At 44.3% G+C, this 72,089-nt stretch overlaps 3 protein-coding genes and 2 long non-coding RNA genes across 5 annotated transcripts; all 5 read left to right on the top strand.

Moving 5' to 3' along the window:
• The first annotated feature begins 15,696 nt into the window (after window positions 1-15,696).
• LOC141002469 (uncharacterized) lies at window positions 15,697-16,737 on the top strand. Its single transcript, XR_012179630.1, has 2 exons — window positions 15,697-16,137; window positions 16,371-16,737. It is a non-coding gene; the product is annotated as an uncharacterized lncRNA (long non-coding RNA).
• Window positions 16,738-23,753: 7,016 nt separating this feature from the next.
• On the top strand, window positions 23,754-25,231 carry LOC141002468 (uncharacterized). Its single transcript, XR_012179629.1, has 2 exons — window positions 23,754-24,204; window positions 24,438-25,231. It is a non-coding gene; the product is annotated as an uncharacterized lncRNA (long non-coding RNA).
• Window positions 25,232-28,023: 2,792 nt separating this feature from the next.
• On the top strand, window positions 28,024-29,187 carry LOC141002466 (trace amine-associated receptor 13c-like). The gene is made up of 2 exons (XM_073473806.1): window positions 28,024-28,196; window positions 28,377-29,187. The coding sequence occupies exons 1-2, from the start codon at window positions 28,024-28,026 to the stop codon at window positions 29,185-29,187; spliced, it is 984 nt and encodes a 327-aa protein (XP_073329907.1).
• A 12,285-nt stretch (window positions 29,188-41,472) lies between these two features.
• LOC141002464 (trace amine-associated receptor 13c-like) lies at window positions 41,473-42,641 on the top strand. The gene is made up of 2 exons (XM_073473804.1): window positions 41,473-41,645; window positions 41,831-42,641. Exons 1-2 carry the CDS (start codon window positions 41,473-41,475, stop codon window positions 42,639-42,641), a joined length of 984 nt encoding a protein of 327 aa, XP_073329905.1.
• Window positions 42,642-60,414: 17,773 nt separating this feature from the next.
• Window positions 60,415-61,555, top strand: LOC141002465 (trace amine-associated receptor 1-like). Its single transcript, XM_073473805.1, has 2 exons — window positions 60,415-60,587; window positions 60,745-61,555. Exons 1-2 carry the CDS (start codon window positions 60,415-60,417, stop codon window positions 61,553-61,555), a joined length of 984 nt encoding a protein of 327 aa, XP_073329906.1.
• The last annotated feature ends 10,534 nt before the right edge of the window (window positions 61,556-72,089 follow it).

Below are 72,089 nucleotides of genomic sequence, written 5' to 3'. Positions count from 1 at the left end.
CTGCTGGGTGGCTTAACCTATGAAAATATAACCTAGCTACAGCTTTAGATTATCCATATAAAATATAAATAAAGTAAGTACAGCAACCAGTAAGGCTAACGCGAACTAAACTAACTAAAGCTTTAACCCTCTAGGCGCCAAAGTCGCATTATTGCGACAGGCAACATTGCTCATTAAAACAGCCTGTATCTTTAAATCTACTGCCTTGTGCTGTTACTGCTTGCTACCACTAGATAGCCAATAGATTCAGCTTCAATCCTGACGTCATTTGGGGGTGTGTTTCTATGCAAAATACCTGAGAAAAAAAAGTTTGAAACCCGACACCGGCTGTCGGAGCGGCAGCGGCTAAGCAGGCAGAGTGGGAGAGGAGAGAGCCGCGGAGCGGTGGCGGAAGTGTGCTGGACAGATCGAGAGACAGATAGCGATTTTTGTAATAAAAAACAAAATGCCCAAAAGACTTTACAGTGCGGATGAGGTGCTTGCACAGATCTTTGCTGATCGCGATTCAGAAGGGGACGATTTGCCCTCTGATGACGATCGCTCGTCAGAGACGAGTGACTGACGATGCTGCAGCTGCGCACACTGTCACACAAGCAGCACACGCTGATCACGGCGAGAGTTTTCTTTTCTTTTTACAAGTTAGATTAGGACATTTACTCCTATCAGATTCCTGTTCACTTACTCTGAGGATGAGAGGATGAAAAAAAAAAAATCTACTGTGTAAATATGTTCAGAATTCCGTTTTACTGAATTTTACCTGGTGACATACAAATTATATTAGTAAATTTACTCCAATCAAACTCCTGTTCCTTTATTTTGAGGATGAGATGACAATATAAATATTTTTTTTCTGTGTAAATATGTTCAAAAATCAGTTTTACTGAAAGTTACTTTCAGTCACCTGGTGACGTCACAATATGCAAATTAGATGATTAAATTTACTCCCATCACAAACTTTAGGTCATTATGAATATTTTTCTCATTTACACTATGAATTTATCTCTCATCGCTTCCAAGCTACAGCCTTTTGAAATCTTACAATCCAAACGGAATATTTTCCTAAATAAACTCTGGCGCCTAGAGGGTTAAAATAAATATAGTGGTATAAAAGTGTAATATTTGCCACTGAGATGTAATGGGGTAGAAGAGTATGGTTTAGGTTTAAAGCGTATCTATGTTGTATATGTTTTGTGTGAGAGAAGCGCCATCTCATGGTGACACCCTGCAATTGAAGGTATGAACGTGTCTACAGTGGAATCTAGGCAGACCCCCAGGAGGAGGGGGTGTGCCTAAAGGCCAATTGCCTTTAGGCTGGCAGCTGGCTGTCAGCCAAAAGGCAGTCAGATGGGAGAGGAAAATCCAGGCGGCTGTAACTGTAGATATAAAAGATAAATCTGAACAATGGAAAGGCTGCAATACTGGTGAGTAAACCAAATCTACAGACAGAGCCGGCCCTTGGCATAGGCTGTATAGGCGAATGCTAAGGGCGCCGTCATCCACGGGGGCCACTGCAAAGGGGGCAGAAAAAAAACAAAACAATTTTTTACCAGTGCTATTACTACCATTATTTCGAAATATTATATAAGCCCACAGCAACATAACTTCATAGCAAAGCCTATTAAATAATGGACGAACTAGTGGGTCTCCATGTTCGGTGTGATGACATTCTATGTCCGTGACAACCTCTGTAGTCTCATTTAGACACATGTTAGCAACTGCCATTTTTAAGACACGTAAGTCGCTTCATCCTTATCTTCTTCATCTTCATCTTCATCCGCTTTGTCCGGGGTCGGGTCGCGGTGGCAGCGGGCTCAGTAGGGAGCTCCAGACCTCCTTCTCCCCAGCGACACTTTCCAGCTCCTCCGGGAGGATCCCGAGGTGTTCCCAGGCCAGATGAGATATGTAGTCTCTCCAGCGGGTTCTGAGTCTGCCCCGGGGTCTCCTCCCAGTTGAACGTGCCCGGAACACCTCCATGGGGAGGCACCCAGGAGGCATCCTGATCAGATGCCCGAACCACCTCAACTGGCTCCTCTCGACGCGAAGGAGCAGCGGCTCTACTCCGAGCTCCCTCCGGATGTCTGAGCTCCTCACCCTATCCCTAAGGCTGAGCCCAGCCACCCTACGGAGGAAACTCATTTCAGCCGCTTGTGTCCGCGATCTTGTTCTTTCGGTCACTACCCACAGCTCGCCATAGGTGAGGGTTGGAACATAGATGGACCGGTAAATCGAGAGCTTCGCTTTGCGGCTCAGCTCCCTCTTCACCACGACGGCCCGGTACAACGCCCGCAAAACTGCAGACGCTGCACCAAGCCGTCTGTCCACCTCATGCTCCATTCTCCCATCACTTGTGAACAAGACCCCGAGATACTTAAACTCCTTCGCTTGGGTCAGGAGCTCACTCCCCAACCGGAGGGGGCAATCCACCGTTTTCCGGCAGAGAACCATGGCCTCAGACTTAGAGGTGCTGACCCTCATCCCAACCGCTTCACACTCAGCTGCGAACCACCCCAATGCCTGCTGGAGGTCACGGGCTGAGGAAGCCAACAGAACCACGTCATCCGCAAAAAGCAAAGACGCAATTCTGAGGTTCCCATACCGGACACTCTCCTCGCCACGGCTGCGCCTTGAGATCCTGTCCATGAATATCACAAACAGGATCAGAGACAAGGGGCAGCCCTGGTGGAGTCCAACACCCACTGGAAACGTATTCAACTTTGTGCCGAGTATACGGACACAACTCTCACTTTGGTCATACAAGGGCCGGATAGCTCGTACCAACGGCCCCGGTACCCTATACTCCATCAGTACCCCCCACAGTACTCCCCGGGGGACCCAGTCATAGGCCTTCTCCAAGTCTACAAAACACATGAAGACTGGATGGGCAAACTCCCATGACCCCCCCCAGCAAGCCTGCAAGGGTAAAGAGCTGATCCACTGTTCCGCGGCCAGGGCGGAATCCGCATTGTTCCTCCTGAATCAGAGGTTCGACTATCGGACGGACCCTCCTTTCTAGCACCCTGGAATAAACTTTCCAAGGGAGGCTGAGCAGTGTGATACCCCGATAATTGGAACACACCCTCTGGTCCCCCTTTTTGAAAATGGGGACCACCACCCCGGTCTGCCACTCCAGAGGTACCGTCCCTGACCTCCACGTTACACTGAAAAGACGTGTCAGCCATGACAGCCCAACAATGTCCTGTGGTCTTCTGGAGGTGGGAGTTGAAGACTTGATGGACCGGGGCCTCCACCAGACGTTCCCAGTTCACCCTCACTACTCGTTTGCGTTTCCCAGGTCTGTCCGGCAGCCTCCCACGCCACCTGATCCAACTTACCACCAGGTGGTGATCAGTTGACAACTCCGCTCCTCTCTTTACCCGAGTGTCCAAGACATACGGCCGCAGGTCCGATAATACGACCACAAAGTCTATCATCGACCTTTGGTCTAAGGTGGCCTGGTACCAGGTACACTTACGAGCCACCCTATGCTCGAACATGGTGTTCGTTATGGCCAGTCCATGACTAGCACAAAAGTCCAATAACAAAACCCCCTTCGGGTACAGATCGGGCAGGCCGTTCCTCCCAATCACCCCCCTCCAAGTTTCCCCATCGTCACCCACGTGAGCGTTAAAGTCCCCCAGAAGAACTATGGAGTCCCCAGGTGACCCCATCTCTCTCCCCTGGGGGTGGTGAGTCCACAGGGGCGAGGCCCCATGTTGTTCTTTCGGGCTGAGCCCTGCCTGGCCCCATGGGCCAAGGCCCAGCCACCAGACGCTCGCTGGCGAGCTCCACCCCCGGGTCTGGCTCCAGGGGAGGGCCCCGGTGCCCCATACCGGGCGAGGTACTCCTTGCCTGTGACTGCTGATTCATAGGGTCGTTTAGACACGTAAGTGCATTTAGTTAAATCTGCATTTAACGAAGAACCTGTTCAAAAAACCCATTGACTTCAAGCTGCCCCATAGACTTCGAGCTGCAGGGAATATGTACTATAAGTTATGAATGCAGGGAGAAGAAGGGAAAAAGAGTGAACCAGAGTATCTGGCGAATACTGACTTCGTTGACAGTCGTGTACCTTTGTTCGCTAGGTTATGGCTAATGTACAATAAAGTGTTGTAGCTGTTACAGTAAAACTCATGAGTAACATGAGGTGAAATTTGCTTTGTGTGTGGGTAAACAGACCATAAGACTAGACTCCCTGAAAGTGAATAAAATAAGTCATGTCCTGTTCATGAGATTTCTGCCAGCTGGGAAAACCTGGCTGCAAAAAGATTAGGACAAGGATGTACTCCCACAAAGAGCAACATTTATGGCTTGAGCTCAGCCAACTTTGACCTGTGACATCTGGCAGATGGCCAAAGGTGGAGATGATCATAAACCAAAGTCACCAACATTGAGGAGGATGAACAAAGAAGGCATAATACTTCAATCTATATGGAGAGGAACAAAGCAGCAGAGGTGAGGAGGAAGGAGGGCTGGGCTGGAAGGATAGTGATAAATTAGTTGTATTATGGAAAGCTTTGGTCAAAAAGCTGCCAGAGCTCAGCAGGTTCTCCTCTCTCTGGTGATGGAGACCTTGGAGGGAACTGACCTCTGCTTTCCACAACTCCTCAACAGCTCCTGCAGGAGGCCAATACGTCCTCACTTTGAGACCATGCTGATTTACATTCTGCTGTCCTTCATCTGTCTGCTCACTGCGGCTCTTAATCTGCTGGTCATCATCTCTATCTCCCACTTAAGTAGTCATTCATTAATTTATGAAACAAATAAATAGTAATAAAACGTATTGCCTGATATTAAACAGAGAAATAGTAATCTGATTGTATTTCAGTCATGTGCTCTATCTGCTGTTATCTCAATGGTAATTGATGCTATAAATATTGATAAATATATTGCTGGTCTACCTCTCCAGGCAGCTCCACACTCCCACCAACCTCCTCCTCCTCTCTCTGGCTGTCACAGATTTCTCCGTAGGCCTCTTCATGTTCTTTCAAATAATGCTCATAGGTGGCTGCTGGTTCCTTGGTGACCTCATGTGTACTCTGTACCAGTATATAGCATTTTATATTGCCACTGCCTCAGTAGGAACCATGGTGCTCATATCTGTTGACCACTATGTGGCTATTTGTCACCCTCTGCATTACTCCAGTGAAATCACACAAAAAAGAGTTTAGGTGTGTGTTTGTCTGTGTTGGATAAGTTCTGAAAAAAAAAAAAGTCTGACCCTGAAGGATATAATGAAAGAACCAGGCAGGTCATATAACAGGCTCCAGTCACCCACAGACATCAGCAGACACTTGGAACTGTGTCACTTATGATGGTGTACCAGGCCTGTAATGCAGCCATTTTGTATGTAAACACCTTTAAAATCCATTTGAGTTAGAAATAACAATAAACTAGATATACTATACTAGAAAAAATACTAGAAAAAATTGTTCTTTATTAGACAGTAAACAAACGAATAAAGACATAATAAGCCATAATTTGGATTAAATCAGACAAAACCTAGAAAAAATAACATACATGTTTATATCCTCATTATAAACCATACACCTAAATACCTAAATCAGACTGTAATTAGAAAATGCATGCAAATTATACATTAGGAACCAAATGGAGACCCTTATACACTATAACATACAATTTTGCAAGATCATGCAATGAGTAATAAAATGCAATTCCATATCAGATCCAATATATATTAATTAGACACTATTTTATCCATATTACTAAATAATACTGTTGACACCCCACCTAATGCTACCAACATGGAGTTGGTGGGTTCAGTGGTTTAATTAGACAACACAGGCGGCACATTACAAGAAAACTGTACTGCAAAATAAAGCAGAGAACATCTAATGTCCTACCTGTTAGACCGTTATTAGACTATCTTAGAGGTTAATTTGAGACCAATTATAATAAGACCACCTGTTTGGCTGGTCCAGTAGAATTCTATACTTCTGACTTGCAGTGCTTGCAGAGGTGCACTGAGAGGCTGGGCAGAGCTTCCCACTCACCAGCGCTGCTGACACATGCTCACCTGCAGCAGGTGTTGGCAATCAGTGCCTGCTGATAAAGCCCAGCTCTCCATGCTACCTGCTGCCAGATGATTTACATGGCTCCTGTTAGATCGTCGTTTTGTATGACTCCTAGTTTTTCTCGTTTCTCTCGGAGATCTAACATTTTTTGTCTTCTCTCTACACCCAGTGTTCACCTGCGCACTGACTACCAGTGTTTCCAGCTCCAGCCGTTCCAGCTCTCCGCACCTCTGCAGCCTTACCCTGTGCTCATCGGAGTCTCAACTCGCCGCGCTACCAACATTGCCATCGTGAGCTATCGCACCTCCACCTTCACATGCTCAAACGGGGACTCCGCCTGGGACTCTCTTCACCTATAACTGCAAAACCATTGTGAAGTTAATAAATTACCTTATATCCTACTTCCTGCCTCATTGTCCGCTTTTGGGTCTACACTCCACCAACCGGGTGTAACAGAATCATCTGGCCAAAATATGGACCCAGCGGATCCAGCATCCATCCACCAGGCCCTGAACGCACAAGGTGTCCTCGTGGGAAGACACGAGCAGATGCTTCAGGGGATTATGGAATCAATCCAGACCTTAAACTCCCACGTCTCCCAGATTGGTCACCAAGTCAATCTGCTTGCATCCCAACCACCTGCCTCTCTCTCAACTACACCTGCTACTGTGATTAACCCTGCTGTTACGAGCTCTGCCCGATCTTCTTCTCCCCCGGCCAAAGAGCCTTTTGTTCCCCCACCTGAACATTACTCTGGAGACCTAGGCTCATGTGGTAGCTGTTTGTTACAGTGCTCCCATGTATTTAATTTACAATCCACCAGTTATTCCTCAGATAAGGCTAAGATAGCTTACACAATGAACCTGTTGATAGGAATGGCAGCACAGTGGGGAACAGCATTGTGACTGAGATGAGGAGGGTTTTTGATCACCCAGGCTAGGGTTCACAGTCAGCGGCAGATTATTCCATTGATTTCCGCATATTGGCAGCTGAGAGTGGCTGGACCGAGCCTGTGCTCGTAAGTTTGTTTAAAAGAGGACTTTCAGAGAATTTACAGGATGAGCTAGTATCTAGAGAAGAACCAGCATCCCTAGAGCAGCTCATATCACTAGTTATTCGCTTAGATAATCGGTTGAGGGAGAGACAGCGGGAGAGAGCGTCCACCAGCTGCAGACCAGCTAGCTCCACCTACAGTCAGTTCTCTCACTCTCTGCCAATACCTCAAAGCTCCCCATGTTCCACCTGGATTCCCAGGGCTCCTCCTGTTGTCTCGGAGGAACCTATGCAGGTGGGGAGGACCCGCTTGACCCCCGAGGAACGACAACACCGGGTCAACAAGCAACTCAGCATCTACTGTGGACAACCCGTTCACTACCTCGCCTCCTGCTCCGCGCTGCCAAAAGGTCCGGCCCGCCAGTGAACAAGGGCACATTGGTGAGACTACCTCCATTCCAAGCCCTACAGCTCATATCAACCTCCAGCATCTCTCCAGTGGTCACATGAGTCGCTACCCATTCATGTTTTTATGGATTATGGTGCAGATGACAGTTTCACTGACTCCTCCCTGGTTGAACAGTCGCTAATCTCCATTGAAAACCTCAACGCCCCCAAGACTGTGAATGCACTAGATGGGCGGCTCCTGGCAACCATCACTCATCGCACTACACCCATCATGTTAATCATTTCTAGTAACCATCGTGAGTGTCTTCAGCTCTACATCATCCCATCTCCCTCCTCTCCAGTCGTTCTGGGCCTCCCATGGTTACGCCTACACAACCCCCACATAGACTGGTGTTCCGCCTCCATTTCCAGCTGGAGCATTTTTAGCCCCTCCCACTGTGTCCACTCTGCTGCCACAACTGTTAAGGTATCTGCCTCCATCACTCCAACATCACCGGATTTGTCTCTTGTGGCTCCAGTTTACCGTGATCTAGCCACAGTGTTCAACAAGGAACAAGCTTTGTCCCTGCCACCTCACCGCCCATATGACTGCACCATTGACCTGCTCCCTGGTGCGCCTCTCCCTTCCAGCCGCTTATACAACCTGTCACGCCCCGAGAGAGTCGATGCAGGAGTATATAAACAGTTCTTAGGCTTCTGGCTTAATCCGGCCCTCCTCGTCCCCCCTTGGGGCTGGCTTCTTCTTTGTGGGGAAGAAGGATGGGAGTCTTCACTCCTGTATCGATGACAAAGGACTAAATGACATCACACACAATCGATCCTTTGAGCCTCTGTGTCACGCCTGGATTTTCACCAAACTGGACCTTTGGAACGCCGACTACCTGGTCTGCATTTGGGAGGGGGATGAGTGGAAGACGGCATTCAACACCCCCCTCGGACACTTTGAATACCAGGTGATGCCTTTCGGTCTCTCTAATACCCCAGCTGTTTTCCAAGCTCTCATCAATGACATTCTCTGTGACATGTTAAACCATTTTGTATTCGCCTACATGGACAATATCCAGATTTTCTCCAGAACACTGGAGGAACACAGAGCAGGTGAGGCTGGTGCTCCGACGACTCCTGGACAATAAGCTTTATGTGAAGCCTGAGAAGTGCCCATTCCACTCGGCTGAAGTTGGCTTTTTGGGCTTTGTTATAGCTCAGGGGAGGCTTCAGCCAGACCCTGCCAAGATCCAGGCCATGGAGGAGTGGCCCACACCTTCCACACGGAAACAGCTACAATGTTTCCTGGGGTTTGCCAACTTTAACCGGCGATTCATCCGTGACTACAGCCGAGTCGCAGCTCCTCTCACTCAGCTCACCTCCCCTGCTTCCCCTTTCATCTGGTCTCCCCGTGCCAACACAGCCTTCAAGAAGCTGAAGGCACTGTTCACTCATGTCCCGTAGTCTTGGCATTACAGGAGTGGCGACACTGGCTAGAGGGGACCCTGGAGCCTTTTCTCATTTGAACAGATCATAAGAACCTCGCCTACCTGCGTTCTGCCAAAAGACTCAATTCCCGCCAGGCCCGCTGGTTGCTATTCCTAAGCCGTTTTCATTACACCCTCTCCTTCCATCCTGGCTCCAGAAATAGAAAACCTGACACCCTTTCTTGCCTGTTCTCAGCTGACGCACCTCCTGCTGACCCAGAACCCATCGTGCCGTCTGAGCCACCACCTGGGAGATCGAAACCACAGTCCAAGAGGCCCAACAAAATCCCCTCGACCCTGGTACTGGCCCACCAAATTGCCTGTTCGTGCCAGAGGAGGTCCGGTCCCAGGTGTTACAGTGGGGTCATGCTTCCAGGTTCACCTGCCATCCCGGAGCTCAACGGATGCTGCAGTTCCTTCGCCAGCACTTCTGGTGGCCTGCTCAAGCTAAAGACGTGGGTGAGTTTGTGGCTGCCTGTGTGGTGTGTGCTCGGAGTAAGTCATGTCATGCTCCTGCCACCGCTCCGCGGCTCTCTCCTCTCCCACTCTGCCGCTTAGCCGCTGCCGCTCTGACAGCTGGTGTCGGGTTTCAAACTTTTTTTTCTCAAGTATTTTGCATAGAAACACAAGAAAGTTACGTAATCCAATATAGCTGACACCTGGTGACGTCACAATATGAAAATTAGATGAGTAAATTTACTCCCATCACAAACTTTAGGTCATTATGAATATTTTTCTCATTTACACTATGGATTTATCTCTCACCACTTCCAAGCTACAGCCTTTTGAAATCTTAAAATCCAAACAGAATATTTTCCTAAATAAACTCTGGCGCCTAGAGGGTTAAAAAAACAAACAGGTTTTATGTATCCAATTGATTATAACAGCATATTATATTATCATCTATTCAATGCAATCCTATGATTACTGTATTACTCAATTATCTTAATTAATTTATGCAGTAAATTGTTGCACAAATAATAATGAAAATACACCACTACAAATGTAACTTCTGTATTCAAAGTCTGTTTGTAAGTATTATCAGAAAACTGTAACGTTACCAAAACTTTAAAAAGTAAAAGCACAACAGTTTTTTAATATACAGTATATAGCCTATTTCTTAATATTACTGCATGTGGCATTTTACACCTAGAATGTTTAAAATGGAGCTGTTTTAACTACTATAATCATTATTTCACTTTATTTTATTTCATTTAATTTTTTGCATTGTACTGAGCAACACAAACTGGGTATAGATAAAAATGTAGCAACACCTGAATAACATTTGCTAACATCAGCCAGCAAGTAACACTCTTTCTCCCTCTCTCATGTCATGTTCCATACTTACTTGCCTTGTATCTGTCAGTGGAACTTCCACCAGCTCATCTCTCTGTCCCTCATCATCACATGTGGCCCTACCATGCTGAGGCTGTCTGGCTGTCTGGCTCCCACGAGTCCCGGCCTCAACACTCTCTTCTTCACTCACTTCTTGGATGCTGCTAATATTAATAATAATAATAATAATAATACATTTTATTTGTACAGCGCTTTTAAAAACTCTCAAAGACACTTTACAAGAATAGAATACATACAAGAATACATAGAATCAAGTGCATGGTGCATAAACTCAAGTGCATAGTGCGATAGAGGAGAAATATGTAGTAAAAAGAACAGTGTATGAGGATATGGATCTGTGTAGGTTTTTGGGAGAACAGGTTGAGTACAGCAAACTGCTACAGGTGCAGATGAAAAGCGAGTTTGAAGAGGTGGGTTTTGAGTAATGACTTGAAGGTGGATGAGTCTGGGCAGTCACGGATGTGTTTGGGGAGGGAGTTCCAGAGGGAGGGGGCAGCAATGGAGAAGGCTCTATCCCCCCAGGTACGGTGCTTGGTCCTGAGGGGGGGTGAGAGAAGGTTAGCGTCTGAGGATCTGAGGTTTCGAGAAGGAGTGTGGTGGTGGAGCATGTCCGTGAGGTAGGGAGGGGCCTGGTTGTGGAGGGCTTTATGGGTGAGTAGGAGGAGCTTGAAGTTGATTCGGTGAGGGACAGGGAGCCAGTGAAGGTTTTGGAGTACGGGGGTGATATGTTTGCGGGAGCGGGTGTGGGTGAGGAGGCGGGCAGCAGAGTTTTGGATGTATTGAAGTTTATTGAGGACTTTGGAAGATGAGCCATAGAGGATGCTGTTGCAGTAGTCCAGTCTTGAAGTGATAAATGCGTGGATGAGAGTCTCAGCTGCAGAGAAGGAGAGTAGTGGGCGGAGGCGGGCAATGTTTTTTAGATGGAAGAAAGCAGTTTGGGTGAGGCGGCTGATGTGCTGTTCGAATAAAAGAGTACTGTCCATGATGATGCCAAGGTTACGGATGGAGGGAGAGGGAGACAGGTTGATGTTGTCAAAGCTGAGGGTGAAGTTCTGGGTCGATGTGGTGAGATGTTTTGGGCCAATGAGTATGATTTCAGATTTGTCACTGTTGAGTTTGAGAAAGTTTTTTTGCAGCCAAGATTGTAGTTCTGACAGGCAGTTTGTGAGGGTAGAGTGGGTGGCAGGGGTGATGGATTTTGTGGAGATGTGGAGTTGGATGTCGTCGGCATAGCAGTGAAAACGGAGACCATGCCGACGGATGATGGAGCCAAGGGGTAGTAGATAGATGATGAAGAGGAGTGGACCAAGCACTGAGCCCTGGGGGACGCCTTGAAGCAGGGGGGCAGTGGAGGAGGAGCAGTTGTTGACATGGATGAACTGTTGTCTGTCTGAGAGGTAGGATTTGAGCCAGGAGAGAGCGGAGCCAGTGATGTTGAGAAATGTTTGTAGGCGGGACAGGAGGATGGAGTGGTTGATGGTGTCGAAGGCTGCAGTGAGGTCAAGGAGGATGAGTATACTGAGGTGGCCGGAGTCTGAAGAGAGGAGGAGGTCATTGGTAATTTTCAGGAGAGCGGTTTCGGTGCTGTGTTTGGGGCGAAATCCAGATTGAAAAGGTTCGTATAGTTCATGAGAGTGGAGGTGGGTTCGGATTTGTGAGGCGACAACACGTTCCAGAATCTTTGACAGGAAAGGGAGGTTTGAGATGGGACGGAAGTTTGAGATGATGTCAGGATCCAGGCCTGGTTTTTTGAGGATGGGGGTGACAGCGGCCAGTTTGAGGGATTCGGGGACAGAGCCAGAGGAGAGGGAGGAGTTAATAATGATGGCGATTAATGGGGAGATTGTAGGGAGGCAGGATTTCACGATGGAGGATGGGATAGGGTCCAGAACAGAAGTCGAGTTTTTTATCTTGGTGATAATGGGGAGGAGTTCCAGGGGAGAGACAGGGGTAAACTGTGACAGAGGTTGAGTAGTGGTGGTGGTGGTGGGGGGGGTGAGAGGTGGAGAGGCTGAAATGGGGGGGGAAGTGCTTAGTTGGTTGTAGATAGTGTCAATCTTAGACTGAAAGGATGCCAGGAAGGAGTTGCATTTGTTGACTGTGAAGGAGGTGAGGGTGTTGTCGCAGGGTTTGAGGAGTTTGTTGATGGTGGAGAAGAGAGTCTTGGGGTTGTTGGAGCCAGAGTGAATAAGCTGAGAGTAGTAGGTGGACCGTGCAGCAGTGAGGGCGTTTTTGTAGTCTGAGAGGTGGTCTGTGTAAATGTTGAGATGGACTGTGAGACCGGTTTTCTTGTAGAGTCTTTCAAGCTGGCGCTTACGGATTTTCATTTGACGGAGTTGGGGAGTGTACCAGGGAGCTGAGTGGGTGAAAGAGACTGATTTGGTTTTGAGGGGGGCCAGGTTATTGAGGCAGAGGGACAGTGTGTCATTGTAATGGTTGACCAGGTCAGTGGGGTTAAAAGTTAAAGGGGGGGTGGACAGTGTGTTGGCCAGCAAGTCAGAAAAAGCTGAGGGGGAGATGGATTTAATGTTCCTGAAGGTAATGTTGCGTTTGAGTTTTGGGGGACGCAGGGGGGTGATGAAATCCATGATGATGGCCAGGTGATCAGAGATCTGTAGGTTGAGGCTGGAGAGTTTATGAAGGGTGAGACCGGCAGAGCAGACTAGGTCCAGGATGTGGCCGCGACAGTGGGTGGGGAAGTTGACATGCTGAGTGAATTGAAGGCAATGAAGCAGTTCCAGGAGGTCTGTTGCACTTTTGGAGTTAGGGTCATCGATATGGATATTGAAATCACCCAGCAGCAGAATTGAGGGGGATATGGCGGATAGCTGGGTGAGGAATTCGGCGAGGTCTGAGAGGAAGGAGTGGTTTGGTTTGGGGGGACGGTAGATGATGGTGATGACCAGGGGGGTGGGACCAGGCAGTTTGAGGGCAATATGTTCGAAAGACTGAGCAGGAGGGATGGAGATAGTGGATGCAAGGAAATTTTTCTTGAAGATGGCAGCAACGCCACCACCCCGTCCGTCAGGGCGTGGTTTGTCAATGTAGGTGTAGCCAGTGGGTGTGGTCTGATTTAGGGAGAGGTAATCGAGAGGTTTGTGCCAGGTTTCGGTTAGACAGAGGAGGTCGAGTTTATTTTCAGTGATTAGTTCATGTAGGATGGCACTTTTGTTGGTCAGAGAGCGGGTGTTGAGTAGGACCAGTTTGAGGTGTTTTTGGATCTGAGTCGAGGAGGGGGTGGCAGGAGTGCAGTGTATGGGGAGCAAGTTGTTTTTCTTCATAGTCCTGGATGTACAGCATGGGCGGGGTGGTCTCTGTGTTATGATGGATTGTATGGGGAATGTTTCAGGTGGGAGGGATAATGACTGGTTGGGTCGTACGGGGGCGCTAGTGAGCTGGACAGTGGTCTGTGCCTCTGCTGGCGAGGGATGAGGAAGAGTGTCGGTGAAGGGGGTGTGTGGTGTAAATAGTCAGTCTCGTGGAGCAAAATGTACAGTGTGTTGTATGTTGGCTGCAAGCATGCGACTGCCAGTGGTGTTTGGGTGAAGGCCGTCGGGCTTGTAGAAGGAGGGGCGGTTCCAAAACAGATTAAAATTGTCCGCGAAGTTGAAACCTCGAGCGTAGCAGGCATGCTTGAGCCAGGAGTCCAGCTGGAGCAATCTGGAGAAGCGCGTGTCCCCGCGACCAAGTGTGGGAATGGGACCGGAGATGAATACGGACTTTCCACACGTGCCCAAGAAGTCCAGGAGGGAGGTAAAATCCCTTTTGGTGAGCTCGGAGGCGCCCCGGGCCAAGTCGTTGGTCCCTACGTGCACCACTATGCGCGTTATGGAGGATGGGAGTGACTGAAGCAGCCCAGGAAGTTTTTCCAGAATTTTTGGGGCTGTGGCGCCGGGGAAACAGCAGGTGGTGGCATTGAAGAATCGGATATTCCTAGTGATGGAGTCACCGATGATCAGGGTGGTAGGTGGGAAAAGTGGGCGAGGATGAGGTCTGGCCGGGCGGGATGGTGACGAGCCACCGCCCGGGCCGTGTGTCGTCCGCAGGGTCGGTGGAAAGGCCCAGCCGGACAGGTGTTGCGGTGGGTCGTCCGTTTCGGCCACAGGAGGAGGAGAGTCTGCCTGCAGCGTGTGATGGCGGAGGCCACCGGAGCGTCGGAGAACGGCTTCCTTCAGGAACTTGCGGCGAGAGGCAGGGTCAGTCGTTCGGGAAGAGAGCCGGTGGCCCGGGGCCGAAGCACGGCGGCACCGGGCGGCACCGGGCGCCGGCGGAGAGGAAGGCTCTACGTCATCAACGGGCGCCGGGGAGCACGCGGCGGGGCCTCCCGGCACCGGGCGAAGATCTGGGTTGTCGGCCAGGGCCTCGAAGCGGTTGGAGAGGCTCAGGCGGGGAGAAGCAGTCGCATCCTGGATTCTCTTTCTGTCACGGATAACAATTTCGGCCCGGGATGACTGAAGGCTGGGTGTTGAGGAGGTGAAAGGCCGCGGACAGGTGGAGGTATCCCATGGGACAGTATCCTGGAGGGCTGCTTTGAGCGAGGCAATGTGCATTGATTGTTCGTGTGCAAGGTCCAAACAGGAGGTCAGCATGGTCTGTTTGTCCTGCAGTTCCTCGGAGAGTCGACGGATGTCCTCCTTAAGGTCGGTGATTTGTTTGTTAGCCATGTTAGCCAAGTTAGCCATGGCTGTTGCTTTTTGCGTGTGCACACACGATCCTTGTGTGCACTGCATGTTAACAGTGTCTTTAGTAGAGCAGAAATATGATTGTCTTTAGTAGAGCAGGAGTATGATTGTCTTTAGTAGAGCAGGAACATGAACTTGTGCCGTAGTGCTGCTGCTGCTGCTGGCTGTGCTGCTGAACATTTCAGTTACTTTGCAACATTTAGCGGCTTCACTCTCTAAATGTCGCATTTTTTTTCTCTCGCCTTCTCAGCCCCACCCTTTTCTTTGAGTTTTTTACCAATGTTATCCATATTTTTTCCATATAAGTGCTTCACTACTACTACCAAAGATACTCAATTATCGTCTTTGCTGTTACTACTTCTTCTTCTTCTTCTCCTTCTTCTTCTTTGCAATAAGCTGGTGGGCACGGGCGGCTGCCAGCTGGCATCCAACTTAAAGACACATTGTTGCCACCTACCGGACTGGAGTGTGAAACAGTAGATTAGCAGGAGAAAAAAAAAAACTGGTGATGACTGCGTGGTGGCCGCCGGCCATCCTGGAGTACTGGCCGTTCTGTGATTCTCCAGAGCACACAGATGGCCAGTCCGCCCCTGGCACCACCTCCAGTCTAACCTCCTGTTACCATCTGTAGCCCTGTACAAAAATCATATAAGTTACAGAGCATAAAAAATAATTAACAGTATAATAATATGCTTTATTAAAAAAGTTCATAAATAAATAGAGTTCATAATAGTAAAAAAAACTGTTCAAATGTGTGCTGGTTAAAAGCATAAATATAATATGTACAGTTTAATAAATAAGACTATTTACAGTTTAAAGATAAATTCATATAACGGTCTTTAAGTTCATTAAATCTGTAAAATAACTGTGGTTCGAGATAAAAAGAGAGAGGAAGAAGCCGTGTTTATATGTGTAACCTAACCTGTTATTTGTCACCTATCAATCATTTCATTCCTGTTTTATCTTTGGTGGTTAAAACTCACGAGCCAATCAGAGTAAAGTCACCGTGTAAGGGGCGGGACTAGTGCCGCAGGTTAGTGTGGGAAGTAGTGAGCACGCATGAGGAAAGAACCAGAAGCTATCGACCAGAGAGCTAAAGAGAGGAGGCATCGTGTTGTGTGGGAAGCATTAAGTTTTATCGTGGAGGTCGACTACTCGTGGTCCTGATATAAACTTCTGTGTGACCTGCAAGAGGTGAATATAATGTGTATGCCTGTATTTGTGCTATATCTAACTGTTATAGTGAACTGAGACTGAATGTGTAACGAGGTTAGCGACGTGCTAGCTAGCGGTAGCATTTGGTGCTAATGTGCCTGCATATCGTAGCTTTTGCATTGGGATATTTCTGAAGCTAAAGCAAAGCTAATGCTAATTCGCCATGAGATAGTTTTTGATGTTGTGGCTCAATTCGGATAATATGCTTTAAGGAGACGGACGTTTGGAGAGAGAGACGGGTTTTCCAGCCGATGGCCCTGCTGTGTGTGTTCTTCTGCCCTGTTCTGCGTTCGGCTGTGTCGTGCCGAGTCCTGCTGCTGTGTGTTTCCTTCGCTACGCCATTGCCCGCGAGTGTGTGTTTGGATCATCATTGCCACCGCCATTGCCATTATCATCGTGAGACTTTCATTCCCCATTCCCCTTCTACCCCTACTAACTAACCCTGGATTCGTGAGTACTAACATACACATGCACGTGCTTTTTATTTTGTGCTCAGCTTTGAGTGAAGCGGCCATTACAGTTTTTAGGCCCCACCGCACACAAGCTTCAATAAACAGGCCTGCAACGGGTTAAATCTCATTTAAGTGTTTCATATGAATGTGTGTGGGCCCACAGGTACATGTCTGAGTTTTGTGTTTTCGTGAATTAAAGAGTACTGTTTGAAGGTAACTTAAAGATTCTGAAAAAGGGATTAGGCTAATATTTATTGTCAAGTATAAAAACAAAAGGTTTTCTTTTGAAAAGTAAAGAGTTTTGTTTGTAACAAAAGTATTTAAAAAGGTACTTAAGGTATTTTATTTTGAAGGTATCTAACAAAAGGGTTTATTTTAAGTTAAAGGAAAGTGTGAAACCAAAAGAAAGAAACTGAAGTCTATTTGAAAAAATCTCTTTATTCATACTGTGAATTGTGCTTTTATTTATTTTTCTTAGAATAGCCTACATTTGAATCTTATTTTATCTATCCCTGTCAATAAATACCTGTGAAAGGAATATTTTTGCATTTAAAGTACAGTTGTGGTGGTCATTATTATTAAAGTAGAAAACATTATTAAAGGTACACATTCTAGAAGTAACATTAAAAAAAGTTGTATTTTCCTACAACGAGCCCAGGCCCAGTCTCATAGTATTAACCACTCTAGCTTTATTTTTAACTACATGGGACCTGGGTTACATAAAATGGAGGCACCGCTGGGATTATTTAACATAAACTGAGATTTATTAAAGTAAAATAAATTAGACAAGCAAAAGTAACTTGACCCCACAACTTTAGAGCATTAGTGTAAAAGTAACGTGCTAACAGTAACTAAAGTAAAGTACAACAATGGCAGTCCAAACAAGCAGTCCATCACAACGTGAGCTAATTAACTGGTGCATAGGAGAATCAGTAGACTTAAAGCATGCCCTCCTGTTATATGGAGTGCCTGAAAGTGTTTCAAGAGGAGACATTGAAGACACAGCAGAGACCATCAAAGCCTTGGGAAAAGTTACAGTTAGAGGCAAAATGTTTCACCCTCAACAACAATCGCTGATGGTGTTATGTGAGTGTCGTGAAGAGATCGACCCCTCTAAAATCCCACCTGAGATAATGCCTGTAAGTGAAGGAAGTGGTTGGAAAACTGTCTACTACACAGAGCCTCAGTCTGATAACTTTGAAGAGAAGTTGCTTACCTTTTTGCAGAGTGAAGGGAGAACCTTAGAGGACATCCAAGGTCTATGTCCCCCTCCTACTGAGACCAAAGAGAGTAACAGCAACCCTGAAGACATCATCCGTGCAGTCGGTGATGTTATGAGCAGAACAAACAAGCAACCTGACAGTCAACCATACAGACGTCTGCGGACATTCTCCGGGATCAGTCCCACCCCCGCTGGAGAAGAGACCTTAGACAACTGGTTGGAGCAAGCAACACTCTTAGTGGAGGAAGGTGAGTGTTCAGACAAAGAGAAACGACGTCGGATACTGGAAAGTCTCAAAGGGCCCGCCTTTGAAATCATTCAAGCTGTCCGCCTGACTCAACCTGATGCTAGCCCACGTGAGTACGTACAGGCTATAGAGAGCATTTTTGGTACAGTAGAGTCCCCAGAAGAACTATATCTGTCGTTTAGAGCCCTCCACCAACAGCCTGGTGAGCGTCTGTCTGAGTTCCTACGAAGAGTAGAGAGATCCCTTGTCAAAGTAGTACAGGGAGGTGGTTTACCTGTTAGCGCTGCCAACAGCGCTCGTTTAGAGCAGCTTCTTAGAGGGTCCACCTCTGAACTCATGTTGCTTCAGTTGAAAATTAGGGAGCGAAGTAGTAATCCCCCTACATTCTTGAACCTGTTAAGAGAAGTAATGGAAGAGGAAGGTCGCCAGTCAGCTAGACAAAGCCAAGTGTCACACCTGCGTCCTCAGCGTGTACGCACCGTCCAAGCTGAAAAAGAGAAAGAACCTGAATCAGTCTCTAGGAGTGAACTGCAAGCTCAGATTCAAGAATTGAGAGCGCAGTTAGAGCAGAGAAGCAACCTACAACCTCAGTCACCATCTGATGAGCCCTTTAAAAGTCCTAAAGAGAAACAAAAACCGAAAAATGAGTCACAGAGTGAACTGCAATCACTGAGAAAACAAGTGGAAGCCCTGGAAAGTAAAATGAGTGTAATGACAGTAAAATACATATCAGACCCCCCACGAGAACACACACCCCAGCCCCACCGATACAAAGCAGCTCCAGGTCACAAGCCCGCTCAGTCCAGAGTCTTCTCTCCCCGACAAGACGATGGTGAGTTTTTCTGTTATCGGTGTGGGGAAAATGGCCACATAGCCCCCAGATGTACTGCCCCTGAGAATCTTCAAAAAGTCATCAGAAAGCTCATACGCTTGGTGCGAGTTTCCCCTCCCCCCAGCAAAGAGAGCCCAAAACCTACAGCTGAAGAGCAGTGTGTAGCTAGAACCAATAAGGTTGAAGTCCCAGAGAACAACACTGACTTACCTGAAGGTCTTGTAGGTCCATCATTTATTCACACCATCAAAGTTAATGATGTGGTCTGCGATGCTCTCATCGACAGTGGGTCTAATGTGACTATCATCTTCGAAAGCTGGTACAACAAACACTTACCTGATGTCCTGATAAAACCCCTCTCTGGCCTTGGACTCTGGGGCCTCGCTGACGCCGAGTATCCTTACAAAGGATACGTTGTGGTTGAGATGGAGTTTGCCGAGGAGATCACTGGTGTGTCAGGACGTGTAGAAGTGCTCGCCTTAATTTGTCCTGAGCCAAGAAACCAACAACAAACCCCTGTGCTGGTTGGAACCAACACATCTCTGTTCCGCCGCCTATGGGAACTGGTGAAGACAAAAAGTGACAAGAACACTGTGCACTCAATGAGAATTCAGTCTGTTTACGCCCCTGTTAAAGCACAAGAGCAGTTAACAAAGAATGAAGTTTTGGGACAGATAAAGTGGAAAGGACCTGGTTCACTCTCCATTGCTCCAGGTGCAAAGTACTATGCAACTTGCAAAGTGGAAAGACAGAGTGCCCCGTCCAAAGACCTTGTACTGATTGATGCACCCACTGCCCAGTTACTCCCCGCCGGTCTGCTGGTACAGCCTGGTGTGCTCTCAGACGCCGACATAGACAACAACAGTTTTACTGTTCTCATTCAGAATGAGTCCAAAAAGACAACCTCCATCCCAGTTGGGACCGTTGTTGCTGAGATGTATGCTGTGGACAGAGTTACCCCAGTCCAGCCTTCCGACCTCACAGCTGAAACCATAGACCCAAGTCTCTTCAATTTCGGAGACTCCCCCATCCCCGAAGAGTGGAAGAGTCGGCTTCAGCAGAAGTTGGCTGAGAGGCGGAATGTTTTCTCACTTCAGGAGTGGGATGTTGGTCGCGCCAAGGGTGTTGAACACCACATACGCCTGCATGACAACAGACCCTTCAGGGAAAGGTCAAGGAGACTAGCCCCTGCAGACATTGACGATGTGCGACGGCACATACAACAACTACTGGCCGCTGGCATTATCACTGAGTCCCGTAGCCCCTACGCCTCACCGATCGTCGTAGTCCGCAAAAAGAACGGGAGTATCAGAATCTGTATCGACTACAGAACTCTTAACACCCGCACCACACCAGACCAGTACACAATGCCACGCATCGACGACGCCTTGGATTCTCTATCAGGCAGCCAATGGTTCTCAGTCCTAGATTTGCGCAGTGGCTACTACCAGATAGAGATGGCTCCGGAGGACAAAGAGAAGACGGCGTTCATTTGCCCTCTCGGTTTCTATCAATTTGAGCGCATGCCACAAGGAATCACAGGAGCGCCGGCAACGTTTCAGCGCTTAATGGAAAAAGCTGTTGGCGATATGCATCTCCTGGAAGCTCTCGTGTACTTGGATGATATCATCATTTTCGGCAAGACACTTGAAGAGCATGAGCAACGCCTTTTCAAAGTACTGGATCGACTGGAGGAGGTCGGATTGAAGGTTTCTATTGATAAATGTCAATTCTGCCAGCCCGAGGTTAAGTATGTGGGTCACATTGTTTCCGCTAATGGAATAGCTACTGATCCAGACAAAGTGGAAGTAGTCAAGCATTGGAAAGAGCCCACTCACCTGAAACCGCTTAGGTCCTTCCTCGGATTCTGCAGTTATTATAGAAGATTTATTGCAAATTACTCTGCCATTGTCCGTCCTCTCTCCGAGCTCACCAAGGGTTACGCCCCCACTTGGAAAGACCCCAAGTTCAAAAAAAGTGTCGACCCAAGCAAAGTCTATTTCAAGCCATCAGAGCCTTTCGGAGAACGGTGGACTCAGGCCTGCCAGGACGCTTTTGAGCGTATCCGTGACTGTTTGATCAATGCCCCAGTGTTAGCATTCGCTGACCCCACGAAGACGTACATCTTACACGTAGACGCCAGTATGAACGGCCTAGGCGCTGTCTTGAACCAGGAATATCCTGAGGGCCTCAGACCAGTAGCCTTCGCCAGTCGGAAGCTTAAAGACTCAGAACACAATTATCCAGTTCATCAATTGGAATTTCTGGCATTAAAATGGGCTGTCGTGGACAAGTTTCACGATTACTTGTATGGAGCTAAGTTTACTGTAAGAACTGACAACAACCCATTAACATATGTGTTGACCTCTGCCAAACTCAGTGCAGTCGGACATCGTTGGCTCGCCGCCCTTGCCACCTACGATTTCACCATCCAATATCGTCCTGGGAGGCACAACATCGATGCTGACTTGTTGTCTCGACAGTACACTCCAGAGGAAGCTAAAGAGTGGACTAGTGTCCCACCTGCTGGCATCAAAGCCCTCTGCAAAAGAGCCTGCATCAGTGACGAGGCTGAGGAGCCCGACAGATTGGTGGATCAGTTGGGAGCTCCTGCTGCCGCTGTACCAGAAGCCTACGTGTTTCCAGTGAACCTTAGCATGAACGTGCTGGACCAGCTAAGTCCAAAAGATATCCAGACATCACAAGACCTGGACCCAACAATTGGACCAGTAAAGAAAGCACTGGAGAAAAATAAAGGACTGACTCGTTCAAAAAATGACTCACCTGAGACTGTGTTGCTCCTACGTGAAAGTCGCAAGTTGGAGTTAAAGGATGGATTACTCTACAGAGTAAAAGAAAAAATGTGTGGAAAACAGATCAAACAACTGGTCTTACCAGCAAGATACCGCCCAATGGTGCTGAGATCTCTACACGATGAGTGCGGACACATGGGAATGGAACGCACCACCGAACTGATTAAAGACAGATTTTATTGGCCGCGGATGACAGCTGAGGTCGAACAGTACATTCGAACCTGTGGTAGATGTATCTCCAGGAAGACACTCCCTCAGCATGCTTCGCCCTTGAACCAAATAACAAGTAATGGCCCTTTAGATTTAGTGTGTATTGACTTTTTGCAGATAGAGCCTGACTCTAAAGGTGTCGCTAATGTGTTAGTAGTGACAGACCATTATACACGTTATGCACAAGCATTTGCTACAAAAGATCAAAAGGCCATCACCGTTGCAAGAGTGTTGTGGGAGAAGTATTTTGTGCACTACGGCCTACCTGCACGGATACACTCGGATCAAGGCCGAGATTTCGAAAGTCGCCTGATCAAAGAACTTTTGTCCATGCTTGGGGTCCGGAAGTCAAGAACATCCCCCTACCACCCTCAAGGGGACGCACAACCAGAAAGGTTCAATCGAACACTCTTAGCAATGCTTGGTACCCTGGACAGTGTAAAGAAACAATCTTGGAGTCAACATATCACCTACCTGGTACATGCATACAATTGCACAAAAAACGATTCCACGGGATACTCACCGTATCAACTCATGTTTGGAAGAGACGCAAGGTTACCCATTGACATCTGTTTTGGAATCTCGCCAAATGGTGAAAGTGAAACCTCCTACCAACAGTACGTTACCAGGATGAGGAAAGAGTTGCAAAAAGCTTACCAGTTGGCATCTGACGCTGCTACAAAGAGTCATCTGAAAAACAAAGCACGTTATGACCACCGTGTGAGAGACTTACCTTTGGAGACAGGAGACAGAATTCTCATTCAAAATGTGGGTCTCAAAGGCAAGCATAAGCTCCAAGATCGATGGAAATCGACACCATATGTTGTTGTGGAAAAGTTGCCTAATCTGCCAGTTTACAAGGTCAAACCAGAGCATGGTACAGGTGTTGTGAAAACTCTCCATCGAGATCACCTGTTGCCCATCGGTTACATGGTCAGGATGTCAAACCCATCAGACGACACAAACTCTGTTCGGAGACCTGTAACACGAGCTCAACTTACCCGGAAACGTCAACCAACCAAGTCTGAAGAAAGTGACATGGAGTCATCAGACTCAGAGTTTGAAACTGTCCACAATCCTCCAGATTTTGATGTGGATGAAGTCAGGAGACAATTGGACATGGTAAATCAAAGATCTGTGGAGAATGAAGAGAGTCAGAGTTCGGAGGAAAGTGAAAGCTCTGAAGAGGATGAAAAATCTGAAGAGGAAATCTGTGAAGCTACAGAGAATCAACAACTTACAGAAACAGAGTATGATGAACCGCCTGAAGGTGCTGCACCTTCTCTGTCAGATGCTGATGTCCAAGAGACAAATACTGAATCTGCGGGAGAAGATTTGCAAGATTCAGAAGAGGGAGAAAGCTCACCTCCGTCAAACAGAACCAGACATGACAAAGCTGCTAAAAGCGCAAGAAGTGAAAGTGAAAGGTCTTCTACAGTCCGGAAATCACTGAGAAAACAAAAGCCATCCATGAGATTCACTTATGAGAAACCTGGTCATCCATCTTGTGAACCAGTTACCATTATGCACCATGGCATGGTCATCCAACTCAAGTTGAACACACCAGACAAAGACAAAGAACCAAGGAAAAAGTCCAAAACATCCAAAAGGTACATGGAGGAGGAGAAAAGGAATCACCCTTCCAAGTTGAAGAGAGACAAAAGGTGTGATGAGGACATCTACACATTCAGAAGAGGGAGGGTGTAGCCCTGTACAAAAATCATATAAATTACAGAGCATAAAAAATAATTAACAGTATAATAATATGCTTTATTAAAAAAGTTCATAAATAAATAGAGTTCATAATAGTAAAAAAAACTGTTCAAATGTGTGCTGGTTAAAAGCATAAATATAATATGTACAGTTTAATAAATAAGACTATTTACAGTTTAAAGATAAATTCATATAACGGTCTTTAAGTTCATTAAATCTGTAAAATAACTGTGGTTCGAGATAAAAAGAGAGAGGAAGAAGCCGTGTTTATATGTGTAACCTAACCTGTTATTTGTCACCTATCAATCATTTCATTCCTGTTTTATCTTTGGTGGTTAAAACTCACGAGCCAATCAGAGTAAAGTCACCGTGTAAGGGGCGGGACTAGTGCCGCAGGTTAGTGTGGGAAGTAGTGAGCACGCATGAGGAAAGAACCAGAAGCTATCGACCAGAGAGCTAAAGAGAGGAGGCATCGTGTTGTGTGGGAAGCATTAAGTTTTATCGTGGAGGTCGACTACTCGTGGTCCTGATATAAACTTCTGTGTGACCTGCAAGAGGTGAATATAATGTGTATGCCTGTATTTGTGCTATATCTAACTGTTATAGTGAACTGAGACTGAATGTGTAACGAGGTTAGCGACGTGCTAGCTAGCGGTAGCATTTGGTGCTAATGTGCCTGCATATCGTAGCTTTTGCATTGGGATATTTCTGAAGCTAAAGCAAAGCTAATGCTAATTCGCCATGAGATAGTTTTTGATGTTGTGGCTCAATTCGGATAATATGCTTTAAGGAGACGGACGTTTGGAGAGAGAGACGGGTTTTCCAGCCGATGGCCCTGCTGTGTGTGTTCTTCTGCCCTGTTCTGCGTTCGGCTGTGTCGTGCCGAGTCCTGCTGCTGTGTGTTTCCTTCGCTACGCCATTGCCCGCGAGTGTGTGTTTGGATCATCATTGCCACCGCCATTGCCATTATCATCGTGAGACTTTCATTCCCCATTCCCCTTCTACCCCTACTAACTAACCCTGGATTCGTGAGTACTAACATACACATGCACGTGCTTTTTATTTTGTGCTCAGCTTTGAGTGAAGCGGCCATTACAGTTTTTAGGCCCCACCGCACACAAGCTTCAATAAACAGGCCTGCAACGGGTTAAATCTCATTTAAGTGTTTCATATGAATGTGTGTGGGCCCACAGGTACATGTCTGAGTTTTGTGTTTTCGTGAATTAAAGAGTACTGTTTGAAGGTAACTTAAAGATTCTGAAAAAGGGATTAGGCTAATATTTATTGTCAAGTATAAAAACAAAAGGTTTTCTTTTGAAAAGTAAAGGGTTTTGTTTGTAACAAAAGTATTTAAAAAGGTACTTAAGGTATTTTATTTTGAAGGTATCTAACAAAAGGGTTTATTTTAAGTTAAAGGAAAGTGTGAAACCAAAAGAAAGAAACTGAAGTCTATTTGAAAAAATCTCTTTATTCATACTGTGAATTGTGCTTTTATTTATTTTTCTTAGAATAGCCTACATTTGAATCTTATTTTATCTATCCCTGTCAATAAATACCTGTGAAAGGAATATTTTTGCATTTAAAGTACAGTTGTGGTGGTCATTATTATTAAAGTAGAAAACATTATTAAAGGTACACATTCTAGAAGTAACATTAAAAAAAGTTGTATTTTCCTACAACGAGCCCAGGCCCAGTCTCATAGTATTAACCACTCTAGCTTTATTTTTAACTACATGGGACCTGGGTTACACATCTATAGTCAATCCTGAGCCAATCAGGATCTGGAGACCGCCATTTGCTGCATCACTGCCCAAAATCCCATTTCCTGGTACTCCCTTCCCTGACCAGCTCAGCTACCGGAATGACTCCATTCATGGCCACCTACGGCTATCAACCTCCTCTTCTCTCCACCCAGGAGGGCGAGGTCGCTATCCCTTCGGTCCACGCGCATATCACACGGTGCAAGGAGATTTGGAGATTGGCCTGAGATTCCATCACCCAATCTACCCAGCAAAGTCGGCGGTTGGCGGATCTTCACCGTATCCCCGCTCCCCAATAGCAGCCTCCATTTGAGGTGGAGAAATTAATCAACCCCCTTGCCGTCCGTCTCAAGCTGCACGCCTCCTTACTTGTGCATCCCCCGTTCCACGTCTCACAGCTCAAGCCTGTCTCCTCCAGTGATCGTGTTTCTCTCTCAGAGATCTAACAATTTTTTCTCTACACCCAGTGTTCACCTGCACGCCAACTACCAGTGTTTCCAGCTCCAGCCGTTTTAGCTCTCCGCACCTCTGCAGCCAGCAGCCTTACCCTGTGTTCACCGGAGTCTCAACTCGCCGCTCTAGCACCAGTGCCACCGTGAGCTATCGCACCTCCATCTTCACACGCCCAGATGGGGACTCCACCTGGGACTCTCTTCACCTTAACCTGCAAAACCATTGTGAAGTCAATAAAGTACTTTATATCCTACTTCCTGCCTCATTGTCCGCTTTTGGGTCTACACTCCACCAACCGAGTCTAACAGTTTTTTCATTTTCTAATAAAGAACATACTATTTCTATACTATTAAGTTTTGTCTGATTTAATACAAATTATGGATTATTCCGTTTTATTAGTTTACTCAGTTTATAACTGTCTTTGTTTACTGTCTAATAAAAAACATTATTTTGAGTACAGCTTATTATGTCTTTTAAGTGTACTGATTATATTAAGTGAAGACAATTAGCCTACATTTTAATAAATGGGGGGCTGTGAGGGACCTGGATAATGGATAGGGGGGCACTGACAAAGAAAAAAGGTTAAGAACCACTGGCTCAGAGTAAAGTATGACAGATAGCTGAAATAAAGTCACAGAAACATATTTTCATAACTCACATGGTAGTCTGACTTCCTTGTTCACTTTTTATTCTAAGCAAGCCTCTTTTTGGTCTGATCTCAGTATGCATACATAACTGTCATACAGCTTGGAGTATCCGCAAACTGCCACTGTGATCTTCTCCTTGCTGTGTGTGAAAGTCAGGATTTCAGCGACATTCACACCATTATGTCAGTTCAACATTCAACAACTTGCACAATTACACAAATTTAGTCTATTTGGGTCTTTTCATTGAGTGTTGAAACAGTCAGCCTCAAACATAGGGCAATACAGAGTGGTGTAGGGATGGTGTAGGGTGTTGGATTTTGGATTATTGCGGAAAATAACCTCTGTTTATGTTACTGACACATTTTGTTCAGCAAGACAATCTTCACAGATGAACACCATTTACGTGATTTTCGAAGTGTTGCCAGGAGTAAAAAGCTGATGTTAGGCTATAAACAGATTACATTGCTGTCTCATTATTACAATGTCACCACCGTCGTACTACACAAGTACTATAATAGTTTGAAGCCAACGTCCAAAGACGAACTAGAGAGTCTCCGTGTTCGGTGTGATGACATTCTATGTCCGTGACAACCTCTGTAGTCTCATTTAGACGCATGTTAGCAACCGCCATTTTTAAGACACGTAAGTGCATTTAGTTAAATCTGCATTAAATGAAGAACCCATTCAAAAAACCGATAGACTTATTTCAAGTAATGAATGCACAGAAAAGAAGGGGAAAGAAGAGAGAGAACCGGTGAATCTGGTGAATACTGAGTTTGTTGACAGTCGTGTGCCTTTGCTCGCTAGCTTACGGATAATGCACAATAAAGTGTTGTAGCTGTCTGGGGCAAGTAAACAAAAAAGATCCCCATGATCAAACTCACGCAAGTTACATGATGCAAAATTTGCTTTCTGTTTGGGTAAGACTAGAATTCCTGAAATTGAATCAAAGAAGTCAGTGCTGTTTATGAGATTTCTACCAGCTGGGAAAAAATTGGGTGCAAAGAGATTAGGGCAAGGATGTACTCCCACAAAGATCAACATTTACAGCTTGAGCTCAGCCAACTTTGACCTGTGACATCTGGCAGATGGCCCAAGGCGGAGATAAACATTAACCAAAGTCACCAACATTGAGGAGGATTAAAGGAGAAGGCATAATACTGCAATCTCTATGGAGAGAAACAAAGCAGCAGAGGTGAGGAGGAAGGAGGGCTGGGCCGGAAGGATAGTGATAAATTAGTTGTAAAACGGAAAGCTTTGGTCAATGTTACTCACTACTTGAGTAACAGCTCAGCCAAACTTTGACCTGATATGAGATAAACATTAACCAAAGTCACCAACATTGAGGTGGATGAACAAAGAAGGCCTAATACTTCAATCTCTATGGAGAGGAACAAAGCAGCAGAGGTGAGGAGGAAGGGGGGCTGGGCTGGAAGGATAGTGATAAATTAGTTGTATGACAGAAAGCTTTGGTCAAAAAGCTGCCAGAGCTCAGCAGGTTCTCCTCTCTCTGGTGATGGAGACCTTGGAGGGAACTGACCTCTGCTTTCCACAACTCCTCAACAGCTCCTGCAGGAAGCCAATACGTCCTCACTTTGAGACCATGCTGATTTACATTCTGCTGTCCTTCATCTCTCTGCTCACTGCAGCTCTTAACCTGCTGGTCATCATCTCTATCTCCCACTTCAAGTAGACATTCATTAATTCATAAAACTGATACATAGTAACAAAGAGTCTTGCCTGTGAGAATCAGAGGATTTTCTTCATAGTAATCTGATTGTATTTCAGTCATGTGCTCTATCTGCTGTTATCTCAATGGTAATTGATACTATAAATATTGATAAATATATTGCTGTTCTTCCTCTCCAGGCAGCTCCACACTCCCACCAACCTCCTCCTCCTCTCTCTGGCTGTCTCAGATTTCTTCGTGGGCCTCCTCATGTTCTTTCAAATTGTCCTCATAGACGGCTGCTGGTTCCTTGGTGACCTCATGTGTACTCTGTATCAGTATGTAGCATATATTATTGCCTCTGCTTCAGTAGGAACCATGGTGCTCGTGTCTGTTGACCGCTATGTGGCTATATGTCATCCTCTGCATTACTCCAGTGAAATCACACAAAAAAGAGTTCAGGTGTGTGTTTGTCTGTGTTGGATATGCTCTGTAATTTTTCAAAGTCTGATCCTGAAGGATATATTGAAAGAACCAGGCAGGTATCACTCCTGCATTGGGGAGTGTGTATTTGTCATTAACTACATTGCTGGACTTGCAGATCTCACTTTTTCCTTCATTGTTCCCATTACTGTTATTGTTGTTTTGTATATGAGAATATTTGTGGTGGCTGTGTCTCAGGCTCGTGCCATGCGGTCTCATATTGCAGCTGTCACACAATCAGGGAAAGTAACTGCAAAGAAATCTGAAATGAAAGCAGCCAGGACTCTTGGTGTTGTTGTAGTTTTGTTTCTAATATGTCTCTGCCCATTTTACTGTGTTGCTCTTACAGGCCAAGATAGTGTGCTCAATGCTTCATCTGCTGCCTTTGTAATATGTCTGTATTATTTTAACTCCTGCCTAAACCCTGTAATTTATGCCCTTTATTATCCCTGGTTTAGAAAATCAACTAAGCTCATAGTTACATTTCAGATACTGCAGCCTGACTCCTGTGAGTTGAACATACTGTAGAAAGACTCTGCATGGGCCTGAAATTAGGCCCTCAGCATGAATGAAAAATGTACTCTGTCATGGTGAAATAATGACAGTAAAGTAATCAAACGCTGCTAATCTTATCTATGCATTTACATTGCTTATGGTACATTATTATATTCTTGAAGAATGACTGAGTGAAGCCACTGAGTGGAGAACAGACAAGCTACTTCAGGTTTGTTCATTTTCTGTTATTTTTTCAAAACAGCATCTCTTGGATTTACTGTGTAGTCTGTAAATATCAGGACTGTAACCTATTTTTGTTTTGATGGCAGTGTGTTAAGCACAGTGGATTCTAAAGGAAACTGTAGGCTTTCATTCCCAACTTGTAGTCGTATTTTTCAGAGGTTAATTAGAAGAACCTTGTCTGAAAGTGCACCCTATTTTATACATGACTGAATACTGTAGCCCACAGACATTAGCAGGTACTGTGTCTTCACTGGGGATGCAGTGCTAGGTTAGGTCCATTTTGTATGTGAACACCTACAAAAACTTTTAAATGTACAATATGTAACAGTCTATCAAAACAAACATAAGTTTGTGGAGGGTTGTGTGGAGGGCTGGGCAGAGTGGGGGCAGGAGCCACTGCTCAGCTGCTTAGGGTCGGCTAGAAATTCTGAATTGGAGCCAGACCATCTGGAGAATAAATACCTGGAGTCAGTGTGGAAAACTCCAAGGGGTGTTATCTATCACAAGAGATGGAAAGTTATCCCAGCTTTCAAAATGATGCGCTGTGACCACTGACTGTAAAACAAGCCAGCGTGATGTTACTCATAGGTTTCTGAAGGGCTTGCAAGAGGCTTAGAGTGGATGATACCAGTCATCGCCATCTTGGCAGTATCTGATGGGTAAAGAGGTGGAGCCTGGGTGGACTTCAGATATTCCAGTTCTTTCTGTTATCCTCCAGTGCCTCTACTTTTTTCCAGTCTCCTCTCCGTATGTTAATGAAGTAAGAACATTTCCGCAATCTACAGCCGACTTAAGCAGCTCTGTGCTCGCTGTTGCAGAGGTTGAGAAGCAAGAAAGAATATACTGTAAATCCACTTTTGAATTTTGAATTTCATTTTTTAATTTAAAAAATAAACTATGTGCTTCCCTGGACTACCTGGTGTGTATCCCTCTAGAAGCTCTGGCCTCTGCCCGGGCTGTCTCCTCCAGAGCTTGCCAGCTCCAGCAGCGGTCTGTCTGTTATCAGGGGTTGCTATCTTGACACTGGTGCCTTACCCTATAGCTTCAGTGAGCCACATTATTTGTCCAATATTTGCTATAAAAAAATTCCAAGACACCACAAACAAGGCTGAGAAGCAAGTTCAGTGACTGGAATTAGCAAGGTGAAGCCTCAGCCTGCTTTGAGTGACAGCTCATTGCTTTAATGAATAAATAAATAAACTTAATAAACCCAATAACCTTCAGTTGTCCTCACTTGAATATAGTTTATTATGACACAAATACATGGACACAGTCAAATATCAAAAGGTTTAATGTCATGGCATTTTGCAAGACTTTCCAAGGCATCTACAGTCCTGTAAAATAATGGTACCTTGGAGAATGCGAACAATGTGGGTAACTTTCTGTCAATGTCATTTCACATTCAGTAACATCAGGGGAGTCTGGTACATCCACAAGCTCTGCATTTTATCTTTATCTTTACCTCTGCAAGTGCGAAGGACTCTGAGACTTCCAAATCACCTAAACAATGCACAAGTCATACATTCCTTCTGTAAATTTATACCACAGTTATTCTTTGATTAGTTTGGACCTTGGTTGAATGTGAAATGACGTGACCTATACGTCAATGAACGTGACAGCCAACATGAACTAGTAAGCCATCGAATGCAGTGAGATTGGGACTTAAAAAGCTGCATGAGTGGAATATTTAAATAGTATAAATAAAACAGTCGAGGCAAGTGACAAAGCTGGCCCTGATTGGTCAGATGAACTCCATGCCATGTCAAAGCGCCAGTGCTGAAGCCAGGCAGCACCACTTCTAGCAAGAAAGTAAAAAGAGGTTACCAGGCTCAGGCATCTCAATTTGGGATTTACCATCACAGGGCCAGAGGAGCAGCAAAAGCCACAATGTGTTAGATATGAGTTTGAGTTTATCTGACCAGGACAACTGGAGAGCAAATCTTTTGTCACATTTATTGAAGAGAATGGCATTGACTTGACCAAATGCACAGGTGTTTGTACAGATGGAGTGAAAGTCATTACTGGGCGAAACAGTGGTGTAGTGGCAAGGATACGACAGAAAGTCCCAAATGTCAACTGGAGCCAGTGCAGCATACACCAAGAGAAAAGCCAGAGGAACTTAAGTCCGTGCTAGACACTGCTGTCATAGACACTTACATCAAAGCTTGACCTATGGACTTACATATCTTCAGTGTGCTCTGGAACGAAATGAGCAGTAAACATGTGCAACTTCTGTTGCATACAGAAGTTAGATGGCTGTTGAGAGGTAAAGTGCTAACCAGGCTCTACAAATGCATTATGAAGTGAGGATATTTTTTTCCTAGAGCAACAGTCTAATCTATTGACCAACAGTGGCTGGGACATTTTGCCTATCCAGCATACATTTTCATATCTGAATTAGCACAACATGGGACTACAGAAATACAGTCTGACAGTTGTTGAGGTCCATGACAAAATCACTGTCATGAAGAAAAAGCTGCAGCTGCTTGCCACAAAAGTCAGGGCTGGGGATGTTGCTGCTTTTCCAGCTTTGGAGACCTATCTCAAGCTGGGTTCATCTGACACTTCGATTCAAGATGCAATGTCTTGGCACCTCTTACCCATGGCAGACCAGTTCACAGAGTAACTTTCAGTTGAGGCCAGGCCTGGCTGGATCAGAGACCCCTTTTCTGTTGACGCAACCGAAATACCAGATGATCTGACAGGTGCTGAACAGGAGATGCTGCGTGAATTATCAGACAGCATTCTGGTTTTGGAATTCCCCAAAATGTCACTTGTTAATTTTTGGATCCAACAACAGGCTGAGTACCCAGCATCATCTTTGAAAGTTATGTAGTTTTTGATGCCTTTTGTAACACCTATCTTTGTGTGAAATGCTTTTCTGCTCTCACTGCCACAAAGATCACCACAGCTAAGGCTCACCTGCAGTGGCGTATCCAGGACATTTTTACTGGGGTGGCCAAGATGGGACACAAAGCTAGTGTGGGGTGGCCATGGCATAGCGAAGTTTAATACCACGTACGCAGCCGACCGCAGTCCGAATCCCGGCCGGACGTCGTTTGCTGCATGTCACATCCCCTCTCTCTCCCATGATTTCCTGTCTCGCAACTGTCAAAAAAAGGTGTCTATGCTGGTAAAAAAATCTTTTTTTAAAAAGTCATTTTTTTTATTCCATTTCCACCTATCACAGTCCTCAGGAGTCTCTGGTTATTTTACATGTCTATTTTTAATCAGTAATTATGTTCAGGATAGGGTACAAATGTTCTAAGAGCCATTTCCTTGGAGTGGATTAAAGTCCTCATCTCTTCACAAGTTAGATTAGGGTAGCAAAATTCAACTGCTCTTAACTCATCCTATAGAATAACAATAATCAGTCATCAGCTCATCATCTGTGTCACCTGTATTGTTACCTGTGTTTGCTTTACTAATTGAGGCGCCATCTTGTGGTTACATGAAAACACAGCAATCCAGGCAACAGAACAAACCAAAAACTTCAAATCAAAGCTTAATACTTAAAGATAGGCCTTATTAAAAAGTTTATCTGTAAGCAAAAGATAAACTAAGCTTGTAAGGAAAAAACAGAAATATTTGTTGTTCTTTACATGCTTAGTTTATGTTATTATTTAGCTTAGATATAATTTGTTGGAGATACTGGAATTTGATTTTTTTGGTTTGTTCTTTGCCAGGTGTGTTTTTATTTAACCACAAGATGGCGCCTAAATTAGTAAAGCAAACATAGGTAACAATACAGGTGACACAGATGATGGCCTGATAACTGAATAATGTCATTCTATAGGATGCCTTGTGATGTATGAAAATGTGCAAAAAGTGGTTTTCAACCCAGACAGTTTTCATGTCCAGGTCCCTGATGAAGGCATAAATTGAAACGTTGGCTTTGATTCAGCATAAATTAAGAAGTTATTTAAATTAAACAGTTAAGACTTAGAATAAATAATATTTATTCATAAATTAACTTATGAGAAATGTACATAAACAATTGTAACATAAACCAAACAAATCTTAACTCCAAACAAATTATATACTATAAAGTAATGTTATGTAAACCTTCAAACTCTCATGAACACTAGAGGATTCTAATAATAGTGACAAAGTGCAATAGAGGTAGCTAGTTCTTGCTTTTGCTCATTCTCCTGCTACAAAATGCTTTCACATAGGCCATAAGACCACAAGACAAGACTTAAAGTCCAATGCAATGCCACCAGACCAAATATAACTTAAGGGTTAAGGTGCTTCTTCATAATTTAACTTCTGAAAATTGTACATAAACAGTTGTAACATAAACCAAACAAACCTTAACTACAAAAAAATAAGACCACAAGACAAATCCTGTGTTCATCCATCTTACATCAGATGAATTCTCCTGTTTTGGTGATTGGTAGCAGAAAGTTTAATAAACTTGTCCATGTCAAGTGACTTTGCTCTGCTAGCCTCAATGCTGAGGACACCCCGGTTGCTCAGTCTGTCATCTGTCATTGTTGTGCACAAATGGGTCTTGATGAGTTTGAGAGCTGAGAAGCTGCGCTCACATGCTGCACTGCTTACCGGGAGGGCTATGGCTATCTTGCACAGACGAAAAAGCTCGTGAAAAACATCCTTATGAGGTTCAAGGAAGTTCGGCATTCCACCTTGCTGTTTCCTTTGCAAAAGCCTCCTTGTCTGGTGGAGTTCATGACTGAGATCTTCAGAGTCACTTTCATAAATTTCTCCCAGGCGAAAGACTGCTTCCTCTTGAAGGAAACTTGTGCTTTTGGATCCAAAGCTTGTATTCCCCTCATTATTTCACAATTGTCTTTGGAGAAGCGCCTGTCTAACTCTCCAAGTATGGTGTCCACAATGGGGTAGAAGATTGTCCTCCTAAAGGAATCCTTGTCACCATCATTACATTTGCGCTGACCCAATGTAGAGGTTATGACAGACCCACCAAGTCTGGGATTAACTTTTTGAGACCTCTTTTTCCCTGCATTTTCAATGGCTATACTGCACTTTGTGGCAGTGTCTACAATACTTTTCCACAGATTGTCAACAAATGTTTCACTTCTGTACTCCTGAAATGAGTTTTTGAGTGCACTTACTAAATCCACTGCCATGGCAAGGTCAAGTGAAGGGGATTGGAGGGTGTCAGACAGCACCTTTGCATCCCCAAGGAGCCTTCGAAAGGTTGCAAGAAGACTGACAAAGCTTAGGTCTAGCTGAGTCAGCAAACCTCGAGCATCTACAGATCTTTCCCCACTATTTTCTGTAGTAATGTCATGCAGAACACGAAGTACAGCAGGTAATCGGTCCATTAGATTCCTGCAGGCCAAGTATCTACATGCCCATCTCGTGTCACTGAGCTTCTGCAACTCCCTTAGCTGACCTTCATACATTTCCTTTTGCACATCCAGCCACTTTTGGTGAACATAGGACCCAGACATATACACATAAAGCTTCTGCAGTAGTGCAAAAAAGCAATCCGCCTCTGGGACTGCCTTCACGGTATCAATGAGTACCAAGTTCAGGCAATGTGTGTTACAGTGTACATTAACTGCATGTTTTGCGTCAGTCTTTATTCTGGCTGCCACTCCAGAGTGTTTCCCATTCATTACTGATGCTCTGCCATAACCTTGTCCAACAAGATTGGATCTGTACTCAAGTCCATATCTTTCCAAACAGTGGATGATTTTGTCCTTGAGTCCTTCTGCATCTAATCGTGTGGCTTGTTGAAAGTCAAGAAAACTTTCGTGCACTGCCCCATTGTAGTAGTACCTAAGTACCAGTGAGAGCTGTTCCTTCTTTTTCAGGTCTTTGGTTTCATCAGCAATCACAGAGAACACTTCACTTTCCTTCACTTCCTGAATTATCTCCTCACGGACCAAGCGTTTGCCAAGCATTCCAGGATTTCATTTTGTATTACACTGCTTGTGTACTTGGCATTCTGCTTTCCCTTCATTTTTTTCTGTACCACAGGGTCATGCTTTGCAATCATTTCCAAAATTTCTAAAAAGTTTCCTCTGTTATCTGCCTCTTCTGTCTCACGGTGACCTCGTTGTGCAATGTTTTGTGTTGCCGTCAAAAGAAGTACTTCAGCCACTGTTTTAATGTATTTTCGATTCTCTTGGACTTTCTTGTTGTATGCTTCATTAAGGGCATAACGTATGGAAGAATCTGTTAGTACTGCCTTCTTGTGCTCACCCCATGCAAACATGGCATTGACATGACCCTCTGACTTTTCATGTACTTTAAATCCACCATCTTTGTACATTGCCTTTTTCCAATGAGAGAATCCTAGTTTTGATGTGAATACAGATGCTGGGGTGTTTGGCAAAGAGAAGTGTCGACATGCAAAACAGTAGGCAGAGTTTTGGCTTTGGGAGTACTCAAGCCATGGGTGCTGTTTATACCACTCGCTGTTGAAGGACCTCTTCCTGTTGCCTTGCATGGTTCGCGGAAATACCTTAAGATGAGGCTGTGTAGGACCTGCTGCTCTGGACTGTGAAACGTCTGTAAATTAGAAATAGTCGTGATCAGTCCTTACTTCAGTTTTTATGAAGTTTCATTCAAAATGATTAGTTACAAAGTGAATTTGTGGTCAGTATTACAACTTCCATGTTATTTAAATGGGAGGCACTCAAAATGCTGTGTAAACTGAAAGATAAAATGTCACAACATACCGTGAGGTCCAGGTGGGGCAGCATGTACTTGTGCAACATGAGGAGCCTCTCTGTCATCGGTGTCACCATCACCTACTGACATGCCCTCTGAATCACTTTGCTCACTAGATGAAGTACCTGAAGTAGTAAAAACAATAACCATTACACCCATAGACTGTATGTGGACAGATTAGTGTCACACATTTTCCTTTGTCTTTTCATAATGTTTTGTATTGAGATTTAAAGAATAGATTGTCTATGTTTAAGTGTGGGGTTTGCTGTGTATTAGCAAATGAATAGCATACACTTTGGGCAAAATTGGACCATCCTTTTTAAATTAAATCAAGTATGAGAGTACACGACAACTTCAGGTAACTGTTCATGAATGACACATCTGGACATAACAGAACTTGACATACCATGCTTAGCAGGTGGAGCTCCAGACACTGCTGGATCATACTCGTCTCTCACTATCTCCTCCTCCTCTGGGTGTGGCTGGTCAGCTGTGGGAATACACAGATATCTGAGAAATCTCAGACATCAATAGGCTGGAGGTTCTGCTACACACACACACACATATATACATATATATACATATATATATATATATATATTTTACACTCACACAATCATACATACGCACGTACATACATACATACATACGTGTGTGTGTGTAAATGTATGTATTATGCACATTTTATTATTGTTCTTCTGTCTTTTACAACTGTTTTAACTATTGTTCTTGTGTAGCGATGTTTCAGACAGTTGTAATTGTATAACTGGAGTGACAAACAACTTGAATGTGAGCCTACATGGTAAATTCAAACTATCCAAGCATGACCTACCATCCTGTGCAGGGGGAGCTGACTGCTCTTCGTCACTACTGCTGTAACTAGGCTGCTGACTTGACTGGGCCTTTTCACTGCTGCTGGTAGAAGCTGTGGCTGGCTGTGACTCTTTTCTTTTTTTTTGAAGAAGCTCTGAATATCTCTGCTTCTCTTCATAGCTATTCTCTTAATATCCCTGGGGGGGGGATGCATTTCAATCAATCAATCAGTCAGTCAGTCAATTCACTTTGAAGTAATAGCTATAACTACAAACGTCAAGCAGGATCATTGTCAAATTGGGTTACAATCAGTGTCCAAAATACAGGTCTTCGTGGGGCTCTGGAACCCCTTAAATAACAGCTTTGACTCCATTAAAATGTCAAAAAGAAAGTCAACAATGTGCCTAATTATGTCTATTTATAGTATCTACAAAGGTTAATTTTTACATAACTACCGACATCTTTGGTCACTTTTAATAACACAATGAACACATATTGCATCTCAAGCATTTGTGGCATTTGAATGCAATTTGCTCTGCCTCTGCCTATTTAACGTCTAAAACATGTGAACTGTGAAGATGAGCTAAATGATACAAACAAAAAGTCCTTTACCTCCAAGAGAAAAAAAGTCTTTAAACAGCCCTTAAATCACAGAGCAAATAAATAAATCACAGCTTGTTCTTGCGTTATAGCTACTTAAATCTAGACTGTCACATTATATTTCACACACTGGTTGGTCAAAAATATAACATTAGCTCTACTGAACACACACATCTGCAAAAACACCCTCAGTCTTCAGTCCAGAAAACAGCCTTTCATATTTCATGGCGGTATCCAAATAACCATAAAAAAAAAAAAAACGCTAACGTTAAATGTTTAACTTGTTTTGCAGGCTGCTAAGCTAGGCTAGCTTAGCAACTAAAACTTTATCTAGCACTGAGTACCAGCTAGCTAGCTTAGCTAAAGACGAACTACACTGCGCTAGCTTAGCTAGTGTAGTTCGTCTTTTAGCTGCTAGCTTGTTATTAAATGCTGTTATACATGAAGTGGGTCCTTCATTGCTTTTGTTGGTAACAGTTAATTACCTGCAGTATATGACTGTCAGTCCTCCTGTATGGAGAAGTGTACAGCAGGACAATACTCTGCTTCCCTGTAGATGCTACGCACTGCTTCTCCACACAAGGGGAGATCTGCTGAAGGTAATTCATCGACTAGGGATAAGTACCTCATACAACTTCACATTAAAGACTCAAACTAACTTTAAGAATGCAAATATAAGTGCCTTTTCCTTGTCTGTCCTACAGGTAAGGCAGGGAACCTTAGACAAGGCTTTGCTTGACTTTATCAGTGAAGGCAACCAGCCATTCTCTGTGATTGAATTACCTTAATTTCAGAACATAATACAAACATTACAACCTCACTGCACAATAACGTCATGAAAAACAGAGGCCTTGAAAATACGAGAAGCTGCCAAAGCCAAAAAGCTTGATTATTAGGACGTTGAGTTTTGTGAACCATGGCGCTACAACCACAGATTGCTGGACTGTCAGACAATGCAGTTACTTGGGAGTCACATGACACTGGATAGACCAGACCTTTTTATAAAAGTCACTCAGCTGTGCTGGCTTGTTGACGCATGAAAGGCTCCTAGACATTTGATGTGTTACGGTGGGTTTTGGTCTAGACCTGAAATGCAGAGATCAGAGGCTGGAAATCAGGTTTAGAGGAATTTATTACAGGACTGAGTTCTTGAGGAAATAGCGGGCGAGCAGGGCAGCAGGCAGGCAGGGTTGTCTAGTGGCAGCATGGAGGGAACTCAGGTGAGTCATTGGAGCAGGAAGCAGAACGGAGAGGCGCGGGAAGTTCTGCACACGAGGGAAACAAAACACAAGCATGAGACAAAGCCCAGAAAGGGAAAAACACTGGATTCAAACACACAGACTCACACACTCTCAATGTGTGCCGTTACACAATAACTTAAGGCTAGAGTACAGTAAAGTGTGGTTCCTGTTGGTGAATAGACACTCACGCAATAATACTGGACATCCTGGAACTGAATCAGAGAAGTCATGTGCTGTTAACCTCTTAAAAGTCAGCATCTGGCTACTTCGCCAAACTTTAGTCACAGCTAAGCAAATAGGCAAACGTCTCAATTTAATGTACAGACATACCATACATTGTTAGAAAGTGTAGATTCTCATTAGTCTATTCATACAAACCACTTCAAGATAAAACCACATTAGCAAAGTACAGTCAATGAAAAAACAAACTAGCATCTATGAAGATTTGCCAACTCAACAATAAACTGTCTTGGTGTTTCAGTAGTACAACGAACTCAACCAAAACTGTTTTCTCTTATTCCCAAATGTCCAGTAAATCCATTTAAGTAACATACAGTATTCCATGATTAAATGGTGTCACAGTGGCAAAAAATTGCAATCACGGATGCTTATTCATGCTTTTATCTGTCAAACAACTCCTCGCAGTCACCATTATCCCTCTACGCCGGATATCCTGAGATGGCAGCCATTTTATCGACAGCTCATTTTAGCAGATATGGGCTTCTATGTCCGCCCTAGAGCCTACAATAACCAATGAGGGATCCTCTCTCCTGAGCCACTTACACACAAGCCTCCGAATGATTGATGCATCATGTAGCCAAAACTACAGCTGAGATTTTAAATCCAGTAATATGTAGTTTATTTCTGTTTTTAAAGCTATAAATTGGAGATCAAGTTTATATAGTTTTATGCACTTTTTTTTCTTTTAATAGGCTTTAAGCACCTTTGACTATTTTATATGCACAAAGTTAAAGTAAATAAGGAAATAAAGAACTATAATGAGTTTTTGCCCGTGTTACTCTGCTGAGGCTATCAGGGGTATTTTGAGGTCATACAATGGCATTGTTTTGCCAAGCGCCTGGATATTTGTTGAGAGTCTATAAGTGTTAAGAGTCCATTTTCAGTAATATTGTTAGTAAATTGAACTTGGACCATGTAAGACTACATGATGTGGACCCATTCTATCTTACACTCAGCACAAAGCGGTCTTTGCTAGTTTTCAGACCGACGCAGCTGTCATTTCCACGGCCAGCGCCCACACTGTGTAAATAGCACATCTACTTGCACCCACCCGTGCGCTCCTTGCCGTTTGTCTTAAAATGAGGTGTGGTCAGGCTTGCTGATGACGGATTGCTATCTTGAGGCAGCGGAAAGTGAATGTGCCATGGACGAACAAAATGCTGGGCTAAAGTCAAAAGCGCAGTCTGTTTCCTGCTATTTAAAGAGCACATCAGATGCGCCTACACTGATGGGTTGACACCGTTCATACACTTTTATGAGTGGAGAGGCTGCTTTCAGTTAATTTAAACATTTCTGTGAATGCAGTCATGTACTGCATCAAATATCATGGGAAACTAAAATCTGTAGTTATAAACTCTCCAAAGGAAACGAGTTAGGAGTTTTAAATAATCAATGAAGTTTATCAGATGTTCCATGTGCGCAAATGCATATGTTAATGTAGAGATACACATGTAGTTTCTACTGCTGGAGAGTTGCTGCAGGTAATGTCATTAATATTTTCCTCATTAAGGACGTATTTCTCCTCTCTCATCCCACCGGTTATTGATCAGGATGATACTTTTTATGACTCGTCTGATCTACGAACCGAGATCCTTGCAAACACAGAGGGACGCAGCAGCAGCACTTCTCCTCCTCCTCAGTTAAATATCTGTGTATTTTTTCATATGCAGTCAAACAGAGTTGTTGATGGGACAGATGATTATGTAATGCACCTGGCTCTTAAAGGGAATGGGAGATGACATTCAGATTAGTTTGATTTATGTTCCACCCAAAACACACCCATGACTAATTCAGAGTCAAAATACCACCTCTGTGTACCTGTTTGCAGATTATCCATCGTTTAACTAGCAAAATGGACTTGGAGACACCCAAATGCACTAGCGTGCACCGCTTTAGACCGAGTGCTATAGACTGCCTAAATAGGGCCAATTGTGTCTTCAAGCTGATAGAGGCCGTTACAGATCATCTTCAGGCTTATTTTTGTATTAAAAGATGTAAGCGATAATTCAGGTTCTTCTAACCCAGCACTCAAAATAAAAATCATCTTAATAGCCTTTCAAGAGAGCCCCAAACCATGTCTGTACTCCAAATGGTTCACCAACAGCTTTATATTTACTTTGGGCTAGACTGGGATAGGTGTTTTGGGATAATTTTACATACATTTCCAGGAATAGGAACAAGTTCATGGGATTTCTACCAGCTGGGATAATTTCAAATGCAAAAAGATCAGGGCAAGAATGTACTCCCACAAAGAGCAACATTTACCACTTGAGCTCAGCCAACTTTGACTTGTGACATCTGGCAGATGGCCAAAGGTGGAGATAAACATAAACCAAAGTCACCAACATTGAGGAGGATGAACAAAGAAGGCCTAATACTTCAATCTCTATGGAGAGGAACAAAGCAGCAGAGGTGAGGAGGAAGGAGGAGGCTGGAAGGATAGTGATAAATTAGTTGTATTATGGAAAGCTTTGGTCAAAAAGCTGCCAGAGCTCAGCAGGTTCTCCTCTCTCTGGTGATGGAGACCTTGGAGGGAACTGAACTCTGCTTTCCACAACTCCTCAACAGCTCCTGCAGGAAGCCAATACGTCCTCACTTTGAGACCATGCCGATTTACATTCTGCAGTCTTTCAGCTCTCTGGTCACTGCAGCTCTTAACCTGCTGGTCATCATTTCTATCTCCTACTTCAAGTAATGATTCATTAATATATGAAACTAATGAATAGTAGTAAAAAGTATTGACATTTAAACTGTGATAAACAGTATTTTTTTCATAGTAATCTGATCGTATTTCAGTCATGTGCTGGATCTGCTGTTATCTGGATGATGATTGATATGATAAATAATGATAAATTCATGCTGTTCTTCCTCTCCAGGCAGCTCCACACTCCCACCAACCTCCTCCTCCTCTCTCTGGCTGTCTCAGATTTCTTCGTTGGCCTCTTCATGTTCATTCAAATTGTCCTCGTAGACGGCTGCTGGTTCCTTGGTGACCTCATGTGTACTCTGTATCAGTATGTAGCATATATTATTTCCTCTGCCTCAGTAGGAACCATGGTGCTCATATCTGTTGACCGCTATGTGGCTATTTGTCATCCTCTGCATTACTACAGTGAAATCACACAAAAAAGAGTTCAGGTGTGTGTTTGTCTGTGTTGGATATGCTCTGTAATTTTTCAAAGTCTGATCCTGAAGGATATAATGAAAGAACCAGGCAGGTATCACTCCTGCATTGGAGAGTGTATATTTTTCATTAACTACATTGCTGGACTTGCAGATCTCACTTTTTCCTTCATTGTTCCCATTACTGTTATTGTTGTTTTGTATATGAGAGTATTTGTGGTGGCTGTGTCTCAGGCTCGTGCCATGCGGTCTCATATTGCAGCTGTAACACAATCAGGGAAAGTAACTGCAAAGAAATCTGAAATGAAAGCAGCCAGGACTCTTGGAGTTGTTGTAGTTTTGTTTCTAATATGTCTCTGCCCATATTATTGTGTTGCTCTTACAGGCCAAGATAACTTGCTCAATGCTTCATCTGCTGCCTTTGTTTTCTGGTTGTATGATTTTAACTCCTGTCTAAATCCTGTGGTTTATGCCTTTTGTTATCCCTGGTTCAGAAAATCTATTAAGCTCATAGTTACATTTAAGATACTGCAGCCTGACTCCTGTGAGTTGAACATACTGTAGAGACACTCTGCATGGGGCCTGAAATGAGACCCTGAGCATGAATAGACAAATGTACATGTCACGGTAATGAAATGCTGCGAATCACATGTGTTTTCACATTGCTTATGCTACAATATGATATTCTCTAAGAATGACTGAGTGGAAACAGAGAAGCAACTTTTGGGTTTGTTAATTTTCCATCATGCCCAAAACAGCATCTCTTGGGTTTACCGTGTAGTCTGTAAATATCAGGACTATAACCTTTTTTTTGTGGTGTTGGCTTCACAATGGAGTGAAGAAAACTGAGTTTCCATTCCATCCATTCCATTCCATTCCATTCCATCCAATTATTGATGAATATGATGACATGATTTTCCTTTTCCTTTAAAGAGTGAGAAAGCCGGAGGGGGAACAAGAGGGAGCGAAGGAGAGAAAGTGAAAGGGAAAGAAAGAATACACAGGAAAATAACTGTCCCTCACCTGTTGTGTGTATTCTCCTCATGTCTGTGACATATTCTACACATACAGACATGAAAACTGTCTTAAAATGCTGGTATGATGTCCATATGACTGTCTAGGTTGTTTTCAGGTTGATTTTTGCCAAGAACTGCGCGAGTATCGCAGTAAAAATAGGCAAGACTCTGAATTTCTAGATGACACGACGCAGCAGCCACGCTTGACACGCGCACGAGAAGCACGTCTCAGGCATCCAATGTCAACACGAGAGGTAACGCCACACAGCAGCGCTGCACATGCATCCAGTGTGTCCAGCCTGTAAGCCACCATCGACTTCTTTGGCATGCAGTCTGCCTACTGTATTGGCTCAGCATGTGTGGACTGGGGATTATGACAAGTGAATGAAGATTCTGTGATGACCTCGATGTCTGGGTGGAAACCAAAAGTGAAGCAATGAATGTGGAAGTGGACTAACTGCCAGTCAGATTTCAAAGTGGACTTCCAGGTTTTGATGCTAATGGGCGTTTTAAGATATCAACATGGTCAGAGACAAGGCTTGTCTACATCCTTGGGATTCTGGGTTGTTTGGGAGGTAGTGAGGGAGGGCAACAAGGACAGGTCCTCCTGCCACATTGTGGCTGTGGCGATATGAACAGAAGTGTGGGGAGTGGTGCTCGTTGCTTGAGAGAAAGCAGGATTAGCTGCAGAAGTGGGCAGAGCCAGAGGAGCTTTGTAAGCCACTTGAGGAAGTGTAGAAGAAAGGATGCTGGGATGGAAAGCTTTATGTACAAGGGTCCATTTTGCGGTCTGTGGACACAGGGTAGACAGAAAAGAGAAAACATGTTAGACAAATAAGAGACATGGAGAGAAGGCACATTGGGAGATATGACTTGGGCCTCAGTGAGGGCTGGATGAGTTTGCTGCTCCACTGTAGTAGGTTGTGTGGTGACGTCATCAGTGTGCTGCTTGTGGGTGGTGCTGGGTAGGATCCCCAGAAGTGACAAGCTGTTTGGAGTGGTGGTGGCCATGAAGAGCTGTAAAAACTTGAAGATCAACTTTCTCCTGAAGGATTGCAATGGCAGCCACAACCTCTGTGTGGGTTCAGTGGTGGCCATGAAGAGCTGTAAAAACTTGAAGATCAACTTTCTCCTGAAGGATGGCAATGGCAGCCACAACCTCTGTGTGCGTTCAGTGGTGTCTGGCCAGAGCTACTTATGAAGAGTAGGGAATAATGGACGTGATGGCTTGGTGGCTAGTTGTGTCAGAATGGAGATGATGATGGAAGGAGGGAGATACACGGATTGATCATCAAACAGACCATTGTCCGAGGGGTTGAGAACCAGCTCATAATCCATAAAGTAAGCAATCTAAGGTCTTCACAGTAGATTGAACCAGTGAGGTACAGGTGGCTGAATTAGTGAGAGTGACATAGTCTTGTTCCTGAACCTTACTTATAATTATTTCATGACAACTATCTGTGGTGCCCTGAGGTAAATTGCTATGATGTAAATTAGCATGGATACAGAGTGAGAAGGCTGACTCCTCCTGCAGGAGGAGTTGGGGGTTTCTGGAAAGCAGATTTCATCTTCAAGTGTTTTCATCATCAAAATGAGGAGACAAGATGCTGCTGAACTCTTAGCTGTCTGTCTGAAGATCTCTGTCATATCATTAACTTATCTATTTTCTTCCCTCGCATCTCTCCTCCCTCTTTCCCTTTGGTGACAATTTTTTTTTTGGGTAGCAGTGACTGAACTTCTTTCTGTATTCCTTCTTTGTCTTCATTAGACTTTTCCCTCTATTTCATTTCCCCTTTCCTTTGTCTTCTGTTTTCGAAAAATTATAATAAACATTTCTGCATGAACATGTCTAAAAATGACTTGATCTTTGTTATATTACACCAAATGTTTCCTAAAATATCTAAAAGCCATTGCTGTGGCTGTAGGCATTATGTTTTTGGGTTGTTCATTCATCCAGCCCATTCCTGTGAACACAACATCTCAAGAATGCCTGGAGGGAATTTCTTCAAATTTGGTACAAATGTCCACTTGGACTAGATGGTATGGATTATATGATTAGATTTTGGTGGTCAAAGGTTGAGGTCAGACAAAATTTCCCACAGATCTCTAGTAGGCTTAAATAATGACATTTTCTATCCAAAAGTGGTCAAAGGTGAACTTCATTGTGACATCATAATGTTCTGCAGAAAAACCTTTCTGGCCATTATCCAACACCGTAACAGAAGGGGCCAGATTGTGGCCGTATTTCACATTTTGTCAGATTCTGAATTGGTGACACTAATCTTGGGGTTCCACCTTGAAACTGTGCTGATGCAGTGATCTTCTATGCTGCAAGTTCAACATTTGTGTGAATTCCACGTTTTGTAGCTTCTTTGTGTTCCCTTTCCCCATCCACGCTTTCCAGCTCTTCCTGGGGGATCCTGAGGCAGTCCCAGGCCAGATTAAATTTATAATCCCTCCAGCGAATTCTGCTGAGGGTCTCCTCCCAGTTGGCTGTGCCTGGAAAACCTCCAAAGGAAGGCAACCAGGAGGCATCCTAATCAGATGCCCGAACCACTGCAACTGGCTCCTGGGTCTTCCTCCAAGTCTTAAGACTGCCTCTTCTGCAGAGGACATATGAGATGGGTTCATGTGCTCCTGAAAGTGCTCCTTCCACCACCCGACAATATTTCTAGCCCAGGTCAGCAGTTTTCCTCCCTGGCTGAACATAGCTTGGGCAAAGCCCCGCTTTCCCTCCCAGAGTCTCTGAATGATTTGGCAGAACTTCTTTGAGGCTGACCGTAAGTCCTTCTTCATAGCCTCCTCGAACTCCCACACGCAGGATTTTGCTTCAGCAACCCCCAAAGCTGCAGCTTCTGAGGTGGAAGTTAAAATAGCCAACGGACTGGGGTCTCTGACAGTTCACCCTCCTTGCTTGCTTGGGTTTACCAGGTCTTTTCGGCAGCCTCCCCTCACCATCTAATCTAACTCATCACCAGGTGGTGATCAGCTGAAAGCTCTACTCCACTCTTCACCCGAGTGTCCAAGACATACAACCACAGATCTGATGATACAACCACAAAGTTGATTATCGACTTTTGGCCTAAGGTGGCCTGGTACCAAGTACACTTATGAAACACCTTATGCTCGAACATGGTTTTTGTTTTGGTCAACCAATGACTATCACTGAAGTCCAATGACAAAGCACCACCTCAAGGTTTCCTCATCATTGCCCATGTGCCATTGAAGTCTTCCATAAGAACTATAGATGGAACCCCTTCCAGGACACCACCCAAGGACTCCAAGGAGGCTGGGTACTCTGAACTGCTGTTGGGTGTAAAGTGTGAGTATCTCTACACCTGCCTGGTGCCTCTCATCCTGGGCAAAACCAGCAAAGGAGAGAGTCCAGCCCTCTCCAGGAGTTTGGTTTCAGACCCAGTGTTTTGCGTGAATTTGACAACACTGTTCAAAAAAATTAAGGGAACACTTTAATCACATATCAGTTAATTTTGAATTATTTGATTTTGAAGTTATTCAAGTTGAAAATCTTTACTGATGTACGTTGTTTAATTTGTTCAGAACAAAATAACAATGGTCAATGGAAACCAAAATCATCAACCCACTGAGGGCTTGATTCAAAATCATGCTGAAAATCAAAGTAAAAGTTTGAACTGTGTATGGCCCCTGCGTGCCTGTATGTACTCCTAACAACTTCTGGGCATGCTCCTGAATAGTCGGTGGATGGTGTCTTGGAGGATCTCCTCCCAGAGCTGTATCAGGGCATCGGTGAGCTCCTGGACAATCTGTGGCGGTACTTGGTGGTGTCTGATGCACCGATACATAGTCATAGTCATACATAGTCCCATAGGTACTCATTTGGATTTAGGACAGGGGAGCAAAAGGGCCACTCAATGGCATCAATGCCTTCGTCATTCAGGAACTGCCTACACACTCTGGCCACATGAGGGCGGGTATTGACCTCCACCAGGAGGAACCCAGGGCCCACTGCACCAGCCTAAGGTCTGACAATCACTCTGAGGATTTCATCCCTGTACCTAACAGCAGTCAGGGTACTGTTGGCTATGACACGGAGGTTCGTGCAACCCTCCAAAGATATGCCTCCCCAGACCATCACTGACCGACCGCCAAACCGGTCATGCTGGATGATGTTACAGACAGCATAACATTCACCACAGCATCTCCAGACACTTTCAAGCCTGTCACATGTGCTCAGTGTGAACCTGCTCTCATCTGTGAAGAGAACGGCGTGCTCATGACTGACCCGCCAATTCTGGAGTTCTCTTGCAATTGCCAATCAAGCTGCTCGGTGCTGAGCTGTGAGCACAGGTCCCACTATAGGACATTGGGCCATCATGTCACCCTCATGGAGTCTCTTTCTGACAGTTTGGTCAGAAACATGCACACCAGTAGCCTGCTGGAGATCATTTTGTAGGGCTCTGGCAGTGCTCCTCGTGTTCCTCTTCACACAAAGGAGCAGATACCGGTCCTGCTGCTGGGTTGATGAACTTCTACAGCTCCCCTCGTGCAACAGCTGGTCTCCTGGTATCTCCTCCATGCTCTTGAGACTGGGCTGGGAGACACAGCAAACCTTCTTGCAACCACACATATGGAGGTGCCATCCTGGAGGAGCTGGACTACCTGTACAACTTGATTGGGCTGCAGGTACTGCCTCAAGTGTTGTCACTTTCATTTACACCAAAGCAGGTCAAATTTATTCATAATCACTTGTGCTTCCAAAATGGACAGACTAATATCCCTGATGTTTAACTGACTTGGTGTTATACTGTGATGATTAAGTGTTCCCTTCATTTTTTTGAGCAGTGTATATCTAGTTGGTACCTCTCTCCCTCCTACACCAGCGACTTCCCCACCAGAGGGATGACCTTCTATGTACCAAATGCCAGGCTGCAAAGTCTGGCGTCAGGACACCCAAGTCCCCGCCCTCGCTCACCACCTGATACACAATGCACATGACCTGATTTTTTTCCGCTGTGGGTGGTGAGTCCACAGGGAGGCGCCTCCACTTAGCTGTGTCGGGCTGGGCCTGGCCGGGCCCATAGACTAAAGTCCAGCCACAGCAAAGCGATGGAATTGTACATTGTGCTTGGTTGGCATTCAAATTATATGACAGACATCAGAATTTTTGTCCACCCTTGTTTTTTGGGGAGGCCTGTATTTTGGCCCAGCTTTTATTGGTAAATCATGCAATTTTGTTTGTTGGTTCATTTGAAAGGACGACTATGGTGGTTAATGAGTTATGATAAATATTGCTTTTTAATTCTTACATTGCTGTTAAAGACTCCTCTTTTCTCATGGTACTGTTCCACTACATTGTCTTTATCAGACATACTTAAATGTTTATCACAAAAGTGAAAACCTCTTTCTTACCTCTTTTGACAACAGTGGCAGCTCTTTATCAAATATTGAATAGTCCAGCTTCACCATTCTGAAATTGACCACTTGATTTTAAAGGGAAAACATTGCTTTGGGCCCGATGGGCTAAATCATGTGGAGCCATTGAGACTTCTGTTGCCAAAAGACGAGACACTCTTGTGGACCCTATGCAGGTTAACCGAGAGATGACCAGTTTGGGCTTTTATTTGGGTGACTTGCACTCTCTTGAAACGTAAAAACTTGAGTTTTGAAACTCTCACACTAAAAACTAAAAAGATAAATCTTTTGACATACACTTGCTGGTTCCTGGGTGACCTAATGTGTGCTCTGAATTATGTTGCAGATTCTATCATTACCTCTTCTTGACAACAGCAGCTTCTCTCTCTGAAGAGACTACAGGAGCTGAACTCCTAAGCCGTAATCGTAAAGAAAGCTACAAAATGACGGTAGAGTCAATACATTCAAAGATACATGTACAGTTGGCTACATGCTGTCTGAATATAACTGACATGTGCAACGAGTCACAAAGGGGTTTTACTGTAATTTTTGGTAATTCTAAAGTACTCTAATGCTTCAGTAGATAACACAGTAACGTACCAAGTTACCCAACAATGATGATATTAAAGAAAGATAAAATTGTCCTTGCAGAGGATGATGAAAAAGATAGACTATAGCAATAAAGGGAGGGAAAAATAGCAGGAGCAACTCAGAGATGAGAAGGGATAAATAAATCAGCTGTATAACATAGAGATGCAGTCAGAAAGCAGCTACAAATCAGCAGCTTCACTCTCTGAAGATGGAGACTACAAAAGGAGCTGAACTCTGCTTTCCAAAACTCCTCAACAATTCCTGCAGGAAACCCACACCATCTCAGTCTGAGACCATGCTGACTAACATTCTGCTGTCCTTCATCTCTCTGCTCACTGCAGCTCTCAACCTGCTTGTCATCATCTCCATCTCCCACTTCAGGTACAGATAAATGCTCAGCACAAAATACTTTATTTTCAGATTGGATATATAAAGAACCGCATGTCTCCTTTTAATCGTAATGTTCCATTTGTGGTTCTTACAAAGAAATATATATTTAAATGTAATGTTGTGACAAAATAATTTAAGCTGGCACTCCAGAATAGATTCATATCCATAATAATGCCCTTCCTGCTACTGCGTTAACTAACAAGCTATCGTTGATGATAATGTGATTTAATGATGATTTTTCCTCCCCAGGCAGCTCCACACCCCCACCAACCTTCTCATTGTCTCCCTGGCTGTCTCAGACTTCCTTGTGGGCCTCCTGCTGATGCCGGTTGAGATCCTTTTGACAGACACTTGCTGGATCCTGGGTGACCTCATGTGTGCTCTGTATTATGTTGCAGATTTTATCATTACCTCTTCTTCAGTTGGAACTATGGTGCTCATATCAATCGATCGTTATTTTGCTATTTGTGACCCTCTACGTTACACCACCAGAGTTACTCTGGACAGAACAAAAGTCTGTGTTTGTCTGATAGTGGGACCCATTGGTTGATAGTGGGAGGCAATGGCTCTTTACAGAGCCATTGCCTTGTTATGGCCTTTTTACTTGCTGCCATAAAGATTTTTAAAAGGTATCGATCGTTATTTTGCTATTTGTGACCCTCTACATTACACCACCAGAGTTACTCTGGACAGAACAAAAGTCTGTGTTTGTCTGTGTTGGATATGCTCTATTCTCTATAACAGTGTAATTTTAAAGGACTTTCTGAGACATCCTGATTCACACAATTCCTGCTATGGAGAATGTGTAGTGGTCCTTACAAACCTTCATGATTCATGTTGTCTGTTACACAATAAATGGTGGTCATTATCATTACTATAGCTGAAACCATAACCCAACATACTTCTTTAATTCATATTACTATTAATGATAAACTAACTTGATTTTTTTCTGAATTTTGCAAACAGAATACAGACAGTATCACAGCAATGAATAGGCACACCAATGGTCAAAAATAAAAAAAATAAAATAATTTGAATGGGGGTATGAGTAGGTTGCCAGAGACTATAACGGTATCATTGTTTTCCCTAATCACTGTATATCAAATGCAGGACGAGTTATCACCACTTTGTGTAAGGTATGTGTCCCATTTTTCCCAGAAGGCACCACCTTTGTTCTTTTGCAGTCTTAGACTGAATGTCATATGTTCCATACATTGAATGTTTTTAATTATAACTACCCACTGGTTGATAGTGGGAGGTTCTTTACACAGCCATCGCCTTGTTATGGCCTTTTTACTTGCTGCCATAAAGATTTTTAAAAGGTATCTGTCGTTTTTTGGTAATTCTGGGTCCATATTCCCCAGGTAAAAGGATAGGCAGGTGAATTTAGTATCGTAGCTTAGGACTTCTCTGATAATACTATAAACACCCTCCCAGAAGGGTTTAAGAACTGGACAGCCCCAGAATATGTATGCATGGTCTGCCACACAATTGCCACATCCTCTCCAGCACTTGGGTTGTGATCCACACTGTCTGGACTCTTGATTTGGTGTTATGAAAAATCTAACACAGTTTTTCCAAGAAAAATCCCTCCACAGTTGTGAGGCTGTGGTCTTGTCTCATCCACTAAATGAACCCTGTGTCATTCACAGCTGGCTTAAAGTCTGGGTCATGGGCTGGCCACATTAAGATTCGTATCTCATTCTGAATATTGAGTTGTTTCATTAGGCCAGACCAGATATCTATATAAAATCTAACCAAATGACTCTGGATTTCATATTGATTAGCAGCCAGTGGGCTTCCTAAAAAACTCTGTAAGGGTCTGTCTAGCAGCGACAGCGGCAGAGCATCAGTGGTCTTATCTGTGCCGCTAGATAGTAGTCTTTAATGCTTTGTAGGCCTGTCCCTCCACTGCGCCTTGGCAGCTGTAGAGTTTTGTATCTTTGTATCTCTGTATTTGCTGGCATGAAGTTTGGACTGGGGACCTCAAACAGGGTTGTGAATCACCGTAAGGACTTGGACTTTCAGCAGGAAGGGAAAGGCATATTGTTAAGGCAATCTAAAGAAATTCTGCATTTGTGTTTATGTAATGGTTTGAATTTATTTTGCAGTAATTTATGTCTTTCCCACCAGAGGGTGACACCAGGATCAGGTCAGACTCCTAAATGCAGGTAGCGAGGCCTGAGACCTGAGAGGTAGGGCTGAGGTGATAAATAGGCTCAGAAACAGGTGTGTCACTCTTTTGTCACACAGACAGTGTTCGGTGGCATCACCGCATGGAGACCTCAGAGACGCCAGTGGTGAGAAAACTTTAATTTAATCACATTGACAAATAAAATAACTTTAAGTTAGTGAATGAGAGATTAAAATGTTTGTGTTTATTGATCATTTAAGCCTTGTGCATTTAAAATGTAGTGTTTAATATTAATATAGTGGCACTGGTGGTTTGAGGTCTGACACATTTTAGGATTTATCTTTTATTCCTTTTCATTGTTTAAACTCATAAACCATCTGATTTAGATTAAGATGATTTGATTTGAATATAGACCATAAACATAAATATCAAGTTTGGAATATATTTCAATCATTAAAGTAGTAAAATGATTTAAATCATTTAATAATTGAGAAAGTTTATTAATGCATTTGATTAGTTAATTCTTTAATTTAATTAAATTACATTAATAATGTATTCACGTTCAGGTATTAATAAGGCAAATGATTTTGTACTTATTTAATGACTGCCTGATTCTTTGTTTATTTTCTTTGAGGTTATCAACCTGCGACTGCTACTGTTGCTGCATCCCAGTCGTGATGAATAAAAGAAGTAACTAAAAGCAAGCTGAGTTGTGTCCAGCGTTCTCTGTTGACCTCCAGGCCTCAAGCGAGTTGGGGCATGCACTGATGCCGGGGAAAAAGGATAAATTAACTTAAACACATATTGAGCTCCATGGCCTGACCCTCTCAATCTCTACTAAATCTAAGTATTTGGGATGGGATTTTTACCAATAGGTATTCTTAGGTTCTTGATGACAATTGATAGTAATTAAGATCAGTATGAGCTTTATGCTTTGCCCTTGCTAAAACTATGCAATAAAACCAACATAATGCAGTTAATGTAGAAGTTGTGGACATTGATTTTATGATTATTTGATGGAAATAAAAAGTGGGTGATAAGTGTGCAAAATATCTTAATGTTCTTAAAGGTTACTCTAGCCTAACAAATTGTAAGTCTAAAAACAGTCCCTTAGGGTTTACAAAAAGCCCCTAAAATTCATCCTAGCACCACACCAAGTGTACAGATCATTTAGAGGAGAGCTGTCGTTAACGGCCGTGGCTGGTGGCCGTATCTGATTCAAGGGCCTCTAAGGTAGACGTTCGGACGTAGGCAGTGAGAAGCTAGGCGAGTCTCCTCGCTACCAGCTTAAGCAGTCCCTATTTAAATCAACTTTAAAGTAACACCTTGTAGATTTAGGGACCTAACCCTTATAAGGGAGAGCTGGTCTAGTCTGAACATGGGTAAACTCGGGATCTAACGAGACTAAATTTATGCTTTGGCGATGTTCTCAAGCAACGCCAACGCAGTCATTGTACCATGTAGCACAGCCATTACACAGGGCTACAGCCCTTATATAGTGTATATCATGTATTTGTTTATTTACATACGGATCATTCTCATTGTAATTATCATAATGCATACTGATAACCATATTCACAAAAGACCATAAAAGCAAGGTTAACAACTCAGACTCCACTGTGTAATCATAGTGAAGGTTTTTTTTAAACACACCCACTTTTCTTATCTTTTTGCCAACTCGCAATATCACAGTAATCAGACTGAAAAGACTGTGTATTGTACGTATGGTGTTAAAGATGTGTACCAGTAAGTACAGTTTCACCGCCCGCAAGAGGGCATTTTTCGTGTGTCACGTGGGTTATACATTTGGCCCCTGGTCTTGAGCTAAACTGTCATAACGTGGAGTTAAAGTTACACTGGTTGCATCACCTGGGCTTAAGCCTTCTTCTCACTATGACCGGTTTTAAATCTTGCATCTAGTCAGGAGCAGGTGTACCCAGTGAGCAAAAAGTGGTCTAGATCACATCTTTTAGACATCATTTATGGACATCCAAGACGTCCTCTGGGGAGCCAGAATGAAAGTTTTTTATACATCTTTTCTGGATGTTGTATAGACGTTTATATGTTGTTTGTCGACTAATTCTGGCTGTCCGTGGACGTCCAGATCATAGCCAGTATGAGCTTCTATTCTCAACTAATTCTGGATGTCAGTGGACGTCTAGATTATGGCCTGACTGGACGTCTTTTCTCAAAGTCATTTATCAACTAATTCTGGCTGTCAATGGACGTCCAGATCATGGCCTGGCCCGACGGATATGATATCAACCTGTTTTGGACGTCCACCATTGTCTGTAAAATATCGTATTAGTCTTAGTCTACCAGTTCGGAAGTCATGACTCGGTTTCGGGAAGTCGGGAAATTGGTCTAGCTTATTGTCTAGCTAATATAGGTCTCAGGCTACGTTAGGTGTGTGTGTGTGTGAGAGAGAGAGTGACCAAGCAGTAATGATACTGTACCATTTTATATGCTGGCTTACTGTAGGGTTGCTTTAGTAGTACTAGTAGTAGTACTAGTAGAAGTTGTAGTTGCATGAATGCTTCTGCATTCATGCATTCACGTTTTTTTCCATTATTTATTTTTGTATTTTTTTTCAATGTTTCACTGTTCAATGTTAAAGTCTTTATCTTCAACAATAAATAGCCTAATAATAAACCAGTGTTTTATTGCTTTTTAGAATTGCAGCTGAATTGCATGTCTTCCAAACCTCAGTATTATGATAATGTGAATAAACTCATGCTGACAATAATTTGTTGACACAAAAGGAATGGCAATTGCATATCACTCACTGCTACACAGGATACACAGCTAAGTAGTTAGCTTTCTATAAGTACTTTGTTTATTAATTTAACATGAATCTACATATTGTGTTATTAAGGCCTGAAAAAAAATTTGGCGCACACTGTGCGTGCGCACATACTGCCCTTTTCTGACTTTGAGCCCCTGCCTCTCTATAATTATGTGCACATCCCTGCATGTACTGTATCACATATCATGGCAAACTAAAAGCTGTAGTTATAAACTCTCCAAAGGAAAACGAGTTAGGAGTTTGAAATAATCAGTAAAGTTTATCAGCTGTTTCTTGTGCGCAAATGCGGACAAGCAGCAGAGCAGAGCAGAGCAGAGCAGCAGAGCAGAGCAGCAGAGCAGAGCAGCGCAGGCTAACCGGCTGCAGTCGGCTAGCTGTGTAAACCTAGCCTGCTAACCGTCTGAAAATCATATTTCTGCTTTACTAAAGTCAATCATATTCCTGCTTCACTAAAGACAATCATATTTCTGCTCACTAAAGACACTGTTAACATGCAGTGCACACAGGGAACATGTGTGCACACGCAAAAAGCAACAGCCATGGCTAACATGGCTAACATGGCTAACAAACAAATCACCGACCTTAAGGAGGACATCCGTCGACTCTCCGAGGAACTGCAGGACAAACAGACCATGCTGACCTCCTGTCTGGACCTTGCGCACGAACAATCAATGCACATTGCCTCGCTCAAAGCAGCCCTCCAGGATACTGTCCCATGGGATACCTTCACCTGTCTGCGGCCTTTCACCTCCTCAACACCCAGCCTTCAGTCATCCCGGGCCGAAGTTGTTATCCGTGACAGAAAGAGAATCCAGGATGCGACTGCCTCTCCTCGCCTGAGCCTCTCCAACCGCTTCGAGGCCCTGGCCGACAACCCAGATCTTCGCCCGGTGCCGGGAGGCCCCGCCGCGTGCTCCCCGGCACCCGTTGATGACGTAGAGCCCTCCTCCCCGCCGGCGCCCGGAGCCGCTGTGCTTCGGCCCCGGGCCGCCGGCTCTCTTCCCGAACGGCTGCCCCTGTTTCTCGCCGCAAGTTCCTGAAGGAAGCCGTTCTCCGACGCTCCGGTGGCCTCCGCCATCACACGCTGCAGGCAGACTCTCCTCCTCCTGGGGCCGAAACGGCCGACCCACCGCAACACCTGTCCGGCCGGGCCCTGCCACCGACCCTGCGGACGACACACGGCCCGGACGGTGGCTCGTCACCATCCCGCCCGGCCAGACCTCATCCTCGCCCACTTTTCCCACCTACCACCCTGATCATCGGTGACTCCATCACTAGGAATATCCGTTTCTTCAATGCCACCACCTGCTGTTTCCCCGGCGCCACAGCCCCAAAAATTCTGGAAAAACTTCCTGGGCTGCTGCAGTCACTCCCATCCTCCATAACGCGCATAGTGGTGCACGTAGGGACCAACGACTTGGCCCGGGGCGCCTCCGAGCTCACCAAAAGGGATTTTACCTCCCTCCTGGACTTCTTGGGCACGTGTGGAAAGTCCGTATTCATCTCCGGTCCCATTCCCACACTTGGTCGCGGGGACGCGCGCTTCTCCAGACTGCTCCAGCTGGACTCCTGGCTCAAGCATGCCTGCTACGCTCGAGGTTTCAACTTCGCGGACAATTTTAATCTGTTTTGGAACCGCCCCTCCTTCTTCAAGCCCGATGGCATTTACCCAAACACTACAGGTAGTCGCATGCTTGCAGCCAACATACAACACACTGTACATTTTGCTCCACGAGACTGACTATTTACACCACACACCCCCTTCACCGACACTCTTCCTCATCCCTCGCCAGCAGAGGCACAGACCACTGTCCAGCTCACTAGCGCCCCCGTACGACCCAACCAGTCATTATCCCTCCCACCTGAAACATTCCCCATACAATCCATTATAACACAGAGACCACCCCGCCCATGCGGTACATCCAGGACTATGAAGAAAAACAACTTGCTCCCCATACACTGCACTCCTGCCACCCCCTCCTCGACTCAGATCCAAAAACACCTCAAACTGGTCCTACTCAACACCCGCTCACTGACCAACAAAAGTGCCATCCTACATGAACTAATCACTGACAATAAACTGGATCTCCTCTGTCTAACCGAAACCTGGCACAAACCTCTAGATTACCTCTCCATAAATCAGACCACACCCACTGGCTACACCTACATTGACAAACCACGCCCTGACGGACGGGGTGGTGGCGTTGCTGCCATCTTCAAGAAAAATTTCCTTGCATCCACTATCTCCATCCCTCCTGCTCAGTCTTTCGAACATATTGCCCTCAAACTGCCTGGTCCCACTCCCCTGGTCATCACCATCATCTACTGTCCCCCCAAACCAAACCACTCCTTCCTCTCAGACCAGTCTGCTCTGCCGGTCTCACCCTTCATAAACTCTCCAGCCTCAACCTACAGATCTCTGATCACCTGGCCATCATCATGGATTTCATCACCCCCCTGCGTCCCCCAAAACTCAAACGCAACATTACCTTCAGGAACATTAAATCCATCTCCCCCTCAGCTTTTTCTGACCTGCTGGCCAACACTCTGTCCACCCCCCTTTAACTTTTAACCCCACTGACCTGGTCAACCATTACAACAACACACTGTCCCTCTGCCTCAATAACCTGGCCCCCTTAAAAACCAAATCAGTCTCTTTCACCCACTCAGCTCCCTGGTACACTCCCCAACTCCGTCAAATGAAAATCCGTAAGCGCCAGCTTGAAAGACTCTACAAGAAAACCGGTCTCACAGTCCATCTCAACATTTACACAGACCACCTCTCAGACTACAAAAACGCCCTCACTGCTGCACGGTCCACCTACTACTCTCAGCTTATTCACTCTGGCTCCAACAAACCCAAGACTCTCTTCTCCACCATCAACAAACTCCTCAAACCCTGCGACAACACCCTCACCTCCTTCACAGTCAACAAATGCAACTCCTTCCTGGCATCCTTTCAGTCTAAGATCGACACTATCTACAATCAACTAAGCACTTCCCCCCCCATTACAGCCTCTCCACCTCTCACCCCCCCCATCACCACCACCACTACTCAACCTCTGTCACAGTTCACCCATGTCTCTCCCCTGGAACTCCTCTCCATTATCACCAAGATAAAAAACTCTACTTCTGTTCTGGACCCTATCCCATCCTCCATCGTTAAATCCTGCCTCCCTACAATCTCCCCATTAATCGCCATCATTATTAACTCCTCCCTCTCCTCTGGCTCTGTCCCCGAATCCCTCAAACTGGCCGCTGTCACCCCCATCCTCAAAAAACCCGGCCTGGATCCTGACATCATCTCAAACTTCCGTCCTATCTCAAACCTCCCTTTCCTGTCAAAGATTCTGGAACGTGTTGTCGCCTCACAAATCCAAACCCACCTCCACTCTCATGAACTGTATGAACCTTTCCAATCTGGATTCCGCCCCAAACACAGCACCGAAACCGCTCTCCTTAAAATCACCAACGACCTCCTCCTCTCTGCAGACTCCGGCCACCTCAGTATACTCATCCTCCTTGACCTCACTGCAGCCTTCGACACCATCAACCACTCCATCCTCCTGTCCCGCCTACAAACATTTCTCAACATCACCGGCTCCGCTCTTTCCTGGCTCAAATCCTACCTCTCAGACAGACAACAATTCATCCATGTCAACAACTGCTCCTCCTCCACTGCCCCCCTGCTTCAAGGCGTCCCCCAGGGCTCAGTGCTTGGTCCTCTCCTCTTCATCATCTATCTACTCCCCCTTGGCTCCATCATCCGTCGGCATGGTCTCCATTTTCACTGCTATGCCGACGACATCCAACTCCACATCGCCACAAAATCCATCACCCCTGCCACCCACTCTACCCTCACAAACTGCCTGTCAGAACTACAATCATGGCTGCAAAAAAAAACTTTCTCAAACTAAACTGTGACAAATCTGAAATCATACTCATCGGCCCAAAACATCTCACCACATCGACCCAGAACTTCTCCCTCAGCTTTGACAACATCACCCTGTCTCCCTCTCCCTCCATCCGTAACCTTGGCATTATCCTGGACAGTACTCTTTCATTCGAACAGCACATCAGCCGCCTCACCCAAACTGCTTCCTTCCATCTAAAAAACATTGCCCGCCTCCGCCCACTACTCTCCTTCTCTGCAGCTGAGACTCTCATCCACGCATTTATCACTTCAAGACTGGACTACTGCAACAGCATCCACTATGGTTCATCTTCCAAAGTCCTCAATAAACTTCAATACATCCAAAACTCTGCTGCCCGCCTCCTCACCCACACCCGCTCCCGTGAACATATCACCCCCGTACTCCAAAACCTTCACTGGCCCCCTATCCCACACAGAATCAACTTCAAGCTCCTCCTACTCACCCATAAAGCCCTCCACAACCAGGCCCCTCCCTACCTCACGGACATGCTCCACCACCACACTCCTTCTCGAAACCTCAGATCCTCAGACGCTAACCTTCTCTCACCCCGCCTCAGGACCAAGCACCGTACCTGGGGGGACAGAGCCTTCTCCATTGCTGCCCCCTCCCTCTGGAATTCCCTCCCCAAACACATCCGTGACTGCCCAGACTCATCCACCTTCAAGTCATTACTCAAAACCCACCTCTTCAAATCCACTTTTCATTTGCACCCGTAGCTGTCTGTTGTCCTCAACCTGTCCTCCCTAAAAACCTACACAGATCCATATCCTTCATACATTGTTCTTTTTTCTACATATTTCTCCTTTATCGCACCATGCACTTGATTTTATGCACCATGCACTTGATTTTATGTATTCTTGTATGTATTCTATTCTTGTAAAGTGTCTTTGAGAGTTTTTAAAAGCGCTGTACAAATAAAATGTATTATTATTATTATTATGTTAATGTAGAGATACACATGTAGTTTCTGCTGCTGGAGGGTCGCTGCAGGTAATGTCATTAATATTTTTTCCTCATTAAGGACGTATTTCTCCCTCTCATCCCACCGGTTATTGATCAGGATGATACTTTTTATGACTCGTCTGATCCACGGACTGAGATCCTTGCACACAGAGGGACGCAGCAGCAGCACTTCCCCTCCTCCTCAGTTAAATATCAGTGTATCTTTTCATATGCAGCCAAACAGAGTTGTTGATGGGACAGATGATTGTGAAATGGCAAGGAATCCCTTTCCCTCAGTGAAGATGAGTACTACTGTTTAATATGTGTCAGGCCCTGGTGCACCTGGCTCTTAAAGGCAATGGGAGATGACACTCAGATTGGTTTGGTTTATGTTCCGCCAAAAAAACACACCCATGAGGAGTTCAGAGTCGAAAAACCACCTCTATGTGCCATGCTTGCAGATTATCCGTTGTTCAACTTGCAAAATGAACTTGGACACGTCCTAAACGCACTAGCGGGCTGCGCCTTAGACTGCCGCCATAGACTGTCTAAATAGGGCCCATTGTGTCTTCCAGCTGACAGAGGCCATTACAGGTCATCTTCAGGCTCATTTTGTATTTAAAAAAATTGAGCAGTAATTTAGGTTCTTCTAACCCAGTACAAAATCATAACCTTTCAAAAGAGCCCCAAACCATGTCTGTACTCCAAATGGTTCACCAACAGCTTTGTATTTACTTTGGGCTAGACTGGGATAGGTATTTTGGGATAATTTTACATACATTTCCAGAAATAACAAGTTCATGGGATTTCTACCAGCTGGGATAATCTCAAATGCACAAAGATTAGAGCAAGAATGTACTCTCACAAAGAGCAACATTTACCACTTGAGCTCAGCCAGCTTTGACCTGTGACATCTGGCAGATGGCCAGAGGTGGAGATAAACATAAACCAAAGTCACCAACATTGAGGAGGATGAACAAAGAAGGCCTAATACTTCAATCTCAAAGGAACAAAGCAGCAGAGGTGAGGAGGAAGGAGGGCTGGGCCGGAAGGATAGTGATAAATTAGTTGTATGACGGAAAGCTTTGGTCAAAAAGCTGCCAGAGCTCAGCAGGTTCTCCTCTCTCTGGTGATGGAGACCTTGGAGGGAACTGAACTCTGCTTTCCACAACTCCTCAACAGCTCCTGCAGGAAGCCAATACGTCCTCACTTTGAGACCATGCTGATTTACATTCTGCTGTCCTTCATTGCTCTGCTCACTGCAGCTCTTAACCTGCTGGTCATCATCTCCATCTCCCACTTCAAGTAGTGATTCATTAATTTATTAAACTGATACATAGACAAAAACAAAGTAAAAATAAATAAATGAATAAAAAACTATTGTATGATTGCTGTATGCTATTATCTGGATGATGATTGATATGATAAATAATGATAAATTCATGCTGTTCTTCCTCTCCAGGCAGCTCCACACTCCCACCAACCTCCTCCTCCTCTCTCTGGCTGTCTCAGATTTCTTTGTTGGTCTCCTCATGTTCTTTCAAATAATGTTCATAGACGGCTGCTGGTTCCTTGGTGACCTCATGTGCACTGTGTATCAGTATCTAGCATATGTTATTGCCTCTGCCTCAGTAGGAACCATGGTGCTCGTATCTATTGACCGCTATGTGGCTATTTGTCATCCTCTGCATTACTCCAGTGAAATCACACAAAAAAGAGTTCAGGTGTGTGTTTGTCTGTGTTGGATATGCTCTGTAATTTTTCAAAGTCTGATCCTGAAGGATATAATGAAAGAACCAGGCAGGTATCACTCCTGCATTGGAGAGTGTATATTTTTCATTAACTACATTGCTGGACTTGCAGATCTCACTTTTTCCTTCATTGTTCCCATTACTGTTATTATTGTTTTGTATATGAGAGTATTTGTGGTGGCTGTGTCTCAGGCTCGTGCCATGCGGTCTCATATTGCAGCTGTAACACAATCAGGGAAAGTAACTGCAAAGAAATCTGAAATGAAAGCAGCCAGGACTCTTGGTGTTGTTGTAGTTTTGTTTCTAATATGTCTCTGCCCATTTTATTGTGTTGCTCTTACAGGCCAAGATAACTTGCTCAATGCTTCATCTGCTGCCTTTGTTTTATGTTTGTATGATTTTAACTCCTGCCTAAATCCTGTGGTTTATGCCTTTTGTTATCCCTGGTTAAGAAAATCAATTAAGCTCATAGTTACATTTAAGATACTGCAGCCTGACTCCTGTGAGGCGAACATACTGTAGAGACACTCTGCATGGGGCCTGAAATGAGACCCTGAGCATGAATAGACAAATGTACATGTCACGGTGAAGAGTAATTAAATGCTGTGAATCATTTGTGTCTTTACATTTCTTATGCTACAATATGATATTCTCTAAGAATGACTGAGTGGAAACAGAGAAGCAACTTGGGGTTTGTTAATTTTCCATTATTTCTTTAAAAACAGCATCTCTTGGGTTTACCGTGTAGTCTGTAAATATCAGGACTATAACCTTTTTTTTGTGGTGGTGGCTTCACAATGGAGTGAAGAAAACTGAGTTTCCATTCCCAACCTCTAGTAGTGTTTTTTCAGATATTATTATCCACATCAGAAGAAAATGTTGTACTCCATTTTATACGTGACTGAAGTCCGTGCCCACAGAATTTAGAAGGCACTGTGTCTTTACTGGTGGTGCAAGCCAGGCCTTCAATGCAGCCATTTGGTATGTGAACACCTACAAACAAAAATAAAGCTAAGAGCCAGCAATTAACAGTCAGCTCAGAACCTCAAGAAATACAAAAAAAAAATAAAACAGAAAAACCTTGGAGCATACCAGCCCACTTGAAACAACTTTTGAATTTTGGTCTATTCGTGGTCTATTCATTGTTTGTTCTGATTCCTTGTGGCTTCAATAATAATTATACAAGTTAGACAAAAGAGTACATTTTAAAAAAGATAAAAATACAGCCCATCTTTGAGGGGTTGTTTCTCAGCTTCATTACTTTTTAAAGAACAAAACGTTTACTAAGTGATGCTATAAAAACAACACTCAATCCTTACAAATATACAATTCAATTAAACTTACTCTCCTCAATAGAAGCCCCATACAGCCTTTAAATTCAACACAAAAAAGTACCAGCAATATATCACAGTGCTCAAATTATTGAGCTTAATTATTGAGATTATTGAGATTTTTGCACTTGAGTTTTTTTACAAAAAAGTGCTGACAAATTCAATGTAAAGTGGCCAGAATATGAGTTTAAATAAATAATCATATAACCTGTCATTATTCACTTAAATATGATCGTAATCTGTCAGTTTCCCTTCACTTCATAGTGTAAGGTAGAGAGAGCCTTCAGTGCGTTGTTATCCAATCCATTCCACTTGTTCATATAGAGAACGCCCACATCACTGAAAATCCAGTCCTCCTTTTCCCTGCGACCTTGCTTGCACTCGGTACCTGCAGCGTGTGTGTACCTTGAAGCACACAGAGCCAACTAGAACAGCATTAGGAGAAGAACGTGAATGAAGAAGAATGGATATAAGAAAGTTTTTCAAGAAAGTAAGTATTCATCACTGCTGGTAGAAACAATTAGTTAGCTCCAGCCCCCAGCTAACAGCAGAAAGTCCCATGTAATTAATGAACCAAGTGCCCCTGTTTGACAAATAAAACCCTAGCTTGCACAGCACACTATAGACAATCTCTGCGCACATCTCACCTTTGTTGTTTTGCGGTCAAAAGTTACATTCCAGCTCTAAAAGAATGCTGCTACTTAGCTAGCTAGTTAGTCTGAAATGCATTGTGAAGGCCCTGGTTGTTTATAGAGTTATGTGTGCACTCTTTTTATCATATACTATCCTTGGGGTGACTTCCTTCTGGAGCATCAGCTGTGTTTCTCACTTAACGCATGGATGCACACCGTGAAACAGGAGCTGAGCTCATTCACATATGATTATCATCAGTGGATAATAATAATAATAATACTACACTAGTAATAATCACTCCACCACCCCTATTGACCTGTAGGAGTCAGGGCAGAGCAGCACAGGGAGTGAGAGGGGAGAGACCTCTACTGGAAAGGTGAGTCTAAAGGATTTCACAGGATAGAGTCATTTGTGATGCAGACAGTCTTGGAATTTTATGGAACTCAATATGAATATGAAATATGAAACATTTCAGTCAAGGTGCACCATATAAGACTTATTTAACTTGAGCTTTTATTGAGGAGAGTAATGATTAGAAAGTGGAGAAAGCCAAGATATATACATAAAAGCCAAATTAGCCTGTAGCCATGTTAGTTAAAAATGGTGTACTTGGCTTACTTTTGTTGATAATACTGTAAACATACTGTTACTGTGCAAACCTGTTTGTTCTTGTACTGTATTAAAAAAAAACAGACTGAAATAATAATAATAAATAATTTCTCAGTCTTTGTTAGCTGTTTGTGAAATTTTGTGCTCGCACGCTACGTTCGCTCACATCCTGTGCATCTCTTGGGGGCTAAGCCTCCCCTGTCCTTAAAACCTAGTGACGCCCCTGCCCAGACGTAATGGCAACCACAATAAGAACTCTTCAAATTCTATAAATTCTGAGAAAGGGTGATCAATGCTTAGTACAGAGTGGTGTTTTCTTGAGCTATTTTATTAATCAGATCATAAAGTAAAAGTGATATAAGACATTTTCCAGATGTTTTGATGCAGCATGGTTAAACATAAACCAGAGACTAGCCTTCTATGCTTCCCCACAAAACCCACTCTTCAACACCTAATCAGGCAGTGGCTACACACATGGTTCGTGATGATCCAGCCACACCACGGCTGTGGTCAAATAGTTACCTATTAAACTCGGATGGTGGCTGGCAAGTAGCCCAGAGATGAAGCTGGTTCTTTATATGCTGTTGATGAAAGTTGGTTGGTAGGTTGTCTTAGGACTCAAAACTGCACCTGCAAAAACTGGTGGAAAAGGTGGAGGGGCTGAGGGTTTAGGTGAAAATGGTGGCTGAGATTAGAGCAACCGGTGTAGGGATTTGAATTTCTGGAATGAGAACAGTGAGTCAGGAATGATGAACTGGTGTTGGGCTCAATTAAGGTCAGTCTGCAGATGAACTTCATGATGTGTAGTGATTTATGATGTCAACGGCATTGAGGTTGTCTGAATAAAAGAGGATAACCTTTTGGACCACTCATGCCACCAAAGAAGGGTAGTGGTGACAAGTTAGTATAAGGAGCGAGGACAGTTCTGCAGGCCAATCAGCGGCAAACCATCTGCAGCCATAGTAACCTCCAAATCTGATTAAGGGTGCTGCGTTGGTCTACAATAATGTGGTTGTGATAGATAAAAAGAAAGGTTGTTCCAAGAGGAAAAGAAGTTTTGCCACAATCCCAACTCCAATTTGCAGGATTCGTCCATGATGATGTAGTCATGGAGGGTTGGAAAGGTTGAACACAGGGACACTGAGGGGGATCAAGGATCAACATTGAAGGATGATGGTGAACTTTAGGTGTGCAAGCAGAGACAGAAGCTGATGCTTGGTACATCGGCGGCGTGGCAGCGCAGCTCCTGCCTGCCCTATCTGTTTACATGGAGTTTGCCTTTGATAATTATTGATGAATATGATGACGTGATTTTCCTTTACCCCCCTTGAGAGAGCGAGACAGCTGAAGGGGGAACAGGAGGGAGCGAGGGCGAGAATTCTCTTCATGTCTGTGACATATTCTAAACATACAGAGATTAAAACTGTCTTAAAATGCTGGTATGATGTCCATATGACTGTCTAGGTAGTTTTCAGGGTGATCTTTACCAAGAACCGCACCCGTGTCGCTGTAAAAATAGGCAAGACGCTGCAGCCACGTGCATCTCAGGCATCTAGTGTCAGCGTGAGAGGTAACGCCACGCAGCAGTGCTGCACACGCATCCAGTGTGTCCAGCCTGTAAGCTGACTTTTTTGGCATGCAGTCTGCCGACTGTATCGACTCAGCATGTGTGGACTGGAGATTGTGACAAGTGAATGAAGATGTTGTGATGACCTCGACGTCTGGGTGGAAACCAAGGTGAAACAATGAATGTGGAAGTGGACTAACTGCCAGTGTTTCGGATGATGACGTGACTATGTTAACTGGCGACCTTCAGCCGACTGCTTCTGTGGTTGTCGTAGCTACAACGGATGTTGAAAACAGGAAGAGAAGACGTGGCTGTCCTCAGATATGCCTCTTTGTTCAGGTTTTCTCTGTGCAAAACATACCTGATCCGTGGTTGGGCTGCTGTTTGAGGAAACGTGTCTAGCACTTAGTCGCTGTATCAGCGTTGCTGGCTGGTACGGGAGATGTTGTAAACAGGAAAAGGGAAAGTTGCTCTTCCTGTGAATGTGTATCTCTAATAAACCTTTATTAAATACACTTACTCGTCTTTGCTTCCTGTTAATGTAAACATGCATCACACAGAAGAACTATTTAACCCTTTTAAACGAAAAAGAAAAAAGAAATTACCGGAGTTGAATTGGTGAGTGAGGTGAGTTTTGTGAGTTGTTTCAGATTTGTCCTCCTTGATATGCAAGTTAATAATTAAGATGTTGTTTGTGCAGATTTTAAATGGATCTTCAACTGGTCAAACTGTTCCAGCAAAGGTCTGAGTCATTGACTCCTGAAATGATATCAATTTGGAATGGCACATCAAGGGGGATGAAAATGGTAAGAATAATAGTTGTTTTCACGTGTTCACAACACATCTTAAATCTGAAATTCTCACTTGCAGCTTAACGTATCGGAGTGGGACATTCTCATTGGGGCTGAACGACACTGGACTTTAGTTGTAAGTGCAATTTAATTACTGCCATTTTTGTAACTATTTAAAAGTACTGTCTGTAAAAAGCCATGTATCCAAAGTAGGGACGGGAGAAGGGACACCAGAGACAGGGACCCTTCAGAGACACCTGTGGATAATTGGGTAGGAAGACTTTTAAGTTCTTTACATGAAGTGTGGATGTCTTATTTCTAAAAATCTGATTTACATATCTTCTTTCAGATTGAATGCACAGCATGCCTCTTATGGTTCCACTGGGTGTGTGCGGGGAAACCCAGCTTAGAGCATGAGTTTTTGTGTCCTGCCTGCACGTGACACCGTGTCTGACCGCTGACTCAAGTGTCATACCCTCATGAGCTTGCTGCCACTGTGACCCGAACCAAGAAAAGCTGAAAACAATGGATTGATTGTCATACCCTTGGGCCCCCATGGATCATTGCTCTCTTCTGTTTTACTATCGCCTTGTATCTGTACTTTTGTAACTCACAATCTTTGTACATTCTAATACATTTTGCTAATCTTTTATGGCCTGTCTGAGACATATTTGAGTTTGGCCTGTTGCTGAATAAAAACTTAACAGTTTGACACCTATGTATTTTTGCCAGGGATGTCAGTGGACCACAGTTTTTGGTCTTATTATTTTGGGGCATATGGGGGTTCTTCGAACTTTACCATTTCCAGAATTGCATCAAGAAACATTTGCAGCATTTATTTGTGGCAACACTAAGTTTTGAATTAAATGTTTTCAAACGGCTGCTTATTTGTGTTAGAAACCATCATAGTACCAAAATGGTGTGTAGACATTGTGGTAACAAGTTGATCTAGCCACCTTCTGCGTCCAAGAGGTGGCTGTGAGGAGTGAGATAGGCTATGCCTAGAATCACTAGTGTGGTCTTTTTGGTGTGGTGGATCGGTTACCACGCTGGAGTTCTTTTCCTTCAATGAGTATGAGTTCGACTCCTGTAATTTTTTTTCTTTTTCATTTAAAAGGGTTCCATAGTTCTTCTATGTGATGCATGATTACTCAAACAGGAAGCAAGGATGAGTAAGTGTATTTAATAAAGGTTTATTAGAGATACACATTCACAGGAAGAGCAACGCTCCCTTTTCTTGTTTACAACGTCTTCTGTAACAGACAGCAATGCTGATACAGCAACTGAGGGTTAGACATGTTTCCTCAAACAGCCCAACCATGGATCAGATATGTTTTGCACAGAGAAAACCTGAACAAGAGGCATATCCGAGGACAGCTACGTCTTCTCTTCCTGTTTTCAACATCAGTTGTAGCTACGACAACCACAGACGCATTTGGCTGAAGGTTGTCAGTTAACATAGTCTTGTGTTGAACCGAAACACCGATCAGGATGGGGTTTCAAAGTGGACTTCCATTTGTTTATGCCAATGGACATTGTAAGATAACAGCATGGTCAGAGACGAGACTTGTCTATGTCCTTGGGATCAGACTGTGAGCTGATGAGTGCATGTTTAGGAGCAATGGGTGGAGGAGGTGCAGTAGGTCCAAGCCTGGAATACACAGAAGGAGTGCATGCAGGTGGGGCGAAAGGGTGGGGTAGCAGGTTTGCGATGACACATTCAATGGTTAAGTGTGAAGAGCCCTGCCAAAATGAAATTATTGATGGTCATGGGGTAAATTAGGGGGAGACAGAGAGAAATGCTGCAGGAATACAAAAAACATATGGTTATTGGGGAGGAAGGGGAACAAGGACAGAAAAGGTCCTCATGTCTCATTGTGGCTGTGGCAATACGAACAACAGGATTAGCTGCAGAAGTGGGCTAACAGAGTTATGTTAGCCACTTGAGGAAGTGTAGAAGAAAGGATGCTGGGATGGAAGGCTTTATGTACAAGGGTCCATTTTGCAGCCTGTGGACACAGGGTTGACAGAAAAGAGGAAACACATTAGACAAATAAGAGATGTGGAGAGAAGGCACCTTGGGAGATATGACCTGGTTTGCTGCTCCACTGTAGTAGGTTATGTGGTGATGTCATCAGTGTGCTGCGTGTGGGTGGTGCTGGGTAGGATCCCCAGAAGTGACAAGCTGTTTGGAGTGGTGGTGGCCATGAAGAGCTGTAAAAACTTGAAGATCAACTTTCTCCCGAAGGATGGCAATGGCAGCTACAACCTCTGTGTGGGTTCAGTGGTGTACAGAGCTACTTATGAAGAGTAGGGAATAATAGACGTGATAGCTTGGTGGCTAGTTGTGTCAGAATGGAGATGATGATGGATGGGGGGAGATTCTGAGAACATGGATTGATCATCAAACAGACAATTGTCCGAGGGGTTGAGAACCAGCTCATAATCCATAAAGTACACAATCTAAGATCTTCACAGTAGATTGAACTAGTGAGGTACATGTGGCTGAATTAGTGAGAGTGACATAGTCTTGTTCCTGAACCTTACTTATAATTATTTCATGACAACTGTCTGTGGTGCCCTGAGGTAAAATCCTGCTGAGTTCAATGTCAAGGTTTTCACTAACTCTGTGAAATACAGCATATCAAAATCTACTGGATAGATTGGCACATAATGTTATATAGACATGGTTTCCAGACGATGTATCCCAATGAATCTGGTGATCACTTTTCCTCAAGCTCCAACATCAGGTCCAGATTTGTGTTTCTGGTTCAAATGTCTGACAGCTATTGAATGGATGCCTTAAAATTTGGTATACACATTCATGCCCCCATTAGGATAAATCTTAACTTTGATGATGCATTGAGTTTTTATGTTGTCTATGTAGAGGAGGAGGTTTTCAGGCTTTGTCAGCTTTTATGAGTCTTAAAAGCTGGCAAGGAGCAGCACCGGTATGGGCACCAGAAGGGCAAGCAGACAGCTGAACCAGACTCAGCAGCCTCTACCAACATCATAATGGAGACTAAGAAACTAAAGGACACTGACGGAGGAAGCTAAGAAGAGAAAGAGAGTAACCAAAAAGAGTAAATCTCAGACTGGCTTAATCAGTGGCTATATTATTACTATTATATTTCATTTTTTAAAAATCAAAGACAATGTTCTTCTGTTGGGCAAACTGTTCTGGGGGGGGTCCTGGGGGTCCTGTTCTGGTCCGACCAAGTGCCTGAGAAAGGAGAGTATAGCAGTGTTCTGGTGGCTATGGCTGGATACAGTTTTGTGTGGTGCAGACTCAAACACCTGCAGCTGGACATTAGCATGTCGAAGGAGCTAATTGTGGACTTCTGCAGAACTAATCCTCCTCTGATCTCTGTATTGGGGCAGCATGTCGAGTTGGTTCACTCCTCTAAATACTTTGGAAGGCAGCTGGATGACCGACTAGAGAGACAAACACAGAGACAAAGACTCATACTCCCAAGGTGTTTCACAGAGCCGCACAGGAGATCATTCCTGCTGGTGCCATCAAAGTTCATAAATTATCCCCATTCAGTGTGGACATAAGTGCACTAGCAAGCTGCCTGGGTCCCAACTGGACTTACAGTTGCATTCTCTGTAACTACTACATCTTTTAGACATATAGCTTAAAAGTACACACATTTTGCACATATTTATTTACAGTGTGTTTTTGTTTTAACTATGATACTTTGTTTCCCCTTTATTTGGACAGAACAGATAAACTGCTAATGTCTGTCCTTGGTTGGGCAAAGTTTAATTCACAAAGGGTCTGTTAATAAAAACCTGCACAGTGCTTATCACTGAAATGCACATAGAGATAAGTCAGTCAGTCAGTCAGCTCTCACCTGTCCACTGCATTTTGGAGCTTCAGGAGGAAGATTGAAGTTAACGTGTTTAGTGCCACTGTGAAAGCCAAGATAATGTGGTCAGTGTGAGAATCTTGTGGAAAAGTAGTGAGTCTTTTACTAAATGTACGTTTTCTGTCACAACTTTCACGTGGATATGATACTATATGCACTTGCATCTATTGGTAATTGTTTGTTCTGACTGGCAGTTGTCACAGCTTAGTTAGGGCCCGAGCACGAATCTCGTGCGAGGACCTATTGTATCTGTAAGGATTCTTTATAGTTATACTTTTTTGTCCTTCCAACCAAGCGCATATTTGGCAGCCTGAACATACCCCAAAACTCACCAAATTCGGAACATATGTCACATGTGCGCGCCCACATCAGAATTCAAAATGATTGGGGGTGGGTGTGGTCAGGGGACTCCATAGCGCCACCTAACATCGGGTGAGGCCGCGAAAACATTCTCGGATCGTCTTGAATTTTACAGGAGTCATGGGTCTCAAGGATTTAGGCTGGAATTATTTTTGTCGGAATTTTTGCTGCAACAGGAAGTCGGCCATCTTGAATGGCGTGTGGCGATTTTCATTTTTCCAATACTGTTTTCGGGACTTTAGGATGATCGCAGACTCACCAAATTTGTCCCATAGCTCCCTACCCATGAGTACGTTAATTTGATATGACAACTGCCCTCATGCGCAGCATGACAGCTCAGTAGCGCCCCCTAATGCCCCCCTTATGGGTTTTCCCATTCATTTTTTTTCATGTCTATGCCTCGTACTTTATTTAACTTGTCCTACAGATTTAACGCCACAGACTTCACACTCACTAAATGTCATCGTCAGACCTTGATGATGAAAAGTTGTAAAAAGCTTTCGCCTCCGATATACCTGTTGGGTGTGGCAGTGCGGTGACCCCTTATGGCTGTTCCCATTCTGTAGGAACCCATTTCTATGCCTCGTACATTGTTTAACTTGGCCTACAGATTTTACGGTAGAACATTTCCACAGGCAACGGGCAAGCACACATCTGGGCGCCCAGGACCTCCAACGGTGCCACAGCCCGACGTACGTGGGGCGAGGGCCCGTTCATCACTGCTTGCAGCTTTAATTTAGCTTGTTATTTCATCAATTAATTATTACCAAACTACTGTTACCTTGACAACTAGTCCATCAACATGACTAGCATAATAGCTGATACAACGTACAGCTGGACACTTATTGTGGATCATCAAAATACCTATTATGCGTACCTAATACCGTTACACAATAATAATACACTTAATTAACTTCTCTTGAACACTTCAATGGAGTGATTTTTAATATACTGTTCTCCCAAAAGATGGATGATGACCTCCAGACTTTCCTGCAGCAACAGCTGGTTTCAGAGCTAATTTCCAATGAGGGCATGTTGTACTTATTAGTTAATCGCACTAAGTCTGAAATCTTTCAGCGTCAGACTGCGAGAGATAGGAGAAAACATCCAACACAGACAAACAGAGCTTAAACTTTACTTTGAGTGACTTTAGTGAAAAGTTCAACATTTTTGTGTGAAGCATCCACATTTTGTAGCTTCTTTGTGTTCCCTTTCCCCATCCACACCTTTTATCTCTTCCCGGGGGATCCTGGGGCAGTCCCAGGCCAGATGAGATATACAGTATAATCCTTCCAGCGATTTCTCAGTCTGCCCAGGGTCTCCACCCAGTTGGCCGTGCTTGGAAAACCTCCAAAGGAAGGCAACCAGGAGGCATCCTAATCAGATGCCCGAACCACTGCAACTGGCTCCCGAGTCTTTCCCCAAGTCTTAAGACTCTGCCTCTTCTGCAGAGGACATATTAGATGGGTTCATGTGCTCTTCAAAGTGCTCCTTCCACCACCCGACAATATTTCCAGCCCAGTTAAGCAGTTCTCCTCTTTGGCTGAACATAGCTTTGGCTAAGCCCTGCTTTCCCTGAATGATTTGGCAGAACTTCTTTGAGGCCTCCTTGAACTCCACACACAGAATTTTGCTTCAGCAACCGCTAAAGCTACAGCCCGTCTGGCCTCCCAGTATCTGTCTGCTGCTTCAGGAGACCCCTGGGCCAACCAAGCCCACAAATGACCTTCTGATCACAGCATTGAAGATGGCACACTCGAATTCAACATCCAAAACCTCCCCAAGTATGAGTGAGAAATTCTTCTGAGGTGGAAATTAAAAGAGCCAACAGACTGGGGTCTCTGCCAGTTCACCCTCACTACTCACTTGGGTTTACCAGGTCTTTTCGGCAGC

This window comes from Pagrus major, chromosome 9 (genome assembly GCF_040436345.1).
Source record: "Pagrus major chromosome 9, Pma_NU_1.0".
Taxonomy (NCBI): domain Eukaryota; kingdom Metazoa; phylum Chordata; class Actinopteri; order Spariformes; family Sparidae; genus Pagrus; species Pagrus major.
The sequence above is the reverse complement of the archived record's forward strand: the minus strand, read 5'-3'. Positions and strand labels throughout refer to the sequence as shown.

Excerpts from the sequence above, each read along its gene's own strand:
- LOC141002466 (XM_073473806.1), top strand. The coding sequence starts at position 28,024 with ATGGAGACCTTGGAGGGAACTGACCTCTGCTTTCCACAACTCCTCAAC. Across the intron at positions 28,197-28,376 it reads ATCTCTATCTCCCACTTCAA|GCAGCTCCACACTCCCACCA; the intron begins GTAGACATTCAT and ends CTTCCTCTCCAG.
- LOC141002464 (XM_073473804.1), top strand. The coding sequence starts at position 41,473 with ATGGAGACCTTGGAGGGAACTGAACTCTGCTTTCCACAACTCCTCAAC. Across the intron at positions 41,646-41,830 it reads ATTTCTATCTCCTACTTCAA|GCAGCTCCACACTCCCACCA; the intron begins GTAATGATTCAT and ends CTTCCTCTCCAG.
- LOC141002465 (XM_073473805.1), top strand. The coding sequence starts at position 60,415 with ATGGAGACCTTGGAGGGAACTGAACTCTGCTTTCCACAACTCCTCAAC. Across the intron at positions 60,588-60,744 it reads ATCTCCATCTCCCACTTCAA|GCAGCTCCACACTCCCACCA; the intron begins GTAGTGATTCAT and ends CTTCCTCTCCAG.